The following is a 72,089-nucleotide window of genomic DNA, read 5'->3' as shown; positions in this document are numbered from 1 at the left end:
CATCCGTGCAGGTCACGTTTGGGCCAAGTAAGACTCCAGATTTGGAGCGCCCTTCGTGCATGTCACGATTGGCCAAGACAAAAAGTCTCCGAATTCAGAGCCTCATCCGTGCAGGTCATGTTTGGGCCGAATAAGACTCCATATTCGGAGCACCCTTTGTGCATGTCACGATTGGCCAAGACAAAAAGCCTCCGAATTTGGAGCCCCATTCGTGCAAGTCACGTTTGGGCCGAATAGGACTCCGGATTTGGAGCGTCCTTCGTGCATGTCACGATTGGCTAAGACAAAAAGCCTCCGAATTCAGAGCCTCATCCGTGCAAGTCACGTTTGGGTTGAATAAGACTCCGGATTCGGAGCGCCCTTTGTGTATGTCGTGATTGGCCAAGACAGAAAGACTCCGAATTCGAAGCCCCATCCATGCAGGTCACGCTTGGACTGAATAAGCCTCTAAATTCGGAGCCCCATTCGTGCAGGTCATGTTTGGGCCCAGTAAGACTCCAGATTCAGAGCGCCCTTCGTGCATGTCACGATTGGCCAAGATAGAAAGCCTCAAAATTTGGAGCCCCATCCGTGCAGGTCACGTTTGGGTCGAATAAGCCTCTGAATTCGAAGCCCCATCCGTTCAGGTCACGTTTGGGCTAAGTAAGACTCCGGATTTTGAGCGCCCTTCGTGCATGTGACGATTGGCCAAGACAAAAAGCCTCTGAATTCGGAGCCCCATTCGTGCAGGTCACGTTTCGGCCGAATAAGACTTCGGATTCAAAGCGCCCTTCGTGCATGTCGCGATTGGTTAAGAGAAAAAAAACAAAAAAGCCTCTGCATTCAGAGCCCCATCCGTACAGGTCACGTTTAGACCGAATAAGACTCCGGATTCGGAGCGCCCTTCATGCATGTTGCGATTGGCCAAGACAGAAAGCCTCTGAATTCGGAGCCCTATCTGTGCAGGTCACGTTTGGGCAGAATAAGACTCCGGATTCAGAGCACCCTTCGTACATGTTGCGATTGGCCAAGACAAAAAGCCTCCGAATTCGGAGCCTCATTCGAGTAGGTCACGTTTGGACCGGATAAGCCTCCGAATTCGGAGCCCCATTCGTGCAAGTCACGTTTGGGCCAAGTAAGACTCCGGATTCAGAGCGCTCTTCGTGCATGTCACGAATGGCCAAGAGAAAAAGCCTCTGAATTCGGAGCCCCATCCGTGCAGGTTATGTTTGGGCCGAATAAGACTGTGGATTCGGAGCGCCCTTCGTGCATGTCGCGATTGGCCAAGAGTTAAAAACAAAACAAAAAAAAGTCTCCGAATTCGAAGTCCCATCCATGCAGGTCACGTTTGGGCCGAATAATACTCTAGATTCAGAGCGCCCTTTCTGCATATCGTGATTGGCCAAGACAAAAAGCCTCCGAATTCGGAGCCCTATCGTGCAGGTCACATTTAGGCCGAATAAGACTTCGGATTCAGAACGCCCTTCGTGGATATCCCGATTGGCCAAAACAAGCCTCCGAATACAGAACCCCGTCTGTGGTCTCATTTGGACCAAATAAAAACTCCAGATTCAGAGCACCTCACAAGCTGTTACAACACGCGGTGACAATTGAAACATTCAAGCATTCAGAAATGTTTCATTAAATTGATTTCAAGCATTCATAAATGTTTCATTAAATTGATCAACTGCCACAAGCCGTGTAAACGTAAGTTGACACATGCAAGCATTCAAAACGAAGTGAGTTCTTAAATTGATTGATTCACACAAAGTGTATTAATACAAGTTGAAATACGCTAACATTTGAAACAGAGTGTCTTATTAATTTAGAAAATAAATACATAATTTGCACTCAATCTACATATGATCATTACAAGGTTTGCTTTTATTCGGCGGCTCCCCCATCATCACTCTTCTCAACTTCGAAAGCAGAAAATGGGAAATCATCTCGTTGGTATAGCGGCGACGCCGAATTCACACTTGTTGCCTGGAGAGCCTCAGCTTCCTGAAGTGCCTTGATCCAACCATGCTTAAATCCACAATTTTCACATCGGCAAACTTCCTTGGCGAGTTTCTCCTTGGTCTTCTCTATTCTGACCTTTCGACCGTCATGAAAGCCTTTTTCATAGGCCCCGGACTTCGCAGTCTCAATCGCAAACATGCTAGCCGTGTCCCGATCGGCAATGGCATGACTTATTAGCCTCTGGGTCACCCTCTCTTCCACAACCGGGTTAGGATGGCTGTCCGATTGAGACTCGGTAGACTTGATTTTCCTTGGTTCACGCTCGGCCTTCTCTACGCGAGCTTCTAAGGTCCGAATGCGTTCATCTCTCTATTCTATATCTCGACGAGCGGCGCGAAGACGCATGCCGATTTTATAAGCGGTGTACAGCCCCTTCACCGTCCCATGAACGCCTTCACGAAACACTTCGAAATCCTGCCAACCTACCATTGACTGCTGGACTTTGGGTGGAAAAATCTATCGAGCGAACTCGACTGCCACATTTGGATAATGAACGATTGAATCCGCCTCTGTCATTGGTCTATTCTCCACGAAGGCCGCAAAACTCAATGGGCGCGGTGTTGCATCGGATTCCTTTCCAAAACGGGGTTGAGGAGATCAGCCCCGTGGTTGCTTGTCCCTCCTGGGTGACCTACTTCGACGACGAGGAGATTGATGTCTCTCTCGGTCCCTCGAAGTCCTACTTCCCATGCGCATAGGTTCGCCACTTCGATTCATATCTCCTTCCAACTCAGCTAATGTTCTCGCCTCTCCTCTGCTGTTGAAGAAAAGTCTATTTGACATTCGCACTTGTTTAACCTTCCTCAATGAACTGGACTGAATTACTGACTCTGAGCATATAAATAGAACCTTCATGCATGAAGTACACGCCCCATTTATTTCCTACTGGGGCAGCACCTCCGAGGTGATCTCATTAATACTAAAACCTCAATAGCCCGGCGCCGATTGAGCCATGAGCCCCAACCATCCCATGAACCTCCGTTATTCGGCGCTCTAGTTCATGAACCAGCTGGGGCAAGAGCAAATTCGTCAATCTAATCGGCGTATTTGCCCCAGCCGCTCCATGAACCTCTGTGATTCAGCGTTCTAGTTCATGAACTAGCTGGGGTAAGGGCAGATTCATCAATCTAGTCGGCTTAAGTGCCCCAGCCGCTCCATGAATCGATTTATCAGTATAATATTCATGAGTTCATTTTATTCGGCTTTCCAGTTCATGAACTAGCTGGGCAAGGGTAGATTCGTCAATCTAATCGGCGTATTTGCCCCAGCTGCCCCATGAACCTCTGTTATTCGGTGTTCTAGTTCATGAATCAGCTGGGGCAAGGGCAAGGGCAAATTCATCAATCTAGTCGGCTTAAGTGCCTCAGCCGCTTCATGAATCGATTTATTAGTATAATATTCATGAGTTCATTTTATTCGGCTTTCCAGTTCATGACCAGCTGGGCAAGGGCAAATTCGTCAATCTAATCGGCGTATTTGCCCCAGCCGCCCATGAACCTCTGTTATTTGGCGTTCTAGTTCATGAACCAACTGGGGCAAGGGTAGATCCATCAATCTAGTCGGCTTAAGTGCCCCAGCCGATCCATGAATCGATTTATCAGTATAATATTCATTTGTTCATTTTATTCGGCTTTCCAATTCATGAACCAACTGGGGCAAGGGCAGATTCATCAATCTAATCGGCTTATGTACCCCAGCCGCCCCGTGATCTGATCTATCAGCACCTCATGAATTCATTTTATTCAGATTCATTAATCAAATTCATTAATATAATCTGCTAATAAGTTTGCCGTCTCACGTAGTCTTGACATTTTGTTCTAATTACTAATTCTTTTAATTATGTACTCATATAAGAAACAGTATAAGCAATAACTTGAGAGTATAGAAAATTTTCATTTATAAATTAGGTGCTAACAGCGGACATTTTACACATGAAAATCGGTTGACATCCAAAAAAGATGAAAATCTACTAACAAAAAACTATGCATCCAAGATGCCTATCAAAAATGAAAATATGCCTTGATCATTCCTCAGGGTCAGACGCCAGCAGGTCAACGTCCACCTGCTTGTATGGAATCGATTGTGCCAATGTCACATTCGCAGTAGTGAGGGCTTTGACCCAGCTGTGTTTGAAGCCCCGATTCTCAAACTTCGGCACTTCATCTGTGTAGCTTTCCAAGGCGGCCTTTTGCCCAGCTTGGAATGCTTTGGAAGTCTTGGAGTCGGCTTTTTCCTTTGCCTTCTTCGATTCCTCCAAGTCGGCTTCCAGCTTGGTGATTGTCTCATGGGCTAACTTAAGTGCCTCCTCGTTGGCCTTTGCCTTTTTCTCGGTGGCAAGCCTTAACTGATCGAAATTTCTAGCTCGTTCGGCCTCCGAGTTGGCTCTGGCGCGTTCCACCACCACTTGCGTTGCCTCATAATCGACCCTTTGAGAGACTGCCACAACCTTGTTCTGTTCATTTTCAATTTCGGCTTTCAATAGGCCGATCTATTCTATGGCGTCATGTTGACGGCGGCCGATCTCGGCTATCCTGCCCACCGCCTACAAAACAAAGAAACAACAAACAAATAATTAGAAAAATATTTACAAACGTGCATGTGTCAAGACAGAAGATTGCAGTTAAGACAAGTAACGTACCGATAGGGCCGGCTGAGCAGCCAAAGTAATTAGCATCAGATCTGGCTCCGCTCGAAATACGGCTCTGTCGATCGACAGGGATATCAAGGAGGCCATGCTCAAGGCCACAGCCGGGTCCCTCAAAGCCGAGGAGTCTAAGGAAATCGGCATATTTCTGACCCTTGGTTGAATCGTGAATGGAAGGACCAAATCCGACTCCTTAACTCGGGGTCGTTTATCGCTTTGGTCCTCTTCGTACTCGGCCTCTCGATCGGCAAGGCGCTTTTCGCCCCTTTTTTCACCTTCGTTGGCCTGTCCCACCTGCTCCATCTCAGCTGTTTCAGGGTGAGCCGTCTCTTGGGCAATAACCAGAGGAGTAGACTCAGCGACCATGGTCAGTGTAGACTCAGCAACTGCAGCGGGTGGAGTTTTCGATCAGGCGGCCATCCTCTCGGCGTTCTTCTTCCGTGCAAGTTGCGAAAGTGATTCCCCATCCATATCCTCTGGATAAGCGCCGGGAAGATCTTCTAAGTTTGTAAAAATGTCTTCAAAGACATCCCCTCGGTCGGACGTGGATGGAGGGTCAGACAAATTCAGTCCAGCCTCCTCAAACACTGAATTGAGGGTTTTGTCTACCTCGGTTCCCAATTGGTCCGGGTCCTCAGCGATATGATCGGCTACTTGTTCTTCTGCATGTTTTGAATCGGAGGCTTCTAAACCGATCTCCTTCAGACTTTTAAAGCTGGAGAAGATGAGGGTTGTAAGATGATCTTCGCCTCTTGGAACTGGAATATGGTCTGCTGCCGAAAATGTTGCGTAGGACGGCGCATAACGCAAGAGAATATAAGCCACCCTTCCTTGCTTTTGAAGATTTGGATGGCCAACGAATTGCAGAGCGATTTTAATATCCACAAGTACACCGTCGTCGGCCGAAACCAACACTTTCTTTAACTCGTTGCCTACGCAAACAAAACAGTAAGTACATGAAAGGAGAGCCGAATACACATGTGAAAATATAAGCAACTAGAATGAGCTATACGGCCACCTGGATCGTCTTTTCACCTTGGCACGGGATCTAGGCGATCTTCACCCTTGCCGAATTCCCAGTTGCCTTGAACAACGACCATCACGTCGTCAACACACTTGCTAGAGCTGGAAAGCATGGTCATTAAATGATGATCGGTGTCCTTGGCCCTAAGAAAATAGCGTCCTAGACGGCCAGTGGACTTGGCTAAGACATAGCAATGCCGAATCGCAGGAATGCCTAGGTTAATCCTAAGATGACGGTTTAACTCTATGATCCCCATTATGATGCGAAAAAAATTCACGTTAGGCTGGGAAGGGATTAGGCCTCAATGTTGAAAGACAGCTCTCAAAAACAGATGAAAGGGAAAACGGACGCCGCCTTCAACAATCGATAAGAGAGGAAAGATGATTGTGATCTCATCGGTCCTCTGCATATCGGTGGTGCTGTCTTCCATGAGTGACAGATGAACGTCATCGGGGATAGAACAATGGCGTCGGAAGCCAAAAATCTGATCCGCAGAAAGAAGTGCTTTCAAATTTTTTGCCATTGTAGCCAGCCTAAGGATTATGCAAAACTAATTATAAACAAGAAAATGGTATTGGGAGTGAAAGAGAAGAGAACTTGCAGGGAGCGAAAGGGATAATGAGAGATAGAAGAGAGTTGTAGAGGTCGCGAGGTGGAGGAGTTGTACTAGAAGGCGAACCAAAAAATCTTGAGTATTAAAAGTATACATTCGAAGAGACAAAGTTTTAAACCACATTAAATGGAGGAAGCGTACGAAGAGGCGGGAACTTGTAATGATGACTAGAAAACGTGTACGTTCTGACACGCTTTGGAATGAGGTTAACTGCCGAATTTTTGACTTTTCAAGATCGAAACCAAACACGCCGACTAAACAGAGTTAGTGGGCTGTTCGGGGGGCATTTGTGGCAGTCGAATAAAAGCAAACGCAGATAGACAGTGTATAGTTTCCCAATCGATACATAGTATGCACTCGGCCTCGCCCCTGACGTTTCAGATTCTGAATAAATTGAGCAGGGGGCCGATTAAAAGTTAGAATATGGCATAATGGGGGGGGGGTGGGCGAGTGCATAAGTACATGATAGATCAAGAGCGGGCCTTGCCTAGAAGACTAGGAGCGCATATAAATAGAAGAATGACGAACAAGAAGAGGTATGTGAGAATTAGTACGCTTAACATAAGACACACGCAATCTAGAGAGCATACACTGACTTATTTGTCGGAGTGCTAATTCCGGCACCCCCGACTGGAGTGTTCATTCTTTTTCAGGCTACCAACTGAGGATCTCGAGCATCCAATTAGATCCGAAGAGTATTTCCAAACTACTTCCCCACAACTACCATCATAAGAGGGTAAATAAAAGGGAGAAAGAAATAAGGTTTGAAGGCATACACAAATTATTACATATTTGCCCTTGCGCGAGAGGGTCCGAATGAATGTCCTACTTTAAGCTAATTATTACAACACCAAAATAACTAACTACACTAACTAATTATTACAAATTAGAATTAAACTAACTAATTAGTTACAACACAGAGTTAATTAACTATTACAAGTTCAAAAGAATTAACTAATTAATTAACTGATTAACTGAGAGCTATGTAAACTAATTAAACTTGAGTGGGGGTTAAGGAACCAGATGTGCCAATGAGAACATCCTCCCAGAATCGCCTCTGTCTCGCTGCCAGAACTGTTTTGTCTACAGAAAATACTTCTGTTTTTGCTTCAGCTTCTGCTTTGTTTTGCAGGAAAATGACATTGCCTGGCTAAAAGGAGGTGGTCAGCCGGCCAGGGAAAGTGGTTGGCCAGATTCAAAGGGTGGCCAGCTGGCCACTAATTTTGATACTGCCCTGCTGCATCAGAAAAGAAACAGAGCAGAAACAGAGTGTTTCCAGGGGATGTTTATCTTTTCTGCCTCTCCTTATCATGAAAATGATCAAGGGAGGGATAAAATTAGTTCACAAATCATCAATGGTCACGAGGTTGTTGCATGATGATCCATGACTCGATTGGACAAAGGCTCAATAAGTGAAAATAAAAGACCAACACAACCTCCTCCCTATCTTAGAATTTGATCAAGGGAAGTGGTAGACCTTGAATCTTGAACCATTATCATTATTAAAAAAAGTATGACATGACTTAAGACTCAATGGGTTCAATTAACGTCCGATTAAACCTAACTAAATTTTGTTATCATGTACCATTTCAGTCCAATATTATTGCCTCTTTTACTTACCTTTCCATTCATTAGTCATTTTGGTCCAAGAATGAGAATTAAATCCACTAAAATGAGAGAAGTGTTAAACAAGTTGTTGTTTTGGGCATGAGATAGATGTAATGCATTGGTATTGAACCTCTGAAGAGATTAAACCATTAAGCATGGAAGGGTCTCTTTCTCAAGCTTAAACAACACTCGTTTGAAACAACTCTCGAAGAAATAAAAAAGCCAAGAAAGAAGAGAGAGTGCAGAGGTGATTATGTGTGAACATAAGGAGGAAAAGCATAAAATAAATGCTATCAACTCAAATAGGTTGGTGTCTAAGGCCTAAACCACCAAATCTATGAGAACTACTATACTACAAGCATACTATACAAAGCATAAATGAAATAAGCACTCTAAAACAATCCTAAAAAACAGCAAAAACAGTGCTAGAATTATCATGGAAAGGCTAGAAAAAGTAAGCCAAAACAATGGAGAAATCAAGCTAGTAAACAAGATTAAGGAGGAGTGGCTAACCCCTCCACTTTTGGGACTTCAAAACCACTTTTTTAGCCTCTGAAAAACTCTGAAAAATAGTAAGAAAAATTTGGAAAATGGATGGAAAACACAAGGGCAAAAGCTTAGAAAATAAGGTTCAAGGAAGAGTGGTTTACCCGTTTACCTTTGATAACTTTAAGCCACCAGTTTCAACCCATAAAAATAGTGGAAAAATAGTCCAAAAACAGCGAGTAAAGATAGGGAAGAAGTAGTGTAAAGAAGCAAGATGTTATACCTCTTGAAGATGAGTAACACTTTGATTCACAAACCAACAATTTCTCACCCTCAAGTGTTGAAATTCATGCTCAAGAACCTCAGCAATGAGCCCTAAAAATTTGGTTTAGAGAGTATAAATAGAGTGTATATAGGTTGCACGGTAGAGAGATAGAGATATTTTAAAGAATTTTGTACTTCGCAAATTTGTCTAACCTAAAAACATAAGGTATGGCTCTCTATATATAGAACAACTGGTTGATATCTTGGAAATATTTGTATTGAGCCCGCTGGTGCAGTGCATGCACATAGGGAGACAACTGGCAACAAATATCTGTTCTATTGGAACACCTGGTCGGCTAACTAGGTAGGAAACGGCTGGCCACTAATTTCTGGCCAGCCTCCCACTAGTTTGCCTATAGGCCTTTGAGTGGTCAGGCTTGGAAATATTCTGTTTGGTTCAAAAGTGGTGCAAGGTTTGTAGGCTTTTGAGACTCAAAACAAGGCTTCCTGCTGAGGAAATTGAACGTTTGTAAAACGTATAAATTCATCATTCGATGATCAATTTGAGGCGCCTAAGTTTTATAGGTGGTCAAAAATGGGGTGTCTACAGTTAACCCTCTTTGACAGAGTTTGAAGTCATGAAATGAAGTGGGTGAATGCCAAAGTCTAGAGACGATCCATTTTGACAAGGCCGTAAGGCTTGGGCAATCAAGACATAAAAGTAAATTGGTTGAACTCGAAAGTTGCCTATGTATCCCTTTGCAAGGAATCAAACCAGCATAGTTCAGGGACAGAATGCGACATGAGAAATAATGCGATGCAACAATTGAGAATACAAACAAGCATAACACCCGGAATTTATGAAGATGAGATTCAATGCAATGCAACAATCGAAATCAATAAACAAGAAACAATCTTAACTACGCTTCTGTATATAAGAAACAATCCAAACTACACTTCCGCGCAGTTTGGTTAACAAGAGACAAGCCAGACTACATTTTCACGTAGAAAGGTGAGAAAGGATCCTAACTCCGCTTCGGCGAAGAGAGGAACAAAAACAATCCAAACTACATTACCACATAGAGAGGACACAAGAACAACCAAATGACACTACGACATCGAGAGGTTAACAAGAAACAATCCTAACTACACTTCCGCGTAGAGAGGAATAAAACAACCCAAACTACACTATCATGTAGAGAGGACATAAGAACAACCAAACTACACTACCGCGTAGAGAGGTTAACATGAAACAATCCTAACTTCTGCATACAGAGGAATAAAACAACCCAAACTACACTACCGTGTAGATGGGTACAAGAACGAACCAAGCTACACTACCACGTAGTGAGGTACAAAAACAAACCAAGCTACACTTCCGTGTAGCGAGGTACCAAAACAAACCAAGCTACACTTCTGCATAGCGAGGTACTAGGCCAAACCAAGCTACACTTCCGCGTAGCGAGGTGCAAGAACAAACCAAGCCACACTTCCGCGTAGCAAGGTACAAGGAAGAAAACCCAAATCACACTCACGTGACATGGGTGGATACAAGAACTGAAAAGCACGACGCACATGAATGTGACACAATTCGACATAATTGATGCAAGTACAATGAAGATGCATGACCCATACAACCAAGATAGGTATGCGAGTTACGATGCAATGCATGTTATATGCAAATAAGTATGAGAAATTGAAAAGATAAGCAGAAAGTGGTGTCCGAAGACACCCTGCAATGATCTCTGACTTACCGCTTGAGGCTCCTCAAAATGCTCAAAAAGGATACAACTCGCTTTGACTTGAGATTAGGACACATTCATGCATCGGAGAAACGACGGAATTGGAACGGTGTAACTGGAACACAATTCTGAGGTCTTCGGAATTTAAACCAACTTCAAATACCTTAGTTCTTCTTCCCAAGATGAAAACATGATCTTTTATATACATCTTGGACAAGAGGGTAGCAAAAACCAGCCCTGGACCACAAAAGGGACTGACCGGCCACAAAAAGGGGACGGTCGGCCAACAAGTGTGTGATAACCCTATTCCGTATTATGTTAATTAATCTTAGTTATGAATGTGATTATGTGTTTAATATGATTTTGAGTGCCATTTATATGTATAAATGTGGTTTTGAATTTCTATCTGTTCACCGTAGGAAAATTTGTTCGATTATCTGCTTTAGAATTTAAATTGAGGGCCTTAGAGGCGTTAGAAATCAAAATTGATTGTGCCTTTGTGATCAACATAATTTTTAGAGCCTACAGTGAAATTTAATTGAAAATTGATTTGAATTAGAATAAATTGATTTAATTAAGCCTAGTTGTTTGGCTAAGAAGTTGTTTGGCCTTAACCAAGTAATTCATCAAAAATGTGTATAAATGGCCTTCTAGCACTCATAAACATTGGTTGGAGCTCATTTCTCTTTACCTTGGCTAAGATTACTCTAGAGAGAGAGAGAGAGGGCCGGCTAGAGTGAGAAAGTGAGCAATTGGAGAATTGAGCAAGAAACGTGAAGATTTTGAAGTTTAACTCAAGATTTAACTACAATTGTGAGGATTGAAGCTCCTAGGTGAGTAAATGAACTCAATTTCATGAGTTTAAGTTCATCCTTGATATATTTGAAGTCAAAGGATTCATGCATGTAAGAGATTACCATATAGTTGCATATTTGAAGGTGAAACATGTTAATCATGATGAAATTGAGATCAATGTGTGCATGCATGTAGCAATTTGTCATGGGTTTTTTCATGTTTGTGTATAAGACATGTTGATTTGGTTGAATTGGAAGTCATTTAAGACATGCATCCATGAAAATTAGACTATGGGACTCAATCACATGTTTTAGAGATGAATTTGGCAAGAATTGTATGAATACGAAATTGATTCATGGGAATTGAACTTCATGATGTTGTAATTTGGTGTTTGCATCATATTAGTAATGTATATGTGAACTATGAGTCAGAATATGCAAGCTTCATTAGTTTGAATGCAAGTTTGAAGCTTAATTGGTTGCTGGAAAAACCTAGAATTCGGCATGTCCGCTCGAGCGGGGTAATGGCCGCTCGAGCGTGAAATGCTAGTTCTCAGAAGTTTTGTAGACATTGGTGTCTGCTTGAGCGGGAAGATTCACGCTCGAGCGTCAAGCCATGTAGTCTGACATTCAGCTCGAGCATCCAAAGTCACGCTCGAGCATATTAATGAGGTAACCAACACTTTTGCAGACAAAAGGGGTCCGCTCGAGCAGGGAAACCTGTGCTCTAGCGGGGACCCTTGTTTCAGAAATTTTGTAATGGTGTTCTGTGTTTCATTTTCCGTTCTCTTTCACTTCCAAGCACTCTTAGGCATACATTAAGCATTATGAATGAGTTAAAAGGATAAGAAAGAAACCTAAGAGGGATGCATGAATTAAGAACGAATTGAACTGTTTGTGACCCATTATGTTCATGAAATGTGTAGGGTCAAGCACGTGGGCAAATCCATCGGCAGAACACTGTGAGTAATATCTTAGTAAAGATATTTGAAGTATGTTATTTGTCCAATTGCTTATTTCCATATAAGTCTTATAAGTTTGTTAAATTGAATTGTGGACAAATATTTGTAATGCCATATGGTTGGGCCAAAGGCCGTTGGACATAAATGATTGGGTTGAAGGCCGTTTGACATGAATGATTGGGGCGAAGGCCGTTTGACATGAATGTTGGGCCGAAGGCCGTTCGACATGAATGATTAGGCCGAAGGTCGTTCGACATGAATGATTGGGCCGAAGGCCGTTCGATATAAATGATTGGACCGAAGGCCGTTTGACATGAATGATTGGGCCAAAGGCCATCGGACACCGTTTGACATAAATGATTGGGCCAAAGGCCGTCGAACATCAATGATTTGGGCTTGAGGCCGTTTGTTAAGAAACGAAGTAGGCCAGGGGCCGTTTGATATGTTCGGGCTTGAATTGCCTAATGTACTAAATAATACACTAAATAGAATTCTACATGGGCCCAAGGCCGTTTGATATATGTGAATCTCACTCGTGTACTTTCTTTATTTGATATTATTCAATGGGCTTTCGCTCACACTCATTCATGTGTATGTAGGTGAGCCAAGAGATGTCCAAACCCGGCCTCGGTGAAATATGTGAGAAACAGTCAAGATTTTGAAGAGTCGGCCCAAATGTCTCACGCACGAGACTTGTTTTCGCCTCTTTTGTTCGTTTGCTATAATTTTGCTATACTGGCGAAAACGTTGGATCACCTTTGTATATAAACTTTGGCTTTGACTAACTTAGACTTGAATGATCCTGTCTGTATAGAACTTCGAGTTATTTTCTTTTTGGTGTGAGTTATTAACAAATATGTGTGAAATGTTATGATGTGCCATGTAAGCACAGCTCTATGGACAAAATTTTTAAGTTTGCTTCCGTTTGGCCCCTTAACTCTGATGATATATGTTTTATTTGGTTTGAGGCCGTAGGTAATCCCTTGATTACTGGCCGGTTATGACCTTAATCTTGAGGGGCGGGTTCGGGTCATGACAAAGTGGATGACGGGGCATCCGTGGCATTTCGGGAGAAGTTTGGGGTTTTTGGCTTGGGTTTGTATTAAAACAACACAAGGCTCCACCTTACACACACCCACACATCCGAAAATCCTCTCCCTCTCTCTCTAGGTGTTTTTTTCTCTAGATTTGCGCTTTATACACGTTTTCCAATGCCCTATGCAAACTTTATTCGCGAAACACCTTTGGCCCTCCTCGAACCGATTGGAATTTGGTTTCGTTGATTTTTTTGGGGTTTTCATCACTTTGGGCTTATTTCCCTCAGGTTTTTCTTGGGTTTCACACTTTTTCCCAAATTTTGACTTTTTCTCCAATTTTCACTCTCTTAGGGTTGACTTTTTTCAGGTTTTTTACCCTTTTCCCTCATTTTCTCCATTTTCACCCACTTTTCACATGGCGGATGATATCCTACATGACGGCACCCCTCCCGAGGTACCCGTACTTCCATTTATCGCAGAGGTTGAGGAGCTAACGATTGACGAGGTTAGCGGGGTGGCGGAGTACATTGCTGCTGACTTTGAGGCAGATGAGGTGTTTCCTTCAGGGCTTGAGCCTGAGCTACTGTCATTGAGGTTGAGGCCGTTCAACTCGGCCACCTATCACCCATGCACGCATGCGATAGCCCCTAGAGGCATGCTGCGATTCGAGGACTTTGTTGGCGGCGTACCTGAGGATCTTTTGTTGAGGGAGCGGGCTTTCCATCTCTCTCACGGTGTTGCTGAGGTACAAATGTTGCTTTCATGCACTTTACCTATTTCACTGTTTCATTACTGCCTTTCATTCTTGTTTTGCCATCTGACTCATTCTTTCCTTATCAGAGGGTGACTCTCACTCCTAGAGAGGATACAAGGCGGTGATGGTCAGAGAGTGGTACCAAGAGCTCCCTGCTCGGGTCCGTGAGTTGGTCAATGAGGCAGGCTTCGGCTTATTCAGCTCCGAGCTTCCATGACTGTTGGCCACTCGAGCCTTACTTGGAGCCTTGGTGGATTGGTGGTGAGACACCACCAACTCCTTTTACTTCTTTTCCATCAGGTAGACGACGATGACCCCTTACGATTTTTCGATGATGACCAGCTTGAGAGTAGGGGGCGATCTGATCCCTTTTGACATGGATATGGGCCGATAGGAGGTTACATAGATTTATCAGCTCGGGGTACGCCCTCCGTTAGACAAGTTTGCCATGTCAGATACAGCTGGTTCTTTAAGCACTTCCGCGGGCACCAGCCAGAGACGCAAGAGGAGGTGGAGTAGTACACACGAGGCTTTTTGATATACCTCCTCAGTACCACTTTGTTTGCGAACAGATGGAATACTATAGGGTTGTACTTGTTGAGCGCCCTCGTGACATTGCCTTGGGTCCGATTCTATGACTGGGGTGGCGCTGGCCTTGTCACCCTATACGGATACATGAGCTCTGGTTCCCGTATGAAGGGAAACAAGGTCAGAGGCTATTGGAGAGCCTGGGACGCACACACTACACTTCCCATCTCAGTTTCTATTTTCTGTTCATACATTATACCTTTTGTTTTCTGTCTTTATCATATATTGTGCTTTCTTCTTTTCACTTTCTATCTTTATACTGTCCACACATGTTGACTCACACAACTGATCTCTTTTTGTAGCTATGGGTTTACCCCTACTTCCCTACCCTTGCCCCAGTGTTGGTAGATGAGATACCACTACTTGTACCCTACTCCCGACGGTACGATAGTAGATGCCACCACAGACATTGTGACGACACCACTTTTGCCTACTGCCGTTGATAATTCGACATGGTGGTGGCTTGTGAGGTAATCTAAAACTCATATTGGTTTTTGCTTTATTTTCATTACTACTGCTCTGTTCGATACTCTGACAACTAACAGCAACTAAGAACTATGAATTCCCCATTTGCAGATCGATTGGCAGCCCTAGGCGATGATGCCGGCTGGGGTACGGGACTAGTACGTCGGATCTTGGCTACACCCCGGTATTGGATCCTGCTAGAGGGTCCATTTTGCCGGGCCTGGTTTTTAGGTGAGCAGTTCGTGTGTCAGACCCTGGGCCTATCCACCCTGGTTATTCTTGCTTTGCCCCCAACATCCATGAGGACAGCCAATAGCCTTCCAATTGGGCTATTATTCAGTATATGGCGAGGCCGGATGCCGATTTCTTCAGAGGGGAGAGAGATTACATGACCTTCATCCGGACTCATCTCATGCAGCCCCTGATCAGAGTTCACGTGGGCGATGTTCCAGGTGCTCCTTTGGCTGGAGAGGCTGCTCATGAGGCTGAGGCTAATATTGGAGGGGCCCCTCCTACTGTGCATGCAGTCAGTTGGCCAACAATTCTTACTACGATTCCCTGCTGGTGGCCGAGCGGGACAGCCTATCAGATCCCGATAGAGCCACCGGAGGTGGAGCATGGGTGTGTCAGGGCTTCGGCGCACCGCTGGTATGGACTGAGCTATACCGCTTACATCTCGGATTTTCCCCTTTTGGATACTGATTATTCAACTTCACTTACAGGTGCCTACAGAGTACACAGACAGTCTTCTCCAACTAGTTGCCTCCCTGGTTCACATGGTGCAGAGGAAAGAGACGCTGCTTGCTCTCCGTGGTATCCAGGTATTCTCCCTTCTTCTTATGCATTTCATTTCTTACCCATACCCGTACTATTGCGCACCACACTGCACCGACATGCCATACTAACACTAATATGCTATACCAACACTGTATACTGAGATGCATTCTAATATTGCCTCACACTGCACTTATGCTGAATCTACCTTCCGCATCATACTCATACTGCATCCTACACTTTGCAACATACTACAACATACTCATATTGTACCTGATACTCTGATGCTTATTTTTCTAGATTCCATCTGTAACAATGACACTAGCGGCACCGGTGGCACCTCCTCCAGTGATAGGGAGGAGATGCAGACAGGCCCCAGCACACAGCCAAAATGAGCGTCGAGGTCGAGATAGAGGTAGGGATGTTCGAGGTAAGTCTGAGAGCGAGGACCATGATGTTGGTTCGGGGTCAGGGAGCAAGGAGGATGTCGAGCTGACTCTAACTTAGGGAATGGAGATGGCGATGCTGGCTCTAGCTTGGAGTCCCAATTTTTTGATGATAGCGGCGCCGATGGAGATAGTGCCCCCGAGTCCCTTCCGAGGAAGAAGATGAAGAGGGCCTCTCGAGCTTGATTCGATCGGCACATATTTTTATACTTTTTTGCTTATTTTCTTTTGTTTCAGTAGCTTAGCACTTGTATAGCTTTAGATAGGTCTTTACTTTTTGTTTTTTGAAAAAAAAACTTGTATTCCCTCTTTTGTAGAAACTATGATCAAGGTAAAACCCTATAGTTTTATGAAAGGAGTTTTGTTTTACATCATGAGCACTATACTCGCATAAAAAACAAAAATGGAATTGAAAATGCTTGTATTGGAATAATGTTCTGAACCGGGTATTGAGCCAACAAACGACCAAAAACCAGAATACAACTCGATAAATGGAAAACAAAGTGAAAGCATTATAAACACAGCTATTTACACTTGCTAAAAACAAAAGACTCAAAACACGACCTCAAAGCACAAAGACCGAAATAAACCCACACTACCCAACTGCCGGGCCAACGAAAGCGGTCGGCCGGCCAAGAGAGGTGGCCATCTGGCTAGGTGTTGTGGCTGGATAGTTGGTTGACAATTGACCTCATTTTTGCTGCTGTTTCTTCTAAAAATGGAGACATTCCTTGCCGAGAAGCTCAAGGATTGGATAGCTACTTTGGACGGCACAAAAAAGGTAAATTTTTGGGGGTTTGACATAAACTCGCATTTTCCGTTGAGCCGTACTTCACTTTGTTTTCCGTTTCTCCATGCCGCGGTCTGATGTTGGGACCTAGTTACACATGTACTTTGCGTCGGAGCACAAGAAATATGTCCGACTCTTGAAGAGTTTCAAGCATTGATGAAATCTCGATGCGATGAGGGAATCATGCCCTAGCCCCATTTTGGCCATGCACGGGCTTTGGAACAGATGTGTGGGCTCACTTTGCACGAAGCTCGATCTTTGGCTCATGACGGGGAGCTAGATATACCTGGGTTGATTCATCAGTTTTCTGACATTGGGGATAGAGGTGACCTTCTTTGACGAGGTTATCGGCAGCATGCCCTCTGTTTATGTATGCTTGCACACTTTCTTCTTGCCCCTAGTTGCGGCAGAGCCAGCATTTGGTTGATCAAAGTGGCTCAATGCCTGAAGGAGGGTAAGAGCTATCTTAGTTTGGCACTGGCCGAGACCCTAATGGGTTTAGATGCTTTTCACTGGCGAGAGACTACTCGGTTCGCAGGGAGTCCGCTGCTTCTCCAGGTATTGATTCCCACCCTTTCTTATTTTTGATTCTCACATCGCTCGGCACCCATTCTCTATTCTTCGCTCATTCCCCTTTCTTACTTTTTCTTTCCACGCACATCTCTCTATTCTTTAATCTCTCTTATTTTTCATCCCTTCTTGAAGACACCCCATTTTTGACCGACCTTAAGACTTGGACGTCATCGTTTGTGCACTCGATGATTGTCTTTGTTTGTGTTCGTTTTGAGTGTCCGAAGTCCTCGGCGGAACACCCTGACTTTGAGCCTTGAAACGTTATCTGTTTTGTGCATGTTTTTGGACCAAGAGCTTGTTGCCTCTAGTCTAGAGGAGTGGGTGACCTGTCGGCCAGCCCCCTAGGCTATCGGCCAGAACTTGTTCTTGTTGGCTACCAGTGGTAGCCGACGACCATTGGTCTCTTTTTCCAGATATTTGTTGACAACTGTGCTAACTGTTGCTCACTGAGCTGCATCTTTATACACGTGTATGGTGAGATGTTCAGAAGCTTAAGACTTTTTTTTTCTATATATAGGGGGTTTCCTCTATTTTTGAGGGTTAGCATTTTTAGAGCAAAAATATCTCTTTAGAATTCTCTCTCTCTCTCTCTCTCTCTCTCTCTCGTTATTTTGCACATATTTGCTTAGTTTCTCTTAGCTTTTGCATATCAACCCTTAACCAAATACTCTCACCTTTGGGCTGAGATTACTTGGAGCCTTGTTTGAGCTCTAGAAGGAGGTTTAAGCTTGGTTGTTGCCTATTTTGTGCCTTAACTTCAAGAGGTATAACACTTGTTTTTTAAGCTTGTTTTCAATACTTGTTTTAGCATCTTTTCAAACTGTTTTTGGGCCAATTTTGAATTGTCAAAAACTCTATTTCTGTGACTTAAAAGTGTTGGTTTGAGGTCTCTTTGAGTTAGGGGGTGGTCCACCCTTCTTGCTTCTTTGTTTGTTAAGCTCTTGTACCATCTTTTCATCACTTTTAAGCCAACTTTTTTGGGTCTTTTAACCACTGAATTTTAGACATTTTTTAGTGGTAAAAACCTTGTTTTAAGGTCCAAAATTGGAGGGGTTAGCCTCCATTCTTTGTGTCTTGTTTGCATGCCTAGATAGCTTCATATGTTAGCATGTTTTTCTAGCATAATTTAGCTTAAGTCTAGCATGTTTTTGCCTCTAAAATAACCTATTTTGGCTCAGTTTTGGGGTGGTTAGTTCAGTTGAGGCTTGTATTGCATAGTTGCAGTGTTAATTCTTTCACTAGCTTGATATTTTAATGCTTTAATCATAATTCTTTTGAGTTAATAGCATGTTTTAGTGTTATTTTACACTTCATTTCAGCACTTAAAATCTCTGTAATCTCCCTCCATTCTTCAATCTTTTGTTTGTTATGAAAGTGGTTTTAAACCCCTTGTTTGCCTAAGTGTGAAATTGAGGTGTTGCACCTAATGGTTTAATCCCTTAGGGAGTTCATTACCAACAGTGTAATGCCTCTTTCATGCCCAAAGCAACTTGTTGTTTGAGCCATCTTTCCATTAAAGGACAATCACCAATGGACTAATGGACTAAAGAATGGTTTTGGTAATTAACATGAGTAAACAAAATTGGACAAGTAAAAGAGGCAAGATAAACATCTTTCGTGTGTTCAAATCGGCCGTTAATTCAAACATAAGGAAAATGGAACATTTCATACTCAAAAGTGATGAAATGTGCCACTTTCCTTGGTCACCATCACCCTTGATCATGCATGATAGGGTGGTGCTCTTTTTGAGTCTTGTTTTGCACTTAATGAACTTGTACAAACTTGGTCCTTTGGCCATCATGCATGGAAATTGCTTTATTGATGGTTTGAGAGCCAAGAGTTTCATTTCTTTGAGTTTGTCTGATGATAAGGAGTGTAAACAGTACAAACAAACCTGCAAAAGTACACTGTTTTGCTCTATCATGCTTTCTATTGTAGCAGGGAATTCCAAACCAGTGGTGGCCGATAGCTAGCACCAATGGCCGACTGGCCACCTTTGTTGGCCGATCGACCATTAGCAGTGGCTGACCGGCCCCCTTGTCGGCCACCAATGAAATTCAACAGATTGTTCCTGAGGTAAAACATATGTGATCTGAAGAAGAGGAAAGTGTAAGTGCTTCTGTGCGACAGAGGCTTGTAGCAGCAAAACTGTGGCTTTTTCGGGTGGAGAAACCGAGCATGCATGCATCTCTCACTTCTTTAGGCCATTTAGTTGCTTTGCTTAGTTAATTAGTGGTAGCTAATTCATGAAAACGTTTATTTAAGTAGATTAGTTAGTTAATTCATGTTGTAATTAATTAGCTTAGTCGCTTTGTAATTAATTAGTTAAGTATTTATCTAATTAAATTGATTGTAATATTTAATTAGCTTAGAATAGTTAGTTAAATTTTGTGTTGTAATAATTAGTTAGCTTAATTAGCGTAGTTAATTAGCTTTTATTCATTCAGACACTCTTTCGCGAGGGCATAATATTGTAATAAGTGTGCGTGTGTGTATGTCTTCCAACCCCATGTCTTTCTCCCTTTCATTTAATCACTTTTGATGGTTAGATTAGGGTCATGTTTCAATTAGCATACCTTATGCTTGCATGTTTGCATTCATTCATTTGTCTTGCATGCACTGAGAGTCAGCGCAACATTCAAACTATATTACACTTTCAATACTTCTTTGGATACGTGTTTAATCGCATGTTGTTCAAATCGATTCATATGCCATATAGTAGCCGAGCCTATTAATTGCATATTGCATGTGTTGCATTAGACACTTAACATAGTTAGGATCCTTTATTTTTCTAACTAGTTTCTATTTTGGCTTGGAGTACTCGATAAGTCTTTATGCTTTAGCATACTAGCATGAGTGTGATTGCCATGTTGCCATGATTCGCATGCTTTCCATGAGGCAATGTGCTTAAATGCTAAACTGCTTGAATGCCTGTGGATGAAGGCTTATTGTCTGAATTAGAACAATTCAATGAATGTAAATTTTAAGCCCACTTTGTTGAGTGGCAAATCATGTTTTAAGCCCACTATGTTTGGTGGCAAATCCACATTTTTAAGCCCACTTGAGAGTGACAAATTCAAACCATTTTCGTAAACAAACATAAGTTGAATTGTTCCAAGTCCTGCTGTAGACGCACCCGCGTGGGGCCCTCGCTACAGTTCGGACTCGATTTGTGTCACGGTTCTTAATCTGAACCAAAGAGTCCGAATCTGGCAAATCGTTTTAAAAAAAACAGATTTTTAGAAAAAGAAGTGCCAAACATGGACTGCTTTGCCAGATACAGAGTCGCCACCTAAATTTTTAAAATAGGAGAATTTAGGAAACCCTGACTCGGTGCCAAAGGCCACGTGTCCGTCATCACCAAAGTTGCCTCGGCTTGGGAACTTGGGTACGATCGGGGAAGGTCAGCTATGAGCACCCCCTCTCGCTCGGTCTAAAGACCGGCCTCTACTAACCATGATATCCAGTTTTGAAAACGTTATGTGTTCTTATTCCGATTATTAGCCTAGCATTACTATGTTATGCGCGCAGCAAACAAGTATAGACTAGGTTGCCTAATTTGGGAAAAAGCATTGCATATCCGTTTGTTTCGGAAAACGTTTTGGAATTTGCTACCCGCAAGTAGGCTAAAATACGGATTTTCAATGAACTTTTCCAACTCAGGCAGTCCAACCTTCACCCACAGGCATTCAAACAAGTTATCACATAAGCATTTAGCCGCATGGCAAGCATACTGTCATGGCAACACTCACACGCATGCGGGATGCTAAAGCATAAATACTTACATCGTACTCCGTGCCAAAACAATAAACCAGTTAGCCAATATGCATGGTCCTAGTTCATGTCAAATTGCCTAATGTAACACATACAGGATGCAATCAAAGTAGGCTCGGCTAACCTAAGCATGGCCTGTGAAATGCGATCAATTGATGCACATATTCAATTTTGGAATTGAAGTACAAATGCAGTTAGCATGATGTACCGAGCCTGATGCATGCAATACAAATGCATGGATGCACGCATGCATAGCATAAGGTATGCTAATTTTAAATATGCCCTAGTCTACCATCATAAGAAGGTAAATAAAAGGGAAGAAAGACGTGGGGTTGGAAGACATACACACACTCATGCACACTTATTACACAATTGCCCTCACTCGGAGGGTCCAGATGAATATTACAGTCCGAATGATAAACAAATAAATTATTACAGAACTTCTAATTTACTTAACAGAATGAATGTAAAAAAGAAGGGAAGGTGGCCACAGCCCCCCGCCTCGGGATGCGCGAGTGATGCATGCTCGAACCCGTCTCGTCCGGAAAGCCCGCACCATACCATTGCTGCCTCTGTTTTTACTGCCTTGCTTCTCTGAAAAATACCAAAATTCTGGGACAGGTTCCTTGCACACTGCAGAATACCACTGGCTGGAGGAAATGCCCACCGGCAGTGTATAACTTCCATCGGCTGCTGATTGAGTCATCGGCCATTCACCAATGGCCGGTCGGCACTGAATTATGCCGGTCGGCAGAAACTTCCTGCAGGAGACAGTTTTGACAGCAACAGAGGACAGGCAGCATATGGCATGGGATTTCAGGTACATGTAAGCATGGTCATGTTCTCCATCATGTGTTGGACTCAGGGAAGCATGGCCCTCGATCCTCGAGCCATCAATTGTGCCTGATAGCCCAAGAGATCAAGCTTGCCATTTGATGTAAGAATGCATGCAACACACAAATGAGGACCAAGGCCTTATCAAGTCGAAGTCAAAGGCCCCGGTGACCGAGAGTTAAGGCACGTTGCATCACTTACGGTATGAACGCTCCTTAACCCTCACACTTGGTTTGACACCCCAAACCAAGTAATGCAATGCATGTTATGCAAACATGGCTCAAAATGCAACATGATATCAAGATGCAAGGCGTGCCAAATGCCATGCAAGTACTATGGCAAGTATGCAATGCTAGGCATGCAAGATGCAAATGCAACGCAAACATGGGCAATTTAAGCAATAGGGTCAACATATTACAACACTTAGTGAAGCAATTATGCAATGGACATGAGACAAGCATGCAAAGGGGCTTTAAACCATAAAAGGACAGACCTTGATCCACCCCAAAATAGTGGCCAAAAGTGCCTAAAAAGGTGGACAAATACTCATGCCAACAAGCAAGCCAAATGTCCTAAGGTTAAGGCACAAAAGGGGGCACTTCACTTCCAACAACATGACCACTCATGGCATGAATTGGACAAGTCAAAACAGGGTTTTGGCATGCAAAAATAGACCCCAAAACCTACTAACATGCCAGCTAAAGTGGCCCCAATGAGATGCATGCACCAAAGCTCAATTCTAGGCATAAAAGGGCACACCCTCAAAGCATGAAAGAGGTCACACATACAAGCACACAAGCATGATTTGTGGACTGAAATACGACCCTAGATGATGCCAAATCATGAAGATGGTCCAAGCTACACATGCTAGAGGCCAAGATGCTCAAGGCTTACAAGCCAAAACACAAAGAGAGGACACCAAACATGGCAAGCATAGCTAAAACAAATGGCCAACAGACCTTGAACATGGTAAAATAATGCCAATATCTTCATGAAATTAGGCTAACACATGCAAGAATCATGGCCTAAACACAAGATGCATCTCTAGGCCAAATAGAGGAATGTAAAACAAGTATGTTAAGCATGCAAAGGGGTACAAATCCGACCAAAAACAGAGATTACATATGACCTAAAAACACCCAAAAACCTCTGAAAAAAGGCCAAAACCAATCAAGCATGCATGTTACCCTTTAAGCCAAAATGCAAGGAAGTAAAACAATGAAGGGAGAGGGGTGTCCCTCCCCTATTCAAGACTTCAAACCACCTTCCTCACCACTGAAAATCCACTAGTTTTCAGTGGTGAGAAGACCAAAACACTTAAGCAAACAAGGCCTCGCAAGAGAAGCACCAAAAGGGCCAAATAAGGCCTAAGAGGGTGAGTTCGAACTCAAACCACAAAAGACCCTTAATGAAAGTTCTAAAGCATGAAAATATAAGCCTTTTTTATGTTATGCACAAAAACTAAATCAGCAAGCAAGATAGGTAAAAGGCTAGTGCAAGTTTGGGAAAACTAAAGCAAAATGCTCACCCTTGAAGCACACCTCAAGAACAGCCAATGCAGCCCTCTTCTTCTGATCAAAAACAGCCCAAAAACTCAAGAATTAACCCTCAAAGTCCCTCAATCTCGGAGCAAGGTGTAATAGTGTGTGTATTAGTGCAAAAGTAAGGTAAAAGCACACTTTTAGGCCAAGAAACACACACAAGGGAGGAGAGAGAGGGAAATGTAGAGAGAGGGTGTATCTATATGTATAAGCTCTGGTTTTTGCCTTTAAGTTTTCTCACCTAGAACAAGGAGAAGACCTCTCCTCTTATAAAAGTCCCTCTTGCCAAGCTTACACAACAAGCTTGCTTAGAGGGAGATCCCTCCATACACGTGTATGGAGGGAAGCAGAGTTGGTGCCAGCTATCACAACTGGCACAAAATATCTACATAAAGTAGATGAACAGTAGTCGGCTACTCAAAATTTCCATTTTGACAAAATGTAGTGCCGACCGGCAACAAATAGTGCCGACCGGCAATATATATTGCCGACGGAGACAAAAACCAGCCGGTGGCCTCCGGCCATGGCCGGTGGTGTGTGGGGATGCCTCACAAGGCATTCCCTACCCCTCCAAGGCAAAATACAAGTGTTTGGTGCAAAACCAAACACTAAATGGTCGAGTTCGGCGATCCTGAGGCAAGGCGCGTAGCCGAGACCTCCGGGAACTCCAAACGAACACAAACATGGATGATCACCGGGTGTTCAAACGGTGACGTCAAAGTCTTGAGGACGGTCAAAAATGGGGTGTCTACAGTTGCCCCTCTTTGACAGAACTCGAAAGTCATAACAATGACGGGACTGAATGTCAAAGCCCAAAGACGACCCGTTTTTGACAAGGCCGAAGACCTAGACAAACATGCAAGATAAACAAGATAAGCGCCCGAAGGCGGGGGCAAAATTGAAGACAATGCACATAACCGAACATAACTTATGATCATGCAAAGAAAGCTGTAACGAAGCACACATGCAACAATTTTAAGCTAGCATACACCGAACTACACTACAATGCAGAAGGGATGTAAGAGAATTATGTAGTTCTCAATACGTCTCACTCGGAGGATACAATACCTGTGCGGCTCGTCTGGTTGCACCAATCTCAAATGAACCGTACATACAATATCGTGCCTGCAAAGAAAACAAACTTAACAGGTACAATATTGTTAACAACATGCATAGTAGTGTACCCAAAATGCGTGACAACGCAAAGCAAGTGGGGAGCATAATAATGCTGTGAAGGTACAGATGTGTAACTGGAGCACGCGATCTACGCAGGCAATGAATTTGATCATAAGCATGCGGTCTACGCAAGCAATGCAGTTGGACAATCATGCGGTCTACGCAAGTAAAATATGCGGTCTACGCAAGTAATGAATTTAACAATCATGCGGTCTACGCAAGCAAAACATGCGGTCTACGCAGGTAATGATTTTAACAATCATGCGGTCTACGGAAGCAAAACATGCGGTCCACGCAGGTAATGAAATTGAACAATAATGCGGTCTACGCAAGCAAAACATGCGGTCTACGCAAGTAATGATATTTGAACAATTATGCGGTCTACGCAAGCAAAACATGCGGTCTATGCAAGTAATGATATTGATTACAAACATGCGGTCTACGCAGGTAATGTAATTAGCATGCGTTCTACGCAAGTAATGAAATTGATTACAAACATGCGGTCTACGCAGGTAATGTAATTAACATGCGGTCTACGCAAGTAATGAAATTGATTACAAACATGCGGTCTACGTAGGTAATGTAATTAACATGCGGTCTACGCAAGTAATGAAATTGATTACAAACATGCGGTCTACGCAGGTAATGTAATTGACATGCGGTCTACGCAAGTAATGAAATTGATTACAAACATGCGGTCTACGCAGGTAATGTAATTAACATGCGGTCTATGCAAGTAATGAAATTGATTACAAACATGCGGTCTACGCAGGTAATGTAATTGACAAGCGGTCTACGCAAGTAATGAAATTGATTACAAACATGCGGTCTACGCAAGTAAAGTGTATAAAGAGAAACTTGAACACATGTGAGTGAGAACATATCATTCATAATGCAAGGGGAGGTAAAATACTGTAACACAGCGTAGTTGAAGCGGTTTGTGGGAATCCTCGAGACATGAAAAGGATACGGGAAGGGACGTTCTTCGTACGTATCGAGCATCATTCGCAGAGGTTGTGGCCTGAGGTCAACTCGAAGGTCCGCGTTTCAAAAGTGCGCTTCCCCGCATGGTCTCAAGTAATGAAGGTGCCAAACCATGTCGTTGACCCGAACAAAGGCATAGAAGTTGCGTTGACCTCAAGAGGAGTTTTGCTGGTATCCATTCCGACACTTTGCTACCCTGTCATTTTATGTTTTACTTCCCTTTTTATTGGTAGTTTAAGCACATTACACTGCCTCGGGCAGGTTTTGTTCTTTCTCAAAATTACACATTTTGCAAAGCACGTGACGGGAATGAAACAACCATTTTGTTCAAAAGATGTTGTATTTGTAAACTTTCTATGCATCGCATCGCAAGGTATCACACCACAATGTGAACGAAATTGAACTCATTTTGAACACCGAGTATTCGCATCGTAATAATCAGGCAGTGAACCAACTTACAACTCGATAAGCAAATGTACAAAGGCATGATATGACCGAACAAGTGTGAGTACAACTCGATAAACAAATCAAAAACTCAAAGAGAGTGAAATACAACTCGATAAGCAAACGTACAATAACTCGATAAGCAGACAGGTGTGACTCCGTAAGAATCGATCACCGGGGGAGGGATCGGAGGTGGTGGAGTTCCCCAATCCCTAGCATAAACAGCTCAGGGAACCAGGAGGAAGCCCATCGGCCAGGGGTAGAGGCCATCGGCCGCCAGGGATGGCCATCGGCCATAAATTTGTTCGGTCGACAAAGTATAATGGCCGGTCGGCAGAACATTTGGTCGGCCGGCTATGAATGAGGGAATCACCAAAATGTTGACACCTGTCCTCCACCCAACCTTATCTCCTACAAAAGACCCCAGCTTCATAGTTTTTCTCAATTCCACACTGATTTGCTCTAATAGAAGAGTTTTTTGCTCAAAATCTCACAGCTTGGATTGCTAGCTTGGATGGCTCGGAAAAATTGAATTTCCGGTGTTTCGGCATAAATGCACTATTCACTCTGGGCCGTACCCCATTGCACCTCCCGTTTCTTCATGCCGCGGCAAGGTTTTGGAATCCGGTGATGCATGTCTTTAGCTTCGCTGGGCAAGAGATATGTCCTACTTTTGAAGATTTTCGAGCCTTAATGGAGTCCGAGCGCGACGAGGAGCTCCTGCCCCAACTTAATTTCGGCCATGCCCAATCCTTAGGGCGAATGTGTGGACTCAGTATGCGTGACGCTCGGTCTCTGATTTGTGACGGGATGCTGGATATTCCGAGTTTGATCGATCGGTTTTCTGATGCCGGTGATCGCAACAACCATCACTGGCAAGGTTTCCGGGACACGCCCTCTGTTTGTGTATGCTATCCCATTTTCTATTCGTCTCAGGCTCTAGAGGGTCTAGCGTCCGACTGACCGAGGTCGCCCAAGGCTTGAGGGAGGGCAAGAGCTGTATTGCCATGACTCTGGCTGAGACGTTGATGGGCTTAGACGCCTTTCATCGTCATGAGACGACCAGATTAGCAGGGAGTCCACTATTACTGCAGGTAATGTTTCCCACCCAATCTTACATTTGTATTGCTCACATCACTCGGCCCTCAAGCTCGGTCTTTTCTCACAAAACCCTATTCTCGCTTTTCTCTCCTCGTACATCTCTCTATTCTTTACTCTCTCATTTTTCATCCCTCCCCAGGTATGGTTGATAGACAAACTGCAGGTTGTGGACTCTTGCCCAGCATATTCAGCTCGTGGCTACTTCTTCTGGCACCGTCTAGTCAATGCCTTGGATGAGGGATGGTGGTTCGCTTGGATGTGCTGCTTGTCCGCAGACCGTATTGCTTGGCGGTGCCCTTGGCTGAGCCTTCCGGCAACGAGTTACAATATGCCCCGGCAGACCGGGATTCAATTGGTTGGTCTCACTCACTGTGTATTCTACTTCCCATTTCGGATTCAACGCCAATTTGGCCATGATCAGACCTGCCCGCCAGAGGGGATAGAGTATCCTGCTGCATTCCCAGCCCGAGGCGCACAGCTTGCTTGGCAGGCCACCGCGTGGAGGATGAGAGAACTCCTGGCCCCTGCTCCTACTTTCAATTGCACTTTGTCTGACGAGTGCGTGGATTAGCTCAACGAAGAAGCACAGATTGGGCCCAGCTTAGCGCCAGAAGTTTCGACCAGCTCTGGGAGGGGGCGCAGGAGCACCTGACTTGACTATGCCCCAGATTTATTGCTTTATTAGTACTTTCAAGTTTTCTTTATGAATGTAATAAAAAGCAACTTCGATTGTATGCAAGAGCAGGAGAACTCTGTTTTGAAATCAATGAAATTGAAGGTTGTGGTACTGAAAATTTTCCGCTTTGGTCCAAAAATGGTCAAAGTTGTAAAAAGATTATTTGAACAAAGTCAGTTTTTATTAAAACTTCTCAAAAACATTTTCGATGTGGATCAGAACTGGACACGCCTGAGATCTGTCACTGAGATGCACAGCCCCGAATTTCTGCAATTGGAAAGTTGCCCCTAGTCTAAAGAGCACTGCACCGGAAATCATAACCGAACCCTTGAATGCTGAATAGACAAAGATGGCCGAGATGATCAAATGGACAAAGTTGATCGGGGAAAAGGGTTATGGCTGAACTCCAGGATGAAGTTGCCTACGTATCCCAAAGATGGGAATCAAGCCTTACGTAGTTCAGGCTTAGGTTCACTCGAGTATTTTCACTCTCTTTTTGTGCTCTAACTTTTGCCAAAGCCGCCCTTTACGAGTTTTTAGCCTTGCGAGCTCAGTTTTTATATTTTGTAATTTTTTGTGCTCTAACTTTTGCCTAGGTCGCCCTTTCGGGTTTTCGGCCTAGCGAGCCTCTCAAGGGTAATATTTCTTCAATTTGTCCATGTTGATCGGTTGGGAAAATTCCAGGCCATCTAGGTCTATCAGAACCACAGCTCCACCCGACCAGATAACTTTGATGATGTAGGGACCGGTCCAATTGGGTCTGAACTTGCCCCTTGGGTCGTGGATGGGAGCTCGGTTGTCCTTGAGCACCAAATCCTCTTCCTTTAGATTTCTGGACTTAACCTTCTTGTTGAAAGCCCGGGCAATTCTGCGTTGATAACTTTGAACGTGGTACAGTGCTTTCAGTCTTCTCTCGTCAAAGAGCATGAGTTCCTCAAACCTGCTCTGCTGCCAATCTGCTTCGGCTATTTGACACTTAGCCAATACCCGTAAGGACGGAACCTCAATTTCGATAGGTAGAACGGCCTCCATCCCATAAACCAATGAATATGGAGTCGCTCCGGTAGAAGTTCTAATTGAAGTCCTGTAGCCCCATAGAGCCAACGGCAACTTATCTGGCCAATCCCGGTAGGTTTCCACCATCTTCCGCAGTATATGCTTGATGTTCTTGTTGGCGGCCTCAACTGCTCCGTTGGTTTGCGGCCGGTATGTGGATGACTTATGAAAAGCCACGTTATATTTCTCCAACAAGTCAATCACTTCCTTCTTGAAGTGGGAACCGTTATCTGAAATTATCTCGTTTGGAACCCCGTAGCGACAGATGATGTTGTTTCTGATGAACTTTGCGAAATAATCTATCGCTACCAGGATGAACTCATGCCCATTCGATCCCTTCGGGGTAATAGCTCCGATCACGTCAATTCCCCAAACAGAAAATGGCCATGGGGACGTCATGTTGTACAGCTTTGATGGCGGGATGTTCATGCGGTTTGCATGGATCTGGCATTTGTGGCATCGCTGAACAAAACCGATACAATCCTCTTCCATGGTAGACCAGTAGTAACCCTGTCTAAGGATCTTTCTGGCCAGCATTACTCCATTCATGTGTGCACCGCACTCTCCTCCATGGATGGCCTCCATCAGGCGCTTCGACTCTTCAGCTTCTACACAGAGCTTATGCATTCCCAGATGACCTCTCTTATACAGCTTACCCCCACAGATGATGAACTGAACAGCCATTCTTCTGATTGCCCTTTTATCCTTGGCATTTGCCCCTAGTGGATACGCCTCCTTCTCCAAGAAGTTCCAAATGTCGTAATACCAGGGGTTGTCGTCCTGAGCCTCATCTATGGCGAAAATTGACTCGTACGCTGGCGCAAACTTCTGGTCAATAATGACCGGACGCATCCGGACTCCGGACGGGATGTCTATCATGGAAGATAGAGTTGCTAGTGAATCTGCGAACCTGTTGTTCTCTCTCACTAGGTGAGTGAAATTTAGCTTCTCAAACCGAGGAATTAACAAATCCAAGGTCTGGTGGTAAATTATCATCTTCTCCTCTTTGACTCTCCAGTCTCCTTTTGCTTGAGACACAACAAGGTTCGAGTCCCCAATGACGTCCAACCGCCTTGCCCCTAGTTCTAGGGCTACTTCTAAGCCAGCAATACATGCCTCATACTCTGCTTCATTGTTCGAGACTTTGAACCGGAGCTTGAATGCTAAAGGGATACGGGAATCGTCAGGTGCTATCAACAACACTCCTACTCCATACCCGTACTGGTTTGACGTTCCGTCAAAGTACATCGTCCAAGTTTCATCTTCAATGTGCAGAATAGCTTCATCCGGGAATAGGTACTCAACTGCCTTATCCCCTTCGACCGGGTGGTCGGCAAGGAACTCTGCTACCGCTTTTCCCTTTACCGACTTGCGTGTCACATACTTTAGATCAAATTCGGAAAGCAACAGCAGCCAACGAGCTAGCCTACCCGTAAGTGTCGGTTTCTCGAAAAGATATTTGATGGGATCCAAACGGGAAACCAACACTACAGAGTGAGCTAACAGGTAGTGCCGTAGTTTCCTGGTAGCCCATACCAAGGCCAAACAAGCCTTCTCCAGTGGAGTGTAGCGGGTCTCGTAATCCAGCATCTTCTTGCTCAGATAGTAGATGGCCCTCTCCACTTTGTCCTCTGACTCTTGCGCGAGCATGCAGCCCATGGTAGTCTCAGTTACTGAAAGGTACAATATCAATGGCCTCCCCGGCTCTGGTGGTGACAACACGGGCGGGTTCTGTAAATATTCTTTGATCTGTTCAAAAGCTGCTTGACATCGGCCGTCCCATTGGAACTTCTTTCCTTTCTTCAGGAGACCAAAAAGTGGTTCACAAGTCAAGGTTAATTTTGAGATAAATCGTCTTATGAATTGCACTTTACCTATAAAGCCTCGCACCTCCTTTTCAGTCATTGGTGGTGGCATTTCTAAGGTGGCCTTGATTTTGGAAGGGTCGACCTCGATGCCCCTTTGTGTAATCAGAAACCCTAGCATTTTCCCCGCTGTAACACCGAATGTACACTTTTGGGGATTCAACCGCAGCCGAAACTCTCTGATCCTTTGAAAAAATTTTTGTAAGGCGGTGTAGTGGCCCCCTCTTTCTTTGGACTTGACAATCATGTCGTCCACGTACACCTCGACCTCTTTATGGATCATATCATGCAATATTGTGGTTGCTGCCCGTTGATAAGTAGCTCCAGCGTTCTTCAACCCAAATGGCATCACTCTGTAGCAATATGTACCCCATGGGGTAGTGAATGCAGTCTTCTCCCGGTCTTCGGGTGCCATTACTATCTGATTATAGCCTAAGAAGCCATCCATAAATGAAAGCAAGGTGTGTCCTGCCGTGAAATCTACCAATTCGTCAATGTGCGGCAAGGGAAAGTCATCCTTCGGACTGACCTTGTTTAAATCTCTGAAGTCTACACATACCCGAATTCTGCCATCCTTCTTTGGTACCGGGACAATGTTGGCCAACCAAGTCGGGTATTCGGATACCAGCAGGAAGCCTGCATCGATTTGCTTGGTGACCTCTTCCTTGATCTTAATGGCCTAATCAGGACGGATCCTTCTGAGTTTCTGCTTGACAGGTCGGGCCTCGGGATCAAGAGGGATCCGGTGCTGTACAATCTCAGGATCAATTCCAGGCATGTCTTCGTAGGACCACGCGAAAACATCTTTGAAATCTTTTAATAAAGCGACTAAGCGCTCGCGTTCCTCCGAAGACAACGTGGACCCGATCTGGACCAGCTGCGGGTCCTTCTCAGTACCAACATTCACAGTAGTGATTTCATCCATTAAGGGTTTAACAAATCTTTCCTGCTCTTGATCAATTAATCGTTGCAAAACCGGAGGAATTTCTTCGTCGTCGTTTTCATCAAAATTTTGAAAATCCTGATTTAAGCAATAAATCAAAGGCACAGAAAAATACTCAGAAACCACATCCACATCTTTCTCATTAAATACTTCCAAGCCGTCTGATTCTTCTGTTACAACAGACTCAAAAGAGAAAGAAAATGACGACCTAGACAGGATTGTGGCATCCGGGTTATCACCTCCAGGAATACCGGACTCAGACTCAGTTGAGCTGGAACCTGATTCCGACTTACAAGGCTCGGTGGAATCAGATTCCGGCTCACTACCTGACCCGGTGCTGCTTGATAAAAATCCCTCTTCATATCGCCAGACGAGAGAGGGTGCGATGGATGCGCCAAAAATAGTTGATGGCAGGCCTGCAGCCGTTTCATTCCCGATTATGCATACCGAGGAGTTATCCCCAAAGCACTTCTGTTCGATCGGAGGATCTGAAAGTAGACATGCCAGTGCTACCCCCATTTCATTTTCAGCGTCCTCAGACTACACTTCCTTACTCTGCTCAGCCTCGGCTAATGGGTCTGTCTGCTCTTCGGCGATGTCATTCTCAGGTAGCTGCAGGTCAAAGAAAATCTCAAACCCCGGTACGCGCTTCCTCTCTGCGTTCAGCCACGGCTCTGGGAAGCCACAGAACGGAAAGTCCTCCCCCTCCCGGACGAAGCGTCCATTTAGGGTACCCTGAATGGGCCGGTGCATTAAATCAAAGGGCTTCCCCATCTATTTCGCTCTGGCCCTTCCGGCCATCTCCTTTCCTTTCCTTATCCAGTCCTCTTTGGTGGGTAGGTAACCCAATCGGAAGGTATGAGGGTTGTGTGGCACTTCGGCCAATGTCGCGACGCCTTTCCAGCCGCTCTTTCCCAATCCCATCCCGGGGATGTGCTGGAGTTTGTTCATGAGATAGACTGCTAGGGCACTGACATATACCCCATCATTAGCTGCCATGATGTCCTGTACGACCCGAGCCTCAGCCAAGGTAAAACCCGATATGAACACATCTTCCATACCGTGCTCGATTTCTAGAACAGGCGTAGATACCTCTGGCGGCGGATGAATTAATGAGTTTCTGAAAACAATAGCTACTCCCTTCCCATAGGGGTATTTCACCACTTGATGTAGGGTGGAGGAGACCGCCTTCACCTGATGCAGCCACGACCGCCCCAAAAGCAGGTTGAACGTTGCGGGAACCTCCAAGGCATGGAAATCTATCTCGTGCTGTCCCGGCCCAACCTTTGTTTGAATCTTAACTGTTCCCATTACTCTCCAACTCGTGTTATCATATGCCTGGATTACTTGGGCCGTTGGCACGAAATCCGCGACTTTCAAACCGATCGCGTAGGCTGTTCTTGCCGGACAGACGTTGATGGCGGACCCTGTGTCGACAAGCACCACGGGTATCCATTTATCTCTGCACTCCACGGAGATGTAGAGCGGCTTGTTATGGTTCGCACCCTCGGGTGGCAGTTCTTTGTCAGAGAAGGTCAGCATCGGGGTAGCTCCTCCCGAAAAAACTAGGCCCACCAGCTGTTCGGGCGTGGTATCTATAGAAAGCTTGGCTTGTCCATGGCTGAAAGGACAACCTGTCTATGTACTCGAGAAGCCATAAGCAGCCCCCAGATGGAGATGTCTGCTTGTATCTTCTTCAATTGTCTCAACATGGCCTCATCCTCGAGTTGCTTCTCCTTTTGCTTCTCTGCCTCCTTATCTTTTCCAGACGCCTCTGGTTGATCTAGGTGTGGAGGCTTGAAATACAGTCCACTCCTAGTCATGTGATCGACTTCGCCGATATACCAGGTATCATCTGGTTGGTTACCTCCCCAATCCTCGTCTGTGTGGGCAAGACATAGATCATCGTCTTCCCACCACATTCCATCTGCAGCTGACAGGCACCTGTCCGTTTCTGGCATGACTGTTCCGATACTTGCAGTACCTTCTATCCCTATGCTCGCAGCATTTTCCCTTTCTGTACTCACAGCAGTCTCAATCCCCACGTGGGCTTTTGCCTTCCTGATCCTCTCAGAATCTTCGAATCTTTCCTGTTCTGACTATGCCAATGCAGTAGATTGTTCAATAATCCCTGTACTCAAAATGCTCCATTCCCGAGCGAAACTCTCGACACCGGCGCTCCCCGGCGATGCACTTTGTTCTTCAACCCTTCCGGCTGCCACTGATATTCTTGCCCCTGCCGGGCCTTGTTCTGACTGAAACTCTCCTACCACATCTGGCTGATCGTCCAACCATCCGGTGGCCTCTGTCGATTCCTCATAATCGAACCAGTTGACGGCAGAGTCTTCTGGATCTTGGTTACTATAAAACTGGAACTTGGCAAGATCCTCTTCCACAGCTGTCAAATCATCCGTTCCCTGTCCTGAATTGTCCCCTTGGATTGCACACAACTCTCCTCCTGCTGGAAACTCCACACCTGGTCTATTCTGGCCCATCGGTGAAATGTAGTCACTCGGACTGTAAGCAATCCCAACATCACTCCCAGACTCCACAGACTCTGGCTCGATAACTCCCTTTTCCTTTGGAGTCTTCTCTCTCCTGCTTTTGATGGTCACCATCGCTGGCTTAGGTTGGGTTATGGAGAGGTCCATCATGCACAAATCGGTGCAATCAGGAAGGAAAACTTTCGGCTTAGGCAGGTAGGAAGGTGTGATATAGATACTAGGTTCGTAGGACACGACCCCAGTATGGATGAAATTGATTCTTTTGGGTGGTGGAGCTTGGTTATGTGTGGGGAGAGGATTTGTAGTAACATTGGTTTTCTTAGGAGGTAAAATCACCCCGTTATCAATGAGATCTTGAATCTCATGACGCAATCGAAAGCACAGGTCGGTGTCGTGACCGTGCTGCTGGTGAAATGCACAATACTTGGCTGGGTTGTGAGCAGCGGGGAGTCTTTCCGGTAAGGGCCGCGGCTCTAGGGGCTTCAGATGCCCTTTTCTAATCAAAACCCCCAAAGCTTTGGACAGGGGCATATAAAGCGGTGCGAAGGTTCTGGTGTTTTTGGGAGGGTATTTGGCTATTTGTGGGTTGCTTCCGGACGCACCGGAGAATGGTGCGGCTGCCATATTTCTTGGGGGAGGGTTAGTGGTGACCATACTCACTTCGGAGGTCCTGGTAATTGTAGTGCCACTCGGGCCTGCATTAGTGTTACGGTTGAAAGTTCTGCGGGGTTGCTCCCGGTCATTGTCAATTAAGCCTTGCTTTAAGGCATCCTCAATCTGCACCCCCATTTCATGTAGATCTGAAAAGGTTGGGAAGGGGAGTACAATCATCTTCTGCATTAACTTCGGCTGAAGATTGCGCACAATCATCCGAATTTGGTCTTTGTCTGTGGGCCTTAAGGTCATCATCGAAGCCTTAGCCCACCATCTGGTTACGAATTCTGAGAAGCTCTCTTTGGGTTCTTGCCTCGTTGTCTCGATATCCCGGGTTGTAATCTCGATTTGTGTATTGTATGAGTACTGCAAGATGAAGGCCTCAGTCATCTCGTCCCAACTCCTCTTGACGTCATCCTCCAATTTGGCATACCATATGGCCGCTACACCCGACAGGGTTCGGCCAAATAGAGACAGCTTCTGCAGTCTAGTGAGGCCCATCGGCCTTAGGATGTCTGAAAACAATCTTAGGTGCACCATGGGGTCCCCAGACCCATCAAATCGATCAATGTGCGGCATCTTGAATCTGTCAGGCAGCGTCACGGCCGCGTTGGTATACCCATCTTCGATGTCAGGGATGGTCTTGACCCCCTGGGATCTTTTGAACAGCTTTTCCAACTTACTCAATTTTAAGGCTGTGGGGTCCATTTCGAACTTAAAAGGAGAGTCCGGTATATTGACGGGCGTGGGTGCCTTGGATAGTTGTGGCGGAATCGGGGGCGGAGCTGGCCTCGTTGGAAGGTCGGTATCCTCTTGGACATTCCGGGCATTCGGTGTTTCTTCGGGTATCGGAACCCTTGGTGGGGGAGGAACTTGTTGCGAAGCAGATGCTCCGTTTTGCTGTTGTAACCTCACGATCAACTCTGCTTGTTCGTTCACAACCGTGGCTTGCTGTTTGGCGAACTCTGCTTGCCGAACAGCATCCTGCTGCATCATTTTCATGCTCTCTTGGAGTTGGCGCACCATCTCCTCTAAGCTAGCCATACTATTCTGCTCTGGTTGAATTACTGGCATATGTTCCCTCTCTGTAGGTGAAACAGGACCCTGATCTCTACTGAACTCGGGTGGGGTAGATAAGGCCCTCTAAACTGACTGTTGAACTGATGCCCTCTGCCCAACTGTCCTTCGTCTAGTAACCGGGGGTAGAGAGTGGTACACTAGTTGCCCGTCTACTAGATCCTCAGATCGATGGAGTCGACGACCTCTAATCCAGAGTGCTTGGGGAATATCTACCGGGTTGGAAGCAATGGTGCTAAACTACCTAGCAAAAGATAAATAAAGCAGTAAATAAACAAACAATCGGACAGCACAACGGCGTAAAGTAAACACATATAACGCACAGTTGGGTATTTCATAATACACAGTTGGTAAGCTGAACACACTGTTCATTGATACTGATCACTGTTCCCCAGAATCACTGTTCCCAAAACTGAACCTGATACCCGTAGATAACTGATCCTCATAAACTGATACTGATGCCCTCGGGCCCGATACTTAATCTTGCGAACTGATATGTACGCTCCTGTGGAGATACACACTAAAGCACATAGCAGATAAGTGAGAACCAAAACACCCCTATGTTGGGGTAGGGTTTCCCTGTCCTATTTTGTCAGGGGCTAGGGTTTCACTATGCACGCAGCAGTTTCAAACAACCTATAATCGGGTAAGCAACCTGTCCTAGCTTGGAATGGTCACTATGGATTTCGATATGCACTAGGTCGAATGGTCAAAAAGGGTGCCCCGGTAAAACCGGGATTTGTGTTCCCATGCTGTCAGAGCCCATAACCGGTCAGCCTTATGGTCATGCCTTGACAAGACAAGCCCCCGGCAAACCGTTCAGGAATGGAAGATGGCAAACACGGTGTTCCTAGGCGCACCGATGCACATGCAATGCAAAGAGACACATAAATGAAATCAAAGTAGGATATCACGAGTTCGAGTCAAGCTCTCTAACTCCCCAGCGGAGTCGCCAGAAACTGTAGACGCGCCCGCGTGGGGCCCTCGCTACAGTTCGGACTCGATTTGTGTCACGGTTCTTAATCTGAACCAAAGAGTCCGAATCTGGCAAATCGTTTTAAAAAAAACAGATTTTTAGAAAGAGAAGTGCCAAACATGGACTGCTTTGCCAGATACAGAGTCGCCACCTAAATTTTTAAAATGGAAGAATTTAGGAAACCCTGACTCGGTGCCAGAGGCCACGTGTCCGTCATCACCAAAGTTGCCTCGGCTCGGGAACTTGGGTACGATCGGGGAAGGTCAGCTATGAGCACCCCCTCTCACCCGGCCTAAAGACCGGCCTCTACTAACCGTGATATTCAGTTTTGAAAATGTTATGTGTTCTTATTCCGATTATTAGCCTAGCATTACTATGTTATGCGCGCAGCAAACAAGTATAGACTAGGTTGCCTAATTTGGGAAAAAGCATTGCATATCCGTTTGTTTCGGAAAACGTTTTGGAATTTGCTACCCGCAAGTAGGCTAAAATACGGATTTTCAATGAACTTTTCCAACTCAGGCAGTCCAACCTTCACCCACAGGCATTCAAACAAGTTATCACATAAGCATTTAGCCGCATGGCAAGCATACTGTCATGGCAACACTCACACGCATGCGGGATGCTAAAGCATAAATACTTACATCGTACTCCGTGCCAAAACAATAAACCAGTTAGCCAACATGCATGGTCCTAGTTCATGTCAAATTGCCTAATGTAACACATACAGGATGCAATCAAAGTAGGCTCGGCTAACCTAAGCGTGGCATGTGAAATGCGATCAATTGATGCAAGTATTCAATTTTGGAATTGAAGTACAAATGCAGTTAGCATGATGTACCGAGCCTAATGCATGCAATACAAATGCATGGATGCACGCATGCATAGCATAAGGTATGCTAATTTTAAATATGCCCTAGTCTACCATCATAAGCAGGTAAATAAAAGGGAAGAAAGACGTGGGGTTGGAAGATATACACACACTGACGCACACTTATTACACAATTGCCCTCACTCGGAGGGTCCAGATGAATATTACAGTCCGAATGATAAACAAATAAATTATTACAGAACTTCTAATTTACTTAACAGAATGAATGTAAAAAAGAAGGGAAGGTGGCCACAGCCCCCCCGCCTCAGGATGCGCGAGTGATGCATGCTCGAACCCGTCTCGTCCGGAAAACCCGCACCATACCATTGCTGCCTCTGTTTTTACTGCCTTGCTTCTCTGAAAAATTCCAAAATTCTGGGACAGGTTCCTTGCACACTGCAGAATACCACCGGCTGGAGGAAATGCCCACCGGCAGTGTATAACTTCCATCGGCTGCTGATTGAGTCATTGGCCATTCACCAATGGCCGGTCGGCACTGAATTATGCCGGTCGGCAGAAACTTCCTGCAGGAGGCAGTTTTGACAGCAACAGAGGACAGGCAGCATATGGCATGGGATTTCAGGTACATGTAAGCATGGTCATGTTCTCCATCATGTGTTGGACTCAAGGAAGCATGGCCCTCGATCCTCGAGCCATCAATTGTGCCTGATAGCCCAAGAGATCAAGCTTGCCATTTGATGTAAGAATGCATGCAACACACAAATGAGGACCAAGGCCTTATCAAGTCGAAGTCAAAGGCCCCGGTGACCGAGAGTTAAGGCACGTTGCATCACTTACGGTATGAACGCTCCTTAACCCTCACACTTGGTTTGACACCCCAAACCAAGTAATGCAATGCATGTTATGCAAACATGGCTCAAAATGCAACATGATATCAAGATGCAAGGCGTGCCAAATGCCATGCAAGTACTATGGCAAGTATGCAATGCTAGGCATGCAAGATGCAAATGCAACGCAAACATGGGCAATTTAAGCAATAGGGTCAACATATTACAACACTTAGTGAAGCAATTATGCAATGGACATGAGACAAGCATGCAAAGGGGCTTTAAACCATAAAAGGACAAACCTTGATCCACCCCAAAACAGTGGCCAAAAGTGCCTAAAAAGGTGGACAAATACTCATGCCAACAAGCAAGCCAAAGGTCCTAAGGTTAAGGCACAAAAGGGGGCACTTCACTTCCAACAACATGACCACTCATGGCATGAATTGGACAAGTCAAAACAGGGTTTTGGCATGCAAAAATAGACCCCAAAACCTACTAACATGCCAGCTAAAGTGGCCCCAATGAGATGCATGCACCAAAGCTCAATTCTAGGCATAAAAGGGCACACCCTCAAAGCATGAAAGAGGTCACACATACAAGCACGCAAGCATGATTTGTGGACTGAAATACGACCCTAGATGATGCCAAATCATGAAGATGGTCCAAGCTACACATGCTAGAGGCCAAGATGCTCAAGGCTTACAAGCCAAAACACAAAGAGAGGACACCAAACATGGCAAGCATAGCTAAAACAAATGGCCAACAGACCTTGAACATGGTAAAATAATGCCAATATCTTCATGAAATTAGGCTAACACATGCAAGAATCATGGCATAAACACAAGATGCATCTCTAGGCCAAATAGAGGAATATAAAGCAAGTATGTTAAGCATGCAAAGGGGTACAAATCCGACCAAAAACAGAGATTACATATGACCTAAAAACACCCAAAAACCTTTGAAAAAAGGCCAAAACCAATCAAGCATGCATGTTACCCTTTAAGCCAAAATGCAAGGAAGTAAAACAATGAAGGGAGAGGGGTGTCCCTCCCCTATGCAAGACTTCAAACCACCTTCCTCACCACTGAAAATCCACTGGTTTTCAGTGGTGAGAAGACCAAAGCACTTAAGCAAACAAGGCCTCGCAAGAGAAGCACCAAAAGGGCCAAATAAGGCCTAAGAGGGTGAGTTCGAACTCAAACCACAAAAGACCCTTAATGAAAGTTCTAAAGTATGAAAATATAAACCTTTTTTATGTTATGCACAAAAACTAAATCAGCAAGCAAGATAGGTAAAAGACTAGTGCAAGTTTGGGGAAACTAAAGCAAAATGCTCACCCTTGAAGCACACCTCAAGAACAGCCAATGCAGCCCTCTTCTTCTGATCAAAAACAGCCCAAAAACTCAAGAATCAACCCTCAAAGTCCCTCAATCTTGGAGCAAGGTGTAATAGTATGTGTATTAGTGCAAAAGTAAGGTAAAAGCACACTTTTAGGCCAAGAAACACACACAAGGGAGGAGAGAGAGGGAAATGTAGAGAGAGGGTGTATCTATATGTATATGCTCTGGTTTTTGCCTTTAAGTTTTCTCACCTAGAACAAGGAGAAGACCTCTCCTCTTATAAAAGTCCCTCTTGCCAAGCTTACACAACAAGCTTGCTTAGAGGGAGATCCCTCCATACACGTGTATGGAGGGAAGCAGAGTTGGTGCCAGCTATCACAGCTGGCACAAAATATCTACATAAAGTAGATGAACAGTAGTCGGCTACTCAAAATTGCCATTTTGACAAAATGTAGTGCCGACCGGCAATATATATTCCCGATAGAGACAAAAACTAGCCGGTGGCCTCCGGCCATGGCCGGTGGTGTGTGGGGATGCCTCACAAGGCATTCCCTACCCCTCCAAGGCAAAATACAAGTGTTTGGTGCAAAACCAGACACTAAATGGTCGAGTTCGGCGATCCTGAGGCAAGGCGCGTAGCCGAGACCTCCGGGAACTCCAAACGAACACAAACATGGATGATCACCGGGTGTTCAAACGGTGACGTCCAAGTCTTGAGGACGGTCAAAAATGGGGTGTCTACACCTGCAACTAGTCTATACTTGCATGTGTGCATCACATAGTAAAGCTAGTTTAATAATCGGAATAAGAACACATAATGTTTATGAAAAATCATACCATGATTAGTAGAGGCCGATCTTTGATCAGGTGAGCGGGGGTGCTCATTTCAGGACCTTCCTCTTTCGTACCTAAGTTCCCGAGCCGAGGCAACTTTGGTGATGACGGACACGTGGCCTTTGGCATGAGTCAGGATTTCCTAAATTTTCCCAAAACAAAACATTTAGGTGGCGACTCTGTATCTGACAAAGCAGTCCAATTTTGGCGTTATTTGATTTAAAATGAGTTTTCCAAAAAGATTTGCCGCATTTGGACTCTTTGGTTATTATCAATTTCACATTGCACTTGTGAGACTAGATTCAGAATCGCGAGAGTCTGAATTGTAAGGCCTTTTTTTCAAACCTTTCCGAAGGCGGGGTGCGAGAAAAAAGGCGAGTCCACACTTCCCAGATATGGTTAATAGATAAGCTGAAAGTGGTGGACCCTTGCGCTGAGTGTTCAACCCGAGCCTATTTCTTCTGCCAGTAGCTAGTGAACTTTCCCTCAGAGGGATGGCGGTGCACCTGACTGTGCAGTAGATTTGCAGTTGATATAGCTTGTCATTGCCCTTGGCTTAATTTGACTGAGATGAGCTACAGCATGTGCTGACAACTGGGTATACAGTTGATTGGCCTTATGTAGCGTGTGTTTTATTTTCCATTCCGGTTCAGATGCCAGTTCGGACACAATCAGACCTGTCCAAAAGAAAGGGTTGAATACCCTACTCCATTCCCAAGTTGCGCTTCAAACCTGACTTGGTACCTCGCTGCTTGGAGGACAAGAGATCATCTGGCCCCTGCGGTTAGCTTCAGTTACATCCTTTCTGGCGAGTGCTTGACTTGGCTCGAGGACGAGGCATAATTTGGGCCAACTTTGGCTGCAGAGACTTCTGCGAGCACGAGTGGAGGACGCAGGACCACCTGACTTATCTATGCCCCTAGTTTATTGCTTTGACTTTTCTTTTCAAGTTTTTATGATGTGAAAGAAACTTTGATTTAATTAGAGAGTTGGAGAATGTACTTGTGTTGAAATCAATAGAACTAAAGTTGTGAGCACTAAAAATCTTCCTTTTTGGTCTCAAAATGGTCTAAGTTCTAAAAGGTAAAATTTTGAAAAAATCAATTCATTAAAACTTCTCAAAACAATTTTCGGAAATGATCACCACCTAACACACATGGAATCAACCTGCAAGATGTACAACCCTGAATTAGAAGATCCTACCACCCTCACTACTCTTCATTCCAACTAATGAAGATAACACAATCAAGCACAAATGATGGACAAGGATGGCCTGATCAGACCAAAGGATAGGACAACTGAGTTGGAGATGGTTATGGCCAAACTTCGGGATGAAGCTGCCTACGTATCCCAAGGATGGGAATCAGGCCTTACGTAGTTCGATTTTGGTTTACTCGAGTATTAACTCTCTCCTTTTGCGCTCTAACTTTTGCCAAAGCTGCCCTTCCGGGTTTTCAACCTTGAGAGCTCTGTTTTTCTTTATTTCCAATTTTTCATGCTCTAACGTTTGCCTAGGTCTCCCTTCCAGGTTTTCGGCCTAGCAAGCCTCTCAGGGATAGTATTTCTTCAACTTGTTCATATTGATCGGCTATTGTAGACACCCCTTTTTTGACCGTTCTCAAGACTTGGACGTCATTGTTTGAACACTCGATGATCATCCAAATTCGTGTTCATTTTGAGTACCTGAAGTTCTTGGTGGAGTGTCTCGCCTTCGGACCTCTTAACTTGTCTGTTTTCTACTTGGTTGTGTACCAAGAGCTTGTGGCTTTGTTTTTGATGGAAGAGGGTGGCTTTTTGGCCAGCCCTACAACCCATCGGCCAGGCCCTATGCCCATTGGCCAGGCCTTGTTCCTGTTGGCCATCAGTGGTGGCCGGTCGGCCTCACTGACGGTCGGTCGACGTTATTAATGGCCGGTCGACCACATGTGTTGGCCTAGGGCATTTTTCCTGCTTTTTCAGATATTTTGTGTGCCAGTTGTGCCAGCTATTGCACACTGAGTGTATCCTCCATACACGTGTATGGATGGATTCAAACAAGCTTCTAGCTTGTCAAGGAAGCTTTGGCTTGCTTGTTCTGTATAAGGGGAGGTGCCTCTCCCTTTCCAGAGGTTTTGAAATTTGGGAGCTGAAAATTCTCTCTCTCTAGAATTCTCTCTCTCTCTCTCTCTCTCTATATATATATATATATTAGTGTTTAAAAGTGCTTGAAAGTGGGATTTTTCTACACTTTTGCAAAGGGACTCTTAATTAATCACCTTTATCTTGCTGCTGAGGCTTTTAGAGGTTTTATTTGAGCTCTGAAAGCTTGGTTTTTGGCTCAGAAGTGCCTGTTTTGCTGTGGTTCTTCAAGGGTGAGTAGTTACCCTCTTTAAGCTTTGTTTTGCTTAAGTATTTGGCCACATTTGCATGCTATTTTTGGCGTAAGTTTCAACTGTAAAAACCTCTATTTTTAAGTGTTAAAAATAGTGGTTTAAGGCCTTGTTGGGTTAGGGGTGTCCCCCCCTTCTTTTGGGGCTTGTTTGCTATGCTTTGTGCTATCTCTTGAGGCCTTTGAAACAATTCTTTTTTGGCCTTAAAACCACTGAACTCTAGAGGATTTTCAGTGGTAGAAAACCTATTTTGAGGTCCAAAGTTGGAGGGGGTGGCCTCCCCTCCTTGTATCTCTTTGCTATGCCTTGTTAGCATTCCAAAGTAGCTTGTTTTTGTGGTTAATGTAGGCTTGGTTCAAGCATGTTTTAGCCTATATTTTAACATGTTTAAGCTCTGTTTTAGGCTGACTTGGTCACTTGTTGCTTGCATCTTACACTTGTAGTGTAATTTTGCTTACTAGTCTTGCATGCCTGAGGTTTTAGCTCATCATCCTAGTATGTGTTAGTTTTGCTCCAGCACATTTTTGCCACTGATTTAACATGCTTGAGGTTTGTTTTAAGTGGTATTGGTCATATATGCTTAGCTTTGTATAGCTATAATGTAGTTGGGTTTCACTAGCTTTGTGTTTGAGGCCCTTAGCATGCTTTACTTGTGATGTTTTCATGATATGTCATCATTTGGCATGTAATTTCAGTGCTTGTACCTCTATCATGCTCTCATATATATCACTCTCTCAATGTGTATGAAAGTTAAGCTTTGTGCCTTGCTTGCAAGCGAATGAATGAGCATGCATTTCTTGCTTTTTGTGCCTAAGTTTTAGTGTGTTTTGGCCATTGTTTTGGAGTATCTTAGGTCTGTCCATAGCTGGTTTGATCATTTGCGATTGATAGTGCATGCCTCATGTGTAATATTCTTCACTTGCTTTAGTGCTGTTGGCCCCCTTTAACATATCTTGCATGCATTGCTTGCATGATTAAGTCTTGTGCATGCTACTTTAGCATTGAAAGATCAGCATGTTGTTTGCATTGCATTGCGTTTGGATCGAATGTTAATCCAAACACAAGAAATGTGATACGTTTCATACTCTAAGTGATGAAACGTGTCACATTTCTTGGTCGCCGACCCTCTTGACCATGCATGATAGAGGTGGAGGCTCTTATGTGTTGTTTGTGCATTCATTAACATTGTGCAAGCTTGACTCTTCGGCCATCATGCATTGAGATGTGTGGTTGGTGGCTTGAGAGCCGAGTACTACACTCCTTTGAGCTTGAGGAATGATAAGGAGAGTAGTTGAACACACATTTTCTTGCAAATACACTACCATGCCTCTGTTTGTGCTCTGTTACAACAAAAGGAGAAATTTCAGGAATCAGTGGCCGACCGGCCACATGCTCTAGCAGACCGCCCACCCAAGCTAGCCGACCGGCCATCAATACTGGCCGATGGCCATCACTTCTAGCCGATCATCCCTTCACATGTTCCTAGGATCAAACAGAAGCTGTCTGGAAGCTGGCACAATTTTCAGAGGTCCAAAAGAGTGCAAACAGAGGCATCTTGAGGCAAGGCGGTGGATTTTTCGGGGCGAAGCCAACCGAGCATGCATATCCCCCTTGCTTCCCAAGGCCGTTCTTTCCATTTGCTCAGCTAATTAGTTTATTAGCTTAGTCATTTTGTAATTAATTGGTTAAGCGTTTAATTAATTAGTTCAGTTTGTAATTAATTAGCTAAGTTAGTTAATTAGTTAGTAGATTAGCTTAGCTTTTATTCATTCGGACCCCCCGTCACAAGGGCACAATGTTATAATAAGGTTGCGTGTGTGTGTGCATGTCTTCTAATCCCATGTCTTTCTCCTTTTTATTTATCCGCTTTCGGTGGTTAGATTAGGGCATATTTCAATTAGCATACCTTATGCTTTGCATGCGTGCATCATTCATTTGTCTTGCATGCACCGGGTTCGGCGCATCATTCAAACTGCATTGTATTTCAATACACTTTCTTGAATACGTGTTCCAAAGCATATTATCAAATGTTGCATTCATATGCCATCTTAGATAGCCGAGCCTATTGTAGTTGCACTTTGCATGCGTTGCATTAGGCATTATTACATAGTTAGGATCATGCATATTTCTAATTAGTTTTCTGTTTTGGCTCGGAGTACACTGTAAGTGTTTATGCTTTAGCATACTCGAATGAGTGTGAGTGTTGCCATGTCAGCATGCTTGCCATGAGGCTATTTGCTTAAATGATATAACTGCATGAATGCCTATGGATGAAGGCTTCATTACTTGAATTGGAACAATTCATCAAAATGTGAATTTTAGGCCCACTTGAGGGTGGCAAATCTGCGTTTTAGCCTACTTGCGAGTAGCATCTTCAAACCATTTTCGAAAAACAAACATAAGATGTTTTTTTCCAAATCGAGTGATTTAGTCTATACTTGTGTGTTGTGCGCATCACATAGTAAGTTAACTAATAATCAAACAAGAACACATGTGTTTTCAAAAACAACATATCATGTTTAGTAGAGGTCGATATTTGATTGGGCGAGCGGGGGTGCTCATTTCAGAACCTTCCCCTCTCGTACCCAAGTTCCCGAGTCAAGGAAACTTTGGTGATGACGGACACGTGGCCTTAGGCACGAGTCAGGGTTTCCTAAATTTCCCAAAAAACAAAATATTTAGGTGGCAATTCTAAAGTCTAGCAAAGCAGTCCATGTTTGGCGCTTTTTCATTCAAAATTGATTTTTCAAAACCAATTGCTGGATTTAGACTCTTTGGTGATTTATCAGTCTTACATTGCACTTTGTGAGATTAGATTCAGAACCATGACGGGAGTCCGAACTGTAGTAGCTAGAACCCAATTCGCGCCCTCTCCGAAAAGGGGGGTGCGGAGAGAGTTTTGGGCGGTCTACAGTTTCTGGCGACTCCGCTGGAGATTTAGAGAACTTGATTTGAACTCATGATATGTTGTGTTATCTACACTTATGTGTTTCTTTGCATTGCATTTGCATTGGTGCCCTTAAGTCATAGTGTTTACCATTTGCTATTCCTGAACAGTTTGCCAGAGGCTTGCTTGGAAAAGCGTGCCATAAGGCTGACCGATTACGGGCTCTACCACGATGGAAACACAAACCTCGAATTTTACCGAGGCACCCCTTTCGACCATTCGGCCTAGTCGCATATCAGAAGCCATAGAGACGAAAACTCCAGGCCATCTAGATCCATGAAGATAATTGCCTCTCCTGACCAGATATATTTGATGATGTAAGGGACAGTCCAATTGGGTCAGAACTTGCCTCAAGGGTTATGGATGGGAGCTCGGTTGTCCTTGAGCACCATATCTCATTCCTTGAGATTCTTGGACTTAACCTTCTTGTTAAAAGCTCTAGCAATTCTGCGCTGGTAGCCTTGGATGTGATACAATGCTTTCAACCTTCTCTCATCAAACAACATCAATTCTTCGAATTTACTTTGTTGCCAATTCGCCTCTGCTATCTGACACTCGGCCATAATTCTCAGCGATGGTACTTCAATCTCAATTGGCAGAACAACTTCCATTCCATATACTAGAGAATAGGGGGTTGCCCCCGTGGATGTCCGAATTGACTTTCTGTAGCCCCAGAGTGTAAACGGTAGTTTGTCTGACCAGTCCCTATAAGTTTCCACCACCTTCCATAAGATGTTCTTAACATTCTTATTAGCAACCTCAATAGCTCCGTTGGTCTGTGGTCTATATGTTGATGACTTGTGAAAAGCCACGTTATATTTCTCAAGCAAATCGACCGCATTTTTCTTTAAGTGAGAGCCGTTATCTGATATGATCTCGTTCAGAACCCCATACCGGCAAATGATGTTGTTTCTAATAAACTTGGCCAGATGTGACGCCTTCAACACTGAGTAAGACTGAGCTTCCACCCACTTAGTAAAACAACCAATCGCCACCAAGATGAACTCATGTCCATTTGAACCCTTTGGTGAGAATTCACTAATAACGTCGATTCACCAAACTGAGAAAGGCCATGGTGAAGTCATGTTGTAGAGCTTTGACGGCGGGATATTTATACGATTGGCATGGATTTGACATTTGTGGCATCGCCGTACAAAACCAATACAATCATCCTCTATAATTGACTAATAATAACCTTGTCTGAGAATCTTCTTGGCCAGCATTACACCATTCATGTGTGCTCCACACTCTCCTCCGTGGATGGCCTACATGAGACGCTTCGATTCCTCTTCTTCAACACAGAGCTTGTGCATTCCTAGATGGCCTCTCTTGTACAGCTTATCCCCACGAACTGAACGGCCAAATACTGTATTCCCCGTTTGTCCTTAGCATTTGCCCCTGGTGGATACATATCCTTTTCCAGAAAATTCCAAATGTCGTAATACCACGGGTTCTTGTCTTGAGCCTCATCTATTATGGCAATAGTCTCATAAACGGTCGTATATTTCTGTTCGATGATAATCGGACGCACCTTGACTCCAAGCGGGATGTCTACCATGGAAGATAGAGTTGCTAGTGCGTCAGCAAATCGATTGTTCTCTTTGAGCAAATGTGTGAACGTCAGTTTTTCAAACCTCGGAATCAAAATATCTATGGTCTGATAATAAACCTTCATTTCTCCTCTTTGACTTTCCAATCTCCGTTAGCTTGAGAAAAAACCAAATTTGAGTCTCCTATGATGTCCAACCTTATTACATCTAGTTCTAGGGTAACTTCTAAACCAGCAATATACACCTCATATTCCGCTTCATTGTTGGACACACTGAACCAGAGTTTGAAAGCTAGGGGCATATGGGAATCATCGGGTGCTATCAGCAACACACCTATCCCACAATCGTATTGATTGGATGCTCCATTAAAGTTCATGGTCCATGTTTCCTCTTTTACCTGCAGAATGTCTTCATTTGGGAATAAATACTCTACTGCCTCATCTCCTTCTATTGGATGGTCAGCCAAAAATTTCGCTACGGCTCTCCCTTTGATTGATTTATGCGTGACATACTTGAGATCAAATTCAGAAAGGAGAAGTAACCAACGAGCTAGCCTACTCGTAAGCGCCGGTTTCTCAAAGAGATATTTGATGGGAACTAATCTCGAAACTAGGATTATGGAGTGAGCTAACAAGTAGTACCTTAATTTCTTGGTAGCCCATACCAAGGCTAAGCAAGCTTTCTCGAGGGAAGTGTAACGAGTCTCATAGTCCAGCATCTTCTTGTTCAAATAGTAGATGGCTTTTTCCACTTTATCTTCAGATTCTTGAGCTAGCATGCACCCCAAGGTCGAATCTGTTATTGACAAATACAGAATCAAAGGCTTCCCTAGCTCTGGCAGCGACAACACAGGTGGATTTTGAAGGTATTGTTTGACTTGTTCGATGGCGAACTGGCATCGATCATCCCATTGGAACTTCTTCCCTTTCTTCAGGAGAGCAAAAAGTGTTCACAAGTCGAGGTTAATTTTGAGATACACCGTTTTATGAATTGCACTTTACCTAGAAAGCCGTGCACCTCCTTTTCAGTCCTTGGTGGTGGCATTTCTAAGATGGCCTTGATTTTGGAAGGATTTACTTCAATTTCCTTTTGTGTGATTAGAAATCCAAACATTTTTCCTGTAGTCACCCCAAAGGTGCATTTCTGTGGGTTTAACCTCAATCTATATTCTCTGATTCGTCAAAAGAATTTTTCTAGTGCGATGTAGTGGCCTTCTCGCTCTTTGGCCTTGACAATCATATCATCCATATACACCTTAACCTCTTTGTGAATCATGTCATATAGAATGGTGGTCATAACCCTCTGATATATAGCCCTAGCATTTTTCAACCTACAAGGTATGACTCGGTAACAGTAAGTACCCCACAGCATAGCAAATGCAGTCTTTTCTCCGTCCTCTAGTGCCATCAGAATCTGATTGTATTCGAAAAATCCATCCATGAATGACAGCAATGTATGGCTTGCGGTGCAGTCTACCAACTCATCAATGTGCGGCAATGGAAACTCATCTTTCGGACTAGCCCTGTTCATGTCTTGAAAGTCGACACAAACTTGGATTCTATCATTTTTCTTCAAAACTGGGACAATATTGGCCAACCAAGTTGGATACTTAGACACTAACAAGAATCCTGCATCAATCTACTTGGCGACCTCCTTCTTGATTTTCAATACCCAATCTGGATGAACTCTGCGTAGTTTCTGTTTGGCTAGTCGAGCCCCAGGGTCAAGACGGATCCGGTGTTGTACAATCTCAGGGTCGATTCAAAGCATGTCTTCGGAGGACCACACAAAAACATCTTTGAAATCTTTTAATAAAGCGATTAAATGCTCATGTTCCTCCAAAGACAACGTGGACCCGATCTAGACCAAGCGTGGATCCTTCTCAGTACCCACATTAATGGAAATGATTTTATCAATATAGGGCTAAGTTCGTCTCTCCTCCTCTTGATTTATCAAGTTTTTCAAAGGCAGAGGAATTTCTTCCTCTTCGTTTTCATTAAAATTCTGAAAATCTTAGTCAATGCAATAAATCAGCAGCACAAAGAAGTATACAGAATCTACAGTGTTCTCATTCATAAGTTCTGGCTCTTTGGTTACAACAGACTCAAAAGAGAAAGAAGAAGAGGACCTCAAGTGGACCATGGCATCCGGGTTACCAATTTGATTCCGACCTCACAAACTTAGTGGAAACAGATTTTGGCTCATCACCTGATTCAGAACTAGAAAGGAAGCTTTTCTCTCGCCGCCAAGTAAGACATAGTGCCCTTGATGCATCCAGAATACCGCTGGTTAGGTCCACACCAAGTTCCTCCTCGATCATGGAGACAGTAAAATTATCTCCCAAGTTCTCTGTGTAGGTCGCGGGATCTATCAAGAGATTAGCCAATGCTGTCCCTACTTCAGTCTCGCTGTTGTCTGAGTCATTTTCTTTGCTCCAGCTAGCGTTGATGCTTGGTTCAGCTCTTTCTTTATCACTGTCTTGTAGCTGATGATCAAAGAAGATCTCGAACCTGGGGATATACTTCTTCGAGGAATCCACCCAAGGCTCATGAAAGCCATATAAAGGGAAATCCTCTCCCTCTCTAACAAAACGCCCATTCAGAGTTCCCTAGATTGGCCTGTGGACGAGCTCATAGCGCTTTTCAACTTTGTTGGCCTTGGCTTTGTCCCTCATTTCTTTTCCCTTTCTTATCCAGTCCTCTTCAGTGGGCACATAGCCCAACCTAAAGGCATGCGGGTTGTGTGGCACCTGTGCTAGTGCTACAACACCTTTCCATCCGCTTCTTCTGAGCCCTATTCTCAGAATATGCTACAGATTGTCCATGAAGTAGATTGACTGGGCACTGACGTACATGCCTTCGTCCACGGTTAATATTGTCTGCACTACTCGGGCTTCCGCCAGAGTGAATCTTGAGAGGAATACATCCTCATCACTATGATTGATCTCTAGTAATGGTGTAGTCACCTCTGGCGATGGATGTATAGATAAGTTCCTAAAAACAGTTGCTACTCCTTTCTCATAAGGATACTTCAGCATTTGATGGAGGGTGGAGGACACAGCCTTCACATGATGTAACCAAGGCTTCCCTAACAGTAGGTTAAAGGTAGTTGGTTCATCCAGTACGTGGAACTCGATCTCTTGCTTGGGTGGGTCCACCTGGACCCGCACTTTAACTGTCTCTATGACTTCCTTGCTTGTGTTGTCATACGCCCATATCACATGGGCCATGGGGACGAAGTCTGCCAGTTTGAGGCCTATAACCGGTGTCTACTAACACCACTGGTACCAACTTCTCTATGCACTCCACAGATATGTATAACGGCTTGTTGTGAGCCGACCCTTCCAGCGGTAGCTCTTTGTCAGAGAAAGTGAGCATTGGCTTGGCTCCACTTGACAAGTTGCTTGGGCGTAGTATCAATAGATAATTTAGCTATATCCATTGCCGACAATACTTCCTGTCGATGCACCTGTGAAGCCATAAGGAGTCCCCAGATAGAGATATCCGCTTGGATCTTCTTGAGCTGCTTTAGAACTAGCTCATCTTCCAGCCGCTTCTCCTTTTCTTTTTCGACCTTCCTGTCCTTTCTTGATGGCTCTGCTTGATCCAAGTGTGGAGGTTTAAACTACCGTCCACTTTTAGTGAGATGGTCTATCTCCTCAAAATACCATGTATTGTCCAGGATGCAGTCTTCCCAGTCTTCGTCAGTAGGGCCAGATGCAAATCACTGTCATCCTACCACTCACCATCAGCTGCCAACAAACAGTTGTCCAGCTCCACTTGAATCATCTTTACAGTATAAGTGTCACCCTCAAAGAGATACGTTGTTGCAGTTTTTTGGTTGTCTTCAATTCTTTCTCCCTCAAACTGCTTCAGTGCAGCTTCGTATTCAATATCTGTGGTCTTCACAACACCTACTTCTTGGGTTGACTTTCCTGCACATGTGCCCTTTGGCAGTTTTCCTTTCTCATCAGCCTTTCCGGCTACCATAGCTACCTTAGCTACCTTAGCTTTCTTTCCCTCCAGTTTATTCCCAGTTTCTTTTTCATTGTCAATTTCATCACTCAACCACCCTGTATTATTAGTTGACTTGTTCAAATCAAACCACCCAACCTGTACGTTGCCCTAGTCTTGCTCATCGAAGAACTGCAGGTTGTCTAGATCTTCTTCTAGATCCGCCATACCGTCCAACCCCTGGTTCGGGCCATTCTCTCTGACCACATTAATGTCTCCTAATGTCGGCAACACTACCTTAGGCTTAAGTTGAGTGGTACGAACAATGTAATGGCTCGGGTCGTATTCCCTTTTAGATGAGTCCCCGGGACATTCCGATGACAGACTAGTACCTCCCTCAAAGGTCAACACCTCTTCTACTGCAGGTGTTGTCACCATTGATTTGTGAGACTTAGTTTGTAGGTTGGATATGTCCATTACACACAAGTCTGTGCCCTCAGGAATGAACAACATTGGTTTTGGTAGGTGGGATGGGGTAATGTAGATGCTGAGGTCATAAGAGGTGGATAGTGTATCGATAAGGTAAAGATTTCGAGATAGGGGGATTTGGTTATGGGTAAGGAGCGGGTTGGTGGTTACATTTGGTTTATGGGGTAGAGCGATGACCTTGTTGTCAATAAGATCTTGAATCTCATGATGTAAGTGGAAGCATCGGTCGATTTCATGACCGGGTTGCTGGTGGAAAGCACAGTATTTTGTGGAGTCATGCTTGGGCGGAAGAGGGTCGGGAAATGGGCGAGGTTCTAAGGGTTTTAGGTTCCCTTTCTTGATCAGCACCTACATGGCTTTGGATAGGGTCATGTATAGTTGGTTAAAAGTTCTACCCTGAGGTCAGGTAGGGTTGGATGATGTTTGTGGTTCTATGTTGGCGAAGGGGTCGGCAATTTTAGTCGTGGTGACAACACTTACTTTTGATGGCCTCGCAGTTGTGTTATCGCTAGTAGCATTGGAACTACGAACAAATGGTGTTTTAGCCAACTCTTTATCATCAGTGATAATCCCCTGCTTCATGGCATCTTCAATTTGAACCCCCATTGCATGAAGCTCTTTGAATGTAAACAGGGGGAGAACAATCATTTTCTACAGTAGCTGGCCATGTAGGTTCCAGACAACCATTCTGATATGGTCTTTCTCTGAAGGTCGCGTGGTCATCATGGACACTTTGGCTCTTCATCTCGCCACAAACTCGGAGAAATCTTCCTTTGCCTCTTGGCGCGTCGCCTTGACATCACGAGTTGTGACCTTAATTTGCGTGTTGTAAGAGTATTGAACAATGAAGGACTCGGCTAATTCCTCCCAGTTCTGCTTTGTAGAATCTTCCAACTTGGCGTACCAGATGGCCGCTATACCCGACATAGTTCGACCAAAGTGGGATAGCTTCTGCAGTTTAGTTAAACCCATCAACTGCAAGATATCTGAAAACAATCGTAAGTGAACCATCGGGTCCCTGGGACTGTCAAAGCGATCAATGTGCGACATCTTAAATCGCTCAAGTAATGTAACCGCCGATTCAGTGTACCCTTCTCTATGTCAGGAATGGAGTTGGCCCCTTGCGCTCTTTTGAACAATTTCTCTAGTTTGTTGACTTTGAGTGCAGTTGGATCAATCTTGAATTCGAACGGTGCCTCGGTCTGATAAATTGGGGCTTTGGAAGCTTATGTTGGGGTGGGTTCTACTTGGACTGGGAAAACTGGAATACCCTCGGTTTGTGGATCTCAAGTAGTGGTAGTATTAGTAGAGGCACCGGATACAGGGATAGCCGCAGTGGGTACATGTGATGCAGAGGCCACAGTCGGCTGCTGTTGCCATTACTGTTGTTGTAGCCTACTTATAACCTCGGCCTAATGAGCCATGTCATGCTGTAGTGTGTCAACCATTTGTTGCAAATGGAGTATTAATTCCTCCGTATTTACTGGTGGATACTGCGCTATTGGAATAGGTGACTGTTCTTGAATCCGACTGAATATAGGTGGGCTGAGAGGTGATTGCTGTAAGAACTGGACTGGTGAATTTTGTCTGGTCTTCCTTCGCCTTGTAATTGGTGACAGCAAGGCAAACACAGGCTGTCCCCGAACAAGATCTCTGTCCTTGCAAAGTCTTTCGACGTGAGTCCAGAGTACTTGGGGGATACCAGAACCATATGAAGCTATGGTTTTAAACTACCTATCAAAAGAAAGAAAGAGAACAGTAATTAGAAATCGTAGAGCACCTTAGCTAAGATGTTATCAACACTAACATGATCAAAGCTGTAGGACTGTACTCCACACTGAATTTTGCCTCAAAACAGATACAAACTTTGCCACTAATATGAACATTCCTGTACAGTCTCACTGTAAAACACATACCAATTAAAAGAGAGCTAAAATAGCCCTATGAGGGGTTAGGGTTACCCTGTCCTAGTTTTTGTGATGAACTAGTGATTCATTATTTCAATCAAGCGGTTTCATGCAATCCTGCATACGGGTGAGCATCCTGTCCTAGTTTGGAACAGTCACCATAGCTTTACTATATGCAACTAAGCTGAATGGTCAAAAGGGATACCTTAGTAAGACTACCTAATATACCTCTCACACCAAACACCGAGAAGTGAAAGGAGGACCAAGTGGTACAGCAGTAGTCCAGATCCAAGGATTGTGTTTCCAATATGGTAGAGCCCACGACCGGCCAGTCTTTTGGCAAGTTTTTTAGGAAAGCCTCCAACAAGCTGTCTAGGAATTGCAGATGGAAAATACAGTGACTTAAAGCACTGATGCAAATGCAATGCAAAGAACATATATATGTAGATAAAATTTCATATCATAAAGTTCAAGTCAACTTCTCTACTTTCTCCAACAGAGTCGCTAGAAATTGTAGCTTGCTTTTCGTGCTCCTTTCGAATACGATAGCTCTACAGTTCGAACTCTCGTGGTTCTGAATCTGATTTCACAAGTACAATGTGAAATAGACAAACATAAATCAGTCCAAATCTGACAAATCTTTTGGAAAATCAATTTTGAATTAAAATGCCAAAAATAGACTGCTTTGCCAAATTTTAGAATCGCCATCTAAATATTTTAAAGAAATTTAGGAAACTCGAGACTCGTGCTAAAGGCCACTTATCTGTCATCACCAAAGTGTCTTGGCTCGGGAACTTAGGTATGAGAGGGGGAGGTCATGACTTGAGCACCCCACTCACCCGATCAAAGATTGGCCTCTACTAATCATGATGTGAATCGTATGTACATTATATGCTCTTGTTTCGATTATTATGCTATATTTACAGTGTGATGCACACAAGTATATATTAATTCACAAAAGTTGGAATGCTTTGAGTTTATGTTTGTTTTGAAAAAAGTTTGAATATGTGTCACTTGACGGATAAGTGGTTGGATAATGCAAAGACAAATTATCAATAATCACAATAGGAAAAAAAATAACTTCCACTGCTTCGCAGATTGCGAACTACAACATCTTTTTCTATCACATATTGTATGTGTATATCTAAATTTTTCTTCAAACGGTGTACAAGAAATATTACATAAAGCAGTTTGCCTGGTCCAAATGGAATTGTATTGACACAACAATGATATATTGGACAATTACACGTGTTACACTCACTCTTGTGTTTTTATGCTTTTAAATAATGGTTAAAGATGCATTCACTTATTTGTTAATATTTGCATATTTATAAATTTGTTAGTTTCCTTTTTTAGCCCCATTTATTGTCACATTCTATCACCAACATAATTTAGAATTAAGATTTGAAAATTGAAGAATATGAAAGTATTTTTGATATGATAGGTTGTGTATTAAGCAAAACATCAAATTTTAAAATAATTTTGTATTGAAAAAATATGTGTATTGAAAGTTTTTGTATGTAGAAATATATAGGCTTTCAAAATTACAAAAGAAATGGGAGTTCTTCTATTTACACCATAATTTTCTACTCAGTACACTATGTATTGTTATTTATTTGTTATTATAATTTCATCATTACATAAAATTACCTTTCAAGACCTAAAGTCCTAAATTTTGAAAACCTTTTTTTTTTTTTTTGGTCAACTAAATCCATCCCTACCATCTAGTACCCATTGTAGTCCATCTTTGCTACTAATATTTATCCCTCTTCCTTTTACTATCACCTTTCTATGCCACATCTTTCCTTTCTTGTCACTCTTGCTCGCCACCCTTTTGCAACCATGTTGTCAATGTTATGGGAATTGATGAATAATTTCTTTAAATTAATTTTGTAGAATAAAAATATTAAATATAAAACAAATTCTAAAAAATAGATTTTACATGGTTTGATTAAATTATATATATATATATATATATACATATATCGTAGACACCCTGTTTTGATCGACCTTAAGACTTTGACGCTTTCTTTTGATCACCTGATGATGAAAATAAGAATATGCTATCTCATAAAATTCTCAGTAGAAAGATGAAATTTTAGTTTTAATCCCAATCTACACTTATTTTAGCCAAATTATTTTAGACCCGTTTTGGCCAAATTATGTTATATATTTGGCATGTTAAAATATATTTTATTAGTCGATTTATTTTTATTATTTTATAATTTTACATGTTTTGGTGTGTTTTTACTATATTTTGACTATATGTACATATATTAGTGTAATTAATGTAATATAGATATTTTATATATTATTATATTATAAAATTATTGTGCACCCTTTGAAATTCCCCATCCTCCCCACCTTTTGTTATTTTGTTTCTTTTGTTTTAAACCCACTTTGGCCAAATTATGTTACATTTTTTGCTTGCTAAAATATATTTTATTAGTCCATTTATTTTTTTATTTTATAATTTTACTTATTGTTATATATTTTTATATTTTTTTGGGTATTTGTACATATATTTATGCAAATAAAACCTTTTATATATTATTATATTATAAAGTGCACTTTGAATTCCTTAGCCTTCCAACTAAATTGTTTTTGTATGTTCATGAAAATTATCCCCTATAAATAGAGGAGTAAGGGAGAGAGAAAAAGGTGAAAAATTGAGGGAAAAATTGGGACAAAGAATCAGAAAATGAAGAGAGAAAAAAGAAGCAAAAAAAAAAAAAAAACGATTTTTAAAAGAGGGAAACAGAAAATCTTAGACATTTTATTTTTCTGAACCAAACATTTCTTTCCATTCTCTTTATTGCCTTTTCACCAATACGCCAAACACTATTAAAGTTGAAATTTTGAATTTTAGACTGAGAATTAAGAACACATTTCACAACCTTGAGGGTGATTAGAAGAGAGTTTGGAAATAAAAAAAGTCACCATTTTGTCAAAAGGTGATTTTTTGCAAACTTTCACTTAAAAAAAAAATGTGATATAAACTGTGATAAACTGTTTTATCGCTTTGAATGGTCGGTGTTTCACCACCTACATAAACTATTGTAATTTACCGCTTTACATAAATTGTTGTAATTTACCGCTTTAAATGGTTAGTTGAAACCACTTAATTTGTTAAAGATGTTACCCTACCGGATGAATAGTGACTGGCGGTGAATAGTAAACTTCGGTGAAGAATAGTAATCGCGAATGAAAAGTGCCTGGTAAGATGAATAATGACCAAGGAGGGTGAATAGTAACTACCACTGTGAATAGTACTACCAGCGATGAATAGTGCCCCCAGATGAATAGTGGTCCCGCAAAAATAAGTTTTCCTGGGCAAAAAATAGCAATCTCCTAATAGTGAACAGAACCATTTCTGGTGGTAGATCTCTGAGGCATCTTTCTATTTTCTTTTAATTCGAGAGATTTGGTTTTATGTTTTAATAATTACTCGTCCTGTAGACGCGCACGAGGGCTCCCGAGCTCCGCGCCTGCGAGGGCACGAAATCTCGTTTTGCTCTCTAGCTACTACAGTTCGCACTCAAGTCACGGTTCTGAATCTAATCTCACAATGTGCGATGCAAGACCGATAAATCACCAAAGAGTCCAAATCCGGCAAATTGTTTTGGAAAACTGATTTTTAAAGAAGTGCCAAACATGGACTGCTTTGCCAGATATAGAGTCACCACCTAAATATTTTATTTTGGGGGAATTTAGGAAATCCTGACTCGTGCCTAAGGCCACGTGTCCGTCATCACCAAAGTTGCCTCAGCTCGGGAACTTGGGTACGAGAGGGGAAGGTCATGCAATGAGCACCCTCGCTCGCCCGATCAAAGATCGGCCTGTACTAAGCATGATATTTTGTTTTTGAAAACACATGTGTTCTTATTTTGGTTATTAACCTAGAATTACTATGTGATGCGCACAGCATACAAGTATAAACTAGATCGCCTAATTTGGAATAAAACATTGCATGTTCGTTTGTTTGAAAATGGTTTAAAGTTTGCTACTCGCAAGTAGGCTAAAACGAGGATTTTGATAAATTGTTCCAATTCAAGTAATCCAACCTCTACTCACAGGCATTTAGGGAGTTATATCAAATAAGCAGTTAGCCTCATGGCAAATATGCTTAACATGGTAGTCAATAACACACATGCAGTATGCTAAAGCGTAAACACTCACAGTGTACTCCGAGCCAAAACAAAGAACTAGTTAGAAATCATGCATGATCCTAGTTCATGTTAAGATGGCTAATGCAACACATGCGAAAATGCAACTAAGATAGGCTCGGCTATCCTAAGAGTGTCATGTGAAATGCAACTTGGTACATGTATTCAAATTGGAATTGAAATACAATGCAGTTAGTATGATGTGCCGAGCCTGGTGCATGCAAGACAGATGAATGGATGCACGCATGCAAAGCATAAGGTATGCTAATCAAAATATGCCCTAAAACTAACCATCGTAAGCGGTTAAGTAAAAGGGAGAAAGAAATAGGGATTGGAAGACATGCATCACACACATGCACGCTTATTACAATATTGTGCCCTCTCGAGGGAGGGACCGAATAGAGAGCTAACTAGTTAATCTAAGCTAATTAAACTAATTATTACACAACGAAATTGAATAACTAGCTATAACTAATTATTACAACACAAATCGAATAGTTAACTAGTTAAGTACAAACCAAAGCGTAAACTAGCTAAGGAAAGCAGCTAAATAAAGCAGTAAAGCAAGACCCCCAGAGGGAAGAGAATGCATGCATGCCCGGTCACCTCGTTTGAAAATCCAATGCGATGCCCCGATTTGCCTCTGTTTTTAACTGTTTCCAAAACACTGCACAAAGCTCCAGAAAGCTGAAACTCCATCATGGGAACCTGTGGGAGGGCTGCCGACCAGTTGTTGAGGAAGGAGACCACCTGTCGACCACTTTCTGTGCTGAAAAACTAGAAAAGTGGTCGGCCAGCTAGTAATACTGGTCGGCCGACCAGTTGTTGCTGTTGAATTCCAATTTGCTGCAACAGAGAGCAAGAAAGGGCATGGCAATGTATTTGCTAGATATGTGTGCACAACCACCCTCCCTATCATGTCATGAACTCAAGGGAGTGCGGTTCTCGACCCTCGGGCCAACAATCGCACATTTCAATGCGTGATGGCCGAGAAGTAAAATTGCACAATTCAATATAAAATGAATGCACAAGTAAACACATAAAGCCTAAAACTCTATCATGTATGATCAAGAGCGTCGGCGACCGAGAATTGAGGCACATTTCATCACTTTAAGTATGAAACGTCCCTCGTTTCTCGTGTTTGGACTAACACCTATTCCAAACAACAATGCAACACATAACATGGCATACACAATGCGACTTGAGCATGCAAACATGCAATATGACTTAAGCATGCAAACATGCAATCTAACATGAACAACCTAACAAGGCTAATGGCATGCAAACAATGCTAATGCATGCATGCACAATGCAATGCTACAAGGGCAACTTAGCAATGTTAGGAACATGCATACTAGATGCAAAGAAACAACTTGGCATACACAATGCAAATAACCACATGGCATGCATAATGCAATGTAAGATGGCATACTTAATGCAATGAACAATAAGCATGCAAACAACATATAAACAAGCATGCTAAATGGACTTAAACCAAAAGGGAGTAGACCTCAGTCATGTCCAAATCAGTGGCCATTGGTGATAAAATTAAGGCACACGAAGCATATACAAGCATGCACATGCAATGGCCCATCAAAGAGGCCTAAGAGGACAACTCTCGAGAGTGCTCAAAGAGTGACAAACATGGAAGTGTAACAACACCAAGTGCACTGAAATGAGGTAAGAAATGATGCCAAATCATTCAAACAAAGCAAGTAAGTCATGCAAGAGTCCTTAAGGCAAGGAGCTAGTAAAGAGGACTACAAAGGAGGCATGCAATACATGGAAAAAATGCATGAACCAATCATGGACAGAGCTCAAGTAGGTCAAAACAAAGACCTAAACATGCTGAGATGAGGGCTCAAATACCTAGGCAAGATGGCATACATGCTAGGCCATAAACTAGGCAACCATGGTCAACACTCAAAGGCACTTAAAGAGTGAATGAAGTGGGAATATGGCAATGCTATAAGCTCTAAAATGAAGTATTAAATGATGCCAAATCATCTAAATAGCTCAAAGATAGCATGCATGAGTCATCAAAACAACAAGGCTAGCAAGGCCAATTGCACTACAGCTATACAAAGCATGAAGGATATGAAAAAGGCAACCCAAAACAATCCTAGAACATGTCAAAATGATACTAAAACATGCATGGAAGGAAGCCAAAACAAGCTAGCATAAAGGGCATAAGGCATGATGCATACAAGGCAAATAAGGTGGATTACACTATACCTATTAAGACCAAGCATGGGATGACTTAACCAATAAAAATCAGAGTTATATCATGGAAAAATAACTCCAAAAACACATTGAAATGATGGCTCCCAAGCTAAGGCATGAAGGCATACGCAATGGTTCATGTTAAGGCATAAAGGGGCAAACCCTCCAACGCATTGAATGAGTGATAAATACAAGTGCATGAGCATGAAACATGGACTAAAATCACATAATAAATGATGCCAAATCATTCAAATAGTCCAAGTAAAGAAAGCTAGCGGACTCGATACACAAAGCTAACAAGCTAGAATGCACTATAGCTATACAAAGCATGGCATGCATGACCAAAACAATACTAATCAGAGCTAAAGCATGTTAAAACATGGACAAAAGCTTCTTGAAGTTAAGCCAAAAGAATGCTAGAATGACATGTCAAAGCATGAGACACATTAGGCTAATTTATGGAATTGCACTACAAGTGCATGGAGCATGCAAAGGCCAACCAAACCAAACCTTAACAGAGGTATGACATGGTAGAACAACACCAAAAACATGCTGAAATGGAGTCAACATAAGCTAGAAAGACATGCTACTTCATGAAGCATACAAGACTAGTTTATGAAATTTACACTACAACTGTATAAGGCATGCATGGAATGACCAAACCAAGTCAAAAAGGATCTGAGGCATGCTGAAATAACCCCAAATACATGCTAAGAACAAGCCAACACAAGCTTAATAAACATGCTCAAACATGAGGCATATATGGCAAGTATTCAAGATACAAGGAGAGGGGATGACCCTCTCCTATTTAGGACTCCAAAACCACCTTTCCACCACTAAAAATCCTTTGGATTTCAGTGGTAGAAAGGTCATGCAAAGGGTACAACAAGAGCCTAAAGGGATGACTCAAAATAAGGCCTAACAAGGCCTAAGAGGGGGTAGATCACCCCCAACGAAAAAGTGACATTAAATAAACTTTTTAAGCATGCAAAAATAGAAATTTTTCTAGTTAAGAGTTAAGCTTAAAAAAACATGAAAGATGGGCTAAAAGCTTAAGAAAAATGGGGGTTTTAAGGGTTAGAAACTTACCCTTGATGACCCTCTTCAAGGCTGCAACTCCAGCAGGTTTTTCAAGCTCAAACCCACCCAAGAACACCAAAACCAGCTCCTAAGCACCTCATCAACCAAAGGATGGTGTTTGAGTGTGTGTTTGTGTGTTAAAATACGACAAAATGACACTTTAAGGCACACAAATAAAGAAGAAGAGCAATATAGAGACAAAGCTATATGTATAAATCTCAAGCCAATTTTCTGAACCTAGAGGAGGGAGGAGGAGCCTCCCTCTTATAGAGAGAAAAAGCATGAGCTTCTTGAAGAAGCTAAGGCTCAAGGCCATCCCTCCATACACGTGTATGGAGGATGGTTCTTGTGCTCTCCAGCTGTGCCAGCTAGCCCAAAATATCTCCAAAAAGGTGACAAAAAGCAGCCGACCACAAGTGGTCGGCCAGCTACTTAAAGTGGTCGGCCGACCACTTTAAGTGGTCTCTGAGAACAAAAATTGGTCGGCCATGGTGGGAGAGAGTCTAGAGCATGAAAACAAGCAAAAGGTGTGGTGGCCGACCACTTTTGATGGTCCAAAGATCAGGGAGACCAGTTGTCAGACCAGAAAACTGGCTGGTAGGAAGAAAAGTGGTTTGTGGGGAGAGAAACTGGTCTCCCACCCTTGTACCACCTTCCAAACAAGGAAAATTGGTCTGTACCAAAGACAAACCAAAATGGATGCAAGATGAAAGTTCGGGAGGCAAAGCGCGTAGCTGGGAGCCTCGAAAACTAGCTGACAAGCACCAAAAGTGGTTTACGACCACAAAAGTAGTCTCCCAAACCACAGTGGCCCTCTAGGCCAAGGAAACAAGGTATGGTTCAAAAACCATGCCAAACGGAGAACGTTAAGCAGTCCCGAGACATGGCGCGCGGCCGACGGCTCCGAAAACCGGGAACTGGTCTCCAAACAGGAAAAGTGGCCTACGACCACAAAAAGTGGTCTACGACCACTAAAGAGTGGTCTACAAGACCTCTCCCTCCCTCAGGCAAGGAAAACAAGACTTGGTCCGCAAACCGAGCCAAAGCACAAAGAGTTTAGAGGCCCGAAGGCAAGGCTCTTAGCCAAAACTCTGAAACCTTGAAACGAGCACAACATGCGCAATCACCGAGCGCTCAATCGATGACGTCTGAGTCTTCAGGTCAGTCAAAAATGGGATGTCTACACCTCCCTCCATCTTTATTCAAGTGTTGTAATAATTCCTTGCCCCCGCCATTCATTTTATTGTTTTCCATGTTCTCTACATAGCATCATATTTTATGTTTTAATCATATCCATGTTTGCATCTATATTTCATGCATTTAGATTCAACTCATTTGCATCTGTGGGTTTAATTAGTTTTTACGTGATTTTGTGCGCTACCTCATGTCTTGAGATGATTCACACGTCATATATTAGTAGCCGAATCTCTAGTCGCATTTTTATGTATATATTGCATTAGAATTTTGTATCTAGGATCATGCATATTTTCTAACTTTGTTTTGCAGCTTCCCGCGGAATGCCAGTAAATATCATGTAAGTGTTTATACTTTAACATCTCACCTATGTATAATTTTCTTACTATGTCTAAGCATTCTACCCTGCGACTACTTGCTTAGTTGATATATGTCTGTGAGTGCCAGTGGATGAAGGTTGCATCAATCAATTTGAAATAGTGTCGATTTCTTATGCATGTGGGCTCAATTTCATTGTGAGAATATCCCAAAATTCTTTCAAAATTCATGAAATCAGGTTGTTCTAAAATGGATGACATAGTCTATAATTGTTTGCTTTACATAGTAATTTTTAGAATTATTTAATAATTAGAATATGAATATAAATTGTCTATAAAATTCATATCATGGTTTAGTAGAGGCCAATCTTTTGATCGAGTGAGTGGGGGTGCTCAATTAATGACCTATCCCCTTCATACCTAACATTCCAAACCAAGACATCTCTGATTATGACGAACAATGGCATTGGCACGAGACATGAGTTTCTTAATTTTTCCAAAATATTTGATGGTGACTCTGAGATTTGGTGATGCAGTCCATTTCTGGCAATGGTTTTGCACAAAAATAGATTTTCTATAAAATTTGTTGGATTTGGACACTCATTTATGTTTCACATTGCACTTGTGAAACTTGATAAAAGAAATCGAGGGATCAAACTATTTAGTGTGCTCGGGTAGCCCCCAGGTGATGCAACAGTTTTTGGCGACTCTACTAGGAACATTAAGAAACCTTGACTCGAACTCTATGATATGAATTTTATTTTTAATTATATGTTCAATGCATTTCATGCATTAGTGCACTTAAAGTCCTTTTGTTGCCCAAATCCTAGTGGGAACACTGGCAATCTTTTTGTGACACTATACTTATCTCTGCGTTACTTATGAGACCTTGTGTTAATACCTTTTAAGATCTATCAAAGAGGTAGCTATGCTATCTAAGGTTACCAGACCCAGAAGAGAGGCTATATTGACTCTTCTGACTTCTTGGGATCTTACTTGGTTATTAACCAAAGGACACTTTAGTGACGCCACCATGAGTTCAACTCCTTGGGTAGAACTGACCTTGTACATATAGTGAGCTATAGCACCTTCCTAACTTAGGATTGGATGCTCTCCCATTTTTAGGATGTGATGATACCACTTGTTTGAATAGTGAAACTCTAGATCATTTCAAAGCTAGGACAGGGTAACCCTACCCCTATAGGGGTGCTTGCTCTCTTTCCTACTATGTACTATGTATGGAAATTTGTATACAGGTTCTTAAATTTAGATTAGTGGTTCAGGCGTATCAGTTTCTGAGGTCGAGTTCAGTTTTTCGGTGGGGCATACAGTAACCAATTGTGTGAATTGAGTCGAAGTACTACCGAAATTCTAATTGGGGGTCTTGTTTTGGTTTTCTTTTTGCTAAGTAGTTGTAGCACCATAGCTTTAGAAAAGTCTGATATCCCACAAAGTCGGCCAGCATCATAGAGCTTGTGGTATATGAGACTATTTCTGTGATCAAGGAATGACAACCTGTTAATTGCATGAGCTTTATTTTGAACGCGGTGAATGGCCTGCACTTAAACTGGCAATTCGAAAAAGGTTTCATTTCAAGTTTTGAATCGGATGTTGAGCCCGAGTCTAATTCCACCAAGTTTGCGACCTGGAATCAGGATCAAGTCAGTCTTATGAGTTAGAGTCTAGTGATTTCCGGGGTGATAACTTGGACATCATTGTCTTATTTTTTTATTTTTGATTCTGTTTCAGCTATTGAACCAAAAAGTTCTAAATGAAAATGCAATAATTGTCGCCTACTTCTCTGTGCCTTTAAATCATTACATTGACCAAAAATTTTCAAAGTTTTTTCCAAAACTCTAATGAAAATGAAGAGGAAAATTTTCCTCAGGATTTGAAATTTGATTGACTGGAAGGAAAAAAAGATGTGTTAAGCCCTTAATGGATGAGATCACTTCTATTAATGTGGATACTGAGAAGGATCCTCGCTTGGTCCACATTGTCTTCAGAAAAATGCGAGTGATTTTTCGCTTTATTAAAAGATTTCAAAATTGTTTTTGCATGGTCCTACGAAGGCATGCTTGGAATTGATCCTGAGATTGTGTAACATAGGATCCCTCTTGACTATAAGACCCAACCCTTTATCTTTCAAACCTTGATTTAGAGTGTTCAATAATCAACCAGAGTGTGAGGCTTGCATATTCGGATTGGAAGCAACCCTAGAACTAGGGGCAATAAGGTTGGATGTGATTGGAGATTTAAACTTGGTCGTTTCTCAGACTTTGGACATTCTGATCCCGAAGTTTGAGAACTTGACATTCACCCACCTAGTCAGAGAGAATAACCAATTCTCTGATGCTTTGGCAACCGTAACTTCAATGGTGGATATACTGATCAGGGTCAAGATGCGTCCAATCCTTATGGAGCAGAGGTATGCGCCTGTATACGAAATGATGGCCGCAACAGAAGAGGTTCAAGATGAAAATTCTGGGTATCATGACATTTGAAACCTTTTTGGAAAGTGCCTTATGCCCACAAGGGGCAAATGCTAAGGATAAGATATCATTACAAGATTGCCAAATCTCGGAATATGAGAGAAGAAGATTTGGTGCTTAAGGACAATCGAACTCCTATTCGCAGCCCTAGGGGCAAGTTGAGAGTCATTCTCATGGATTTGGATGGCTTAGAATCTCATAACTAATCAACATGGATGAGCTAAAAAAGTACTATCCTTGAGAGGCTCGATGAGTTGAAAACCTGAAAGGACGACCCAGGCAAAAGTTAGAGTATGAAAAATAAAAATAAAGAAAATGAAAATGAAAAAAAAAATTAAAAAAATGAAAAATGAAAAATGAAAAAATCTCGCAAGGTTAAAAACTCGAAAGGGCGGCTTTGGCAAAAGTTAGAGCACAAAATAAGAGTGTTAATATTTAGTGAACCTTACCCATGAACTAAGTAAAGCTTGATTCCTATCTTTGGGATATGTAGGCAGCTTCATTTTGAAGTTTGACCCTAACGATTTTCAACTTGCTTGTCTCATCCATGTTTGATTGGTATGTTTTACTCCACTTAGTTGTTCTCGTCCATGTTTGATTGGCTCATCTCCGTTCGATTCAATTGTCTTATTCCTTCTTCATAACGGGTTCAATTGTAAGACAGATTCAGTGGTAATGCAGTACATTCTGCTGGGGTTATCTAATTTGAGTTTGTGCATCTCAAGAGTTGATTCCATGTTGGTCAGGTAGTGACCATTTGCGAAAACAAATTTTGAGGACTTTTAATGAAGCCGACTGATGTTCTCAAAAATTATTCCATTTTTGCAAAATCAGACTATTTTTTTGGACTCGAAAAAGAGAAAATTTTCAGTGCTCACAGCTTGACTTACATGATTTCAAAGTAGAGAGTGGAACAAGCATACTAATTTAACTCTCATGTTGATCAAAATCTTTTTACCAGAAAACAAAAAGAAAAAGTCAAAGCAATGAACAGGGGGCATAGTCGAGTCAGGAATTTTGTCTTCTCCCCGCACTCTCAAGTCTCATTTTACATGTTTCAGCTGGTCGTCCAAGTTTTTGGTTGACTCCAAGTGTGTTTCCTGATTGTTTCAGCCGGCCGACCACTTGTTTAGCCAGTTCATTAGTTTGTTTAGCCGGCTGGTTAATGAATCAGCCGGCCAGTCAATTTTTCAGTCGGTCGGCCAACTTTGATACCAATCCAGAATGCAAAATTGTAGAATTTGTGTAGGCCAAATGGTTTGTGCATTTGAGTAATGTTTTGAGTACCTTTCATTCCAGCAAGTGTAAATAGATGTGTTTGGATTGTTTTTGCTTTGTTTTTTCTTTCATTGAGTCATTTTTTTTTTTTGATTGCTTGTCAGTTGAAAGCTCAAGGTCCAATTCAGAACTCATTAAAATTCAATCATTCTCAGATTCAATTTCAAAAAGAAAATGTTTTATGTTCAAGTGCTATGCCATTCATGCCATAATGTGCAAAACAAAACTCATTTTATTGAAAACTCAGGGTGAAGCCCCTGATTACAACATTACAAAGAAAAAAAAAAAAAAAAAAAACAAAAGGAGATCATTTGAAGCTAATACATTAGCACTCAATTCATTTAGCAAAAATCAAAAAAAAAAAAAAAAAAAGAGAAGAAGAAAAAGAAGAAGAAAAACAGTGAATGTAAGCATTGTTCTTAGTTTCTGGTGACTTGTGTTTCCGGCAACAATGGTTACAAGTTGACGCCTTTTGCAGATAGTTTCACCACTTGTTTCCATTTTCGGTTGTCTCGCTTCATTGTTAATCTTGGGAGGCCCTTGAAGACCATGCCTCAGCATTTGCAAAGCTTCCAAAAGAAATCACTCCCCACTGACCGTCAAATAAAGAGCACCAAGGGTCTGTGAATTGGGCCATGCTTATTGCCCTTTGTTTCAGCTTTTGTTCTATTTTTTTCAGTTGGCTAATCTCCTTTCAGGCATCTTGGTACATACGTTGATAAAGCGAGAGTTGTGCATTTAACCAATGCACCTCATTTGTTTTGCTTTGCAGCCGACGGGACAAATTGGATACCGTAGCTACAGTCTCTATACATGAGTTTAGAGTATAAGAGCTAGCATCAATATCAGATTTTGTTGCTAACATTTGTTCGATTGGTGGGAGATAGAAGATAGGAGGAGGGCCACTCTGTAGAGGCTTAGAGGAGCTAGTGTGAGCAATTTCTATTAGCACGTCGTTAAGGTCTAGAAAGAGAGTAAGAGGATGACAGGAAGAGGCCATGACAGAGGAGAGTAATGCCAAAGAGAGAGTTTCTAGAGTAATGCCAAAGAGAGATTTGTTTTGCAGCTTTCTGCCCCTGTCTCTCTCAAAGGCCTCAGTTAAGAAGAGGACGAAAAAGAAGAAGAAGCCAAAGGAGGGAAAGCCGAGGCAATCGTTGAAGAATCAGAGAAGGTTTGGCTATGTCGGTTAGGCGCCACGTTTGTTGAAATCGTGCACCAGACGTGACGTGACGTGACGTGACGCTCGAAAAAGAAGGAGAAAATAGAAGAAAAAAAAAAAAAGAGTGGCGCCTGATGCCTCAATAGAAGAAGAAAGAGAAAAAATAAAATAAAATAAAATAAAAAAAAAAACAAAAACAAAAGAAGAAAAAAAATAAAAATAAGGAAAAAAATGAAAATAATAAAACAAAAAGGAAAAAAAAATCAATTTGTGTATTTATCTGTTGTGCATCTATCATGTTATTGTTATGCATTTATCACATTGCATATTGTATGTTTCACATCACACCCTTTAAGTTTTTGCTTTCACCGTCACACTTGCGCTATCAATTACATCAATCATGCATGGTTACAACTGTCATACTGTTGTATCACTTGGTTACAATCTATTCACATCACTTGGTTATAATTGTTCAATATTTGGTTACAACTTTTCATCCTTTACTCGGTTGAAACCAGCCTCTCCTTTCGTATTAAGGTACGGTCTAGGTCTTACTTGTTGGTTATGACCCTTTTCTTCTTTCCCGGTTGAAATCAATCCCCTATTTCATATCAAGGCACGGTCTAGGTTTCCCTTGTTGGTTACTCGGTTAAAACCAATCTCCTATTTCGTATTGAGATATGGTCTAGGTTTCGCTTTTTGGTTAATTAGTTAAAACCAGTCCTCTATTTCGTAACGAGGTACGGTCTATGTCTCGCTTGTTGGTTAAGACACATTTCTCCTTTACCCAGTTAAAACCAGTCCCTTATTTCATATTTAGGTACAGTCTAGGTCTCGCTTATTGGTCAAGACTCATTTCTCCTTTACCTAGTTAAAACTAATCCCCTATTTTGTATTGAGGTACAGTCTAGGTCTCGCTTGTTGGTTAAGACTCATTTCTTTTTTCTCGGTTGAAATCAATCCCCTATTTCACATTAAGGTACGGTTTGGGTTTCGCTTACTGATTAAAACCCTCTTTTGTCCTCTCATGTGAGTGTGTTTGGATTGTACCCTTTGTTATGCTTCATATCATTTGCATGAGGCTCGCCTCGCATATTACCTATTGTATTGCATTGCATGAATCTTGAGCTTTGAAAAAGAAAAAAAGGCTTCGGGAAGCGTGTAAGTCTAGCTTTCAATTGTATTTCAAACATATCATTTGCATCTTGCCCCTTGAAGGATGCTGATTTGATTCTTTGCAAATAGATATGTAGGCAACCCCTTGGTTCAACCAATTGCATTTTATTGGTTTGCTCAAGTTTTATGGCCTTGTCAAAAAGGGTCGTCTTTGGTCTTTGACATTCTCTAACGTCATGAAATAACTTTGAACTTTGTTAGAGAAGGGCAACTGTAGGCACCCCATTTTGACCGGGCCTAAAATTTGATGCTTTCTTTTGATCACTCGATGATGAAAATAAGAATATGTTATCTCAGAAAATTCTTAGTGAAAAAATGAAATTTAAGCTTTAATCCAAACCTACACCTATTTTGGCCAAATTATGTTACATATTTGGCTTGTTAAAATATATTTTATTAGTCGATTTATTTTTATTATTTTATAATCTTACATGTTTTGGTGTGTTTTTATAATATTTTGACTATCTGTACATATATTAATGTAATTAATATATTTTGGATATTTTATATATTATTATATATATAATTACTGTGCACCCTTTGAAATTCCCCAGTCTCCCCATCGTTTGTTATTTTGTTTCTTTTGTTTTAAACCCACTTTGGCCATATTATGTTACATATTTGGCTTGCTAAAATATATTTTATTAGCCCATTTATTTTGTTATTTTATAATTTTACATATTTTTGTGGGTATTTGTACATATATTTATGCAAATAATACCTTTTATATATTATTATATTATATAGTGCACTTTGAATTCCTCAGCCTTCCACTGAAATTATTTTTGTTTGTTCACTAAAATTATCCCCTATAAATAGAGGCAGGGAGAGAGGGAGAAAAAGGGAAAAATTGAGGGAAAAATTGGGAGGAACAATCAGAAAAGGAAGAGAAAAAAAAGGGAGAAGAAAAAAGAAGTAGAAAAATTTTAAAAGAAGGAAATTGAAAATCTTAGATATTTTATTTTTCTAAACCAAACCTTTCTTTTTATTGCCTTTTCACCAATACGCCAAACGCCATTAAAGTTGAAATTCTGAATTTTGGACTAAGAATAAAAACACATTCCACATCCTTGAGGGGGATCAAAAGAGAGTTTGGAAATTAGAAAATTCATCATTTTTCCAAAAGGTGAATTTTTGCAAACTTTTATTTAATAAAAAAATGTGATATAAATTGTGATAAACTATTTTACCGCTTGTAATGGTCGGTGTCTCACCACCTACATAAACTATTATAATTTATTGCTTTACATAAACAATTGTAATTTACTTCTTTAAATGGTCGGTCAAAACTACCTAATTTGTTAAAGATGTGACCCCGTTAGATGAATAGAGACCGACGGTGAATAGTAACCTTCGGCGGTGAATAGTAACGCCTGGTGATGAATAGTAATTGTGAATGAAAAGTGCCCCGTAAGATGAATAATGACCAAGGAGGCTGAATTGTAACTGTCACGGTGAATAGTACTACCGGCGGTGAATAGTGCCCCCAGATGAAAAGTGCTCCCGTAAAAATGAGTTTTCCTGGGCAAAGCAGAGCAATCTCCTAGTAGTGAACATAACCATTTCTGGCGGTAGATGTCCAAGGCATCTTTCTGTTTTCTTTTAATTCGAGAGATTTGCAAGGTTTTACGTTGTAATAATTTCTCCTCCCTCAGTCTTTATTCAAGTGTCGTAATAATTCATCACCCCTGCTTCTTTATATCCTATTAATTTCCATATTCTGTACATAACATCATATTTAATGTTTTAATCATATCCAGGTTTGCATCCATATTTCATGCATTTAAATTAGTCTCATTTGCATTTGTGGGTTTAATTAATATTTACATGATTTTGTGCGCTATCTCATGGCTTGAGATGATTCACACGTCATATATTAGTAGCCAAATCTGTAGTCACATTTTTATGTATATATTGCATTAGAATTTTGCATCTAGGATCATGCTTATTTTCTAAGTTTGTTTTGCAACTTCCCGCAGGACATTAGTAAATATAATGTAAGTGTTTATGCTTTAGCATTCCACCTATCTATAATTTTCTTACTATGTCTAAGAATTCTACCATGCGACTACTTGCTTAGTTATTATATCTCTATGAGTGCCAATGGATGAAGGTTGTATCACTCAATTTGGAATAGTGTTGATTTCTTATGCATGTGGGGTCAATTTCATTTTGAGTTACACATATCTCAAAAAATTTTCAAAATACATGAAATTAGGCTGTTCCAAAATAAATGACATAGTCTATAATTGTTTGCTTCACATAGTAATTTTTAGAATTATTTAATAATTAGAATATGAACATATATTGTTTATAAAATTCATATCATGGCTTCGTAGAGGCCTATCTTTTGATCGGGTGAGTGAGAGTGCTTAATTAATGACATTCCCCCTTCATACCTAAGATTCTGAACTGAGACATCTCCAGTTACGACGAACAGTGGCATTGGCGTGAGTTACGGGTTTCCTAATTTTTTCAAAATATTAGGTAGCGATTCTGGGATCTAGTGATGTAGTCTATTTCTGGCAAAGATTTTCCATAAAAATGGATTTTCTATAAAAGTTGTATTTGGACTCTCATCTATGTTTCACATTGCACTCGTGAAACTAGATCAAAGAAATTGAGGGACTGAACTGTTTAGCGCACTCGAGTACCCCCCGGGCATGTGACACAAATATAACAGAATATTTAAGAAGAAAGTAAAAGGTTTAGAAAATAGCCTGTGTAATTGTGAGAGGCATGTTAAAGACGTTGTCCAAAAGTCATTATGCGCTCTCTCCGTGTAG

This window comes from Camellia sinensis, chromosome 8, assembly GCF_055761805.1.
Source record: "Camellia sinensis isolate YWXY chromosome 8, ASM5576180v1, whole genome shotgun sequence".
Lineage (NCBI taxonomy): Eukaryota > Viridiplantae > Streptophyta > Magnoliopsida > Ericales > Theaceae > Camellia > Camellia sinensis.
This window is presented reverse-complemented; position numbering follows the sequence as displayed.